The 61838-nt window shown below is 40.0% G+C and overlaps 1 protein-coding gene, 1 non-coding gene and 1 pseudogene across 5 annotated transcripts; 1 reads left to right on the forward strand and 2 right to left on the reverse strand.

The window, feature by feature from the left end:
* The first annotated feature begins 13147 nt into the window (after window positions 1–13147).
* On the forward strand, window positions 13148–13594 carry LOC120245963 (annotated as a pseudogene).
* A 3072-nt stretch (window positions 13595–16666) lies between these two features.
* Window positions 16667–55271, reverse strand: IWS1 (interacts with SUPT6H, CTD assembly factor 1). 4 transcript variants are annotated; one of them, XM_039253200.1, is made up of 14 exons: window positions 54965–55268; window positions 52820–52935; window positions 36596–37745; window positions 34795–34984; window positions 34209–34266; window positions 30334–30431; window positions 29591–29741; window positions 28944–29026; window positions 27561–27690; window positions 26573–26690; window positions 24801–24912; window positions 24194–24250; window positions 21381–21492; window positions 16667–17038 (listed from the first exon to the last, which is right to left on the reverse strand). In XM_039253200.1, exons 1-14 carry the CDS (start codon window positions 54996–54998, stop codon window positions 16907–16909), a joined length of 2541 nt encoding a protein of 846 aa, XP_039109131.1. In that variant the 5' UTR covers window positions 54999–55268; the 3' UTR covers window positions 16667–16906. The 4 variants fall into 4 exon arrangements, 3 of the variants coding, with proteins under 3 accessions (XP_039109131.1, XP_039109130.1, XP_039109132.1); XM_039253199.1 differs by having other exon boundaries at window positions 34795–34987; XM_039253201.1 differs by lacking the exon at window positions 16667–17038 and adding an exon at window positions 18819–20915 and having other exon boundaries at window positions 34795–34987; window positions 54965–55270.
* Window positions 55272–59897: 4626 nt separating this feature from the next.
* Window positions 59898–59982, reverse strand: TRNAE-UUC. Its single transcript has one exon. It is a non-coding gene; the product is annotated as a tRNA-Glu (tRNA).
* Between the last annotated feature and the right edge of the window lie 1856 nt (window positions 59983–61838).

The raw sequence follows: 61838 nt of genomic DNA on the forward strand, positions 1-61838 counted from the left end.
AGGCTTGGACCAGATCCTTCCCTACTGTCTTCAGAGGGAGTATGGTCCTGTCCACACTTTGATCTTGACTTCTAGCCTCCAGAATGGTGAGATGATAAATTTCTGTGGTTCAAGCCACTCAGTTTGTAGTACTGTGTTATGCCAATCTTACTAAACTGATATATGAACAGGTAAAAATAAAATGTACGGCAACAATAGCACAAAGCTGGGGGAAGAGAAGAGAAATAGAAGTATACTGTTAGAGTGCCACACATCAGCAGACTGTCACAAATTAAGGATATATACTCTAAATGATAAAGAAGTGCCTTAAAAAGGTTATAGCTAATAAATCAACAAGGGAGATAAAATGAAATTACAAGAGGCACCTGGGTGGGTTGAGTGTCCCACTTTGGCTCAGGTCATGATCTCACAGTTCATGAGCTTGAGCCCCATATCAGCTTCACTGCTATCAGCCCAGAGTCTGCTTTGGATCCTCTGTCCCCCTCTCTCTGCCCCTCCCCTGCTCAAGCTTTCTCTCTCTCTCTCTCTCTCAAAAATGAATAAGCATTGGGGCGCCTGGGTGGCTTAGTCGGTTAAGCATCCGACTTTCGCTGAGGTCATGATCTCGCGGTTCGTGGGTTCGAGCCCCGCGTCGGGCTCTGTGCTGACTGCCAGCTCAGAGCCTGGAGCCTGTTTCAGTCTGTGACTCCCTCTCTCTCTCTGGCCCTCCCCTGCTCACGCTGTCTCTCTCTCTCTCCCCTAGAAATAAAATAAATAAATAAATAAATAATGAATAAGCATTTAAAAAATTGAATTACAAAAATATATTCAATTAATATAAAACAAGCCCCCTCCAAAGAGGAAAAATAATAGATGAGATAAACAGCTACATAATAAATAGCAATATAGTAGATTAAATCTAGTCATATAAATCATCACATTAAATGTGAAGGTCTAAGAATTCAAATTAAAAGGGCAGAGACTGTGAGATTGGATAAAAAGCAAAGCTCAAATTGCCCATAAGAAGCCTACTTAATTCACTCATTCATTCATTCACTCATTCATTCATTCTCAAGTTAGCCACCAGATACCCAGGTGGCTATATTGATAACAGACCAAGTATATTTCAAAGCAAAGAATATAACCAGGAATAAAAAGAACTACTTCATAATGATAAAGAGAAAAGCCAGTTTCTCAAGAGGACATAATAATCCTGAACATATATGCACCTAATAATAGAGCTTCAAAATACATGAAGCAAACATTTGTAGAACTGAAAGGAGAAATAAACACATCCATAATTATAGACAGAGATTCTATATTGATAGAATATTTGATAGAATAAGTAGAATAAAAATCAATAGATATACAAAACTAGAATAATACTTCCAACCTACTTGACCTAATTGATTTGTGGAATACTTTTCCAAATTCAGCAAAATACACATTGTATTCAAGTGCACACAAAATACTTAGCATAATAGGGGCACCTGGGTGGCTCAGTCTGACTCTTGATTTTGGCTCAGGTCATGATCTGATTTTGGCTCACAGTCGGTGAGATCAAGCTTTGCACTGTCAGCTGTCAGTGTAGAGACTACTTGGAATTTTCTCTTCTCTCTCTCTCTCTCTCCTCCTTCCCCTGCTCTCATGTACTCCTCTTTCTCTCCCTCAAGCAAATAAATAAACATTAAAAAAAAAAAAAAAGAAAAGAAAACACCATAATAGATCCTATTCCATGGCCTTAAAGCAACTCAAAACTGTGAAATTATTCATAACATACACAGTGTGTTCTCTGACTACAATGGCATTATAAGTCAATGACAGAAATGTAGAAAATTCACAGATATTGGAAAGTAAACAACACAGTTCTAAATGTGTTAAAAAATGAATTAAATGAGTTAAAAAATGAATTCAAAGGGAAAAGAGAAAGTATTTAGATTTGAATGAAAATGAAAGCAAAATCTATCAAAACTTGTGGGATGCATAGGAAGCAGTGTTTAGAGGGAAATTTATAACACTAAACACCAAGAGGTTTCCATCCAATAGATGGAAAAGAAGAAAGATCTCAAACCTACGATTGCAGTTTCACCTTAGGAAACTAGATAAAGAAGGACAAATGAAATACAAATTAAGAAGAATAAGGAAGGGGCGCCTGGGTGACTTAGTCGGTTAAGCATCCGACTTTCGCTTAGGTCATGATCTCGCGGTTCTTGGGTTCGAGCCCTGCGTCGGGCTCTGTGTTGACTGCCAGCTTGGAGCCTGGAGCCTGTTTCAGTCTGTGACTCCTTCTCTCTCTGACCCTCCCCTGCTCACGCTGTCTCTCTCTCTCCTAGAAATAAATAAAGCATTAAAAAAAGAAGAAGAAGAAGAAGGAAATAATAAAGATTAGAGCATAAACTAATAGAAAACAGAAAAACAATAAAGAAAGATAATAAAACCCCAAACTGGTTGATAAATGTATAAATGTCTAGGCATTTGGGGGTTGATCACAGAAAAAGATATGACCACCAGGTGGCATAGCACACAATCAGTTTTATTTTGGGTGACATCTGGCCCCGTTGGCATGTTGAAGTTCCTCAGAGCATGAAACCCTCCATCCAGAAGGGGAGGGAGAGCAGGGAGCAAGCTCGTGTGCCTAGAGGATGTCACTCAGTAACAACACAGACAGTCTCTGGGACATGAAGCTCTCCAGAGCAGCACCAATGTGGAGTCTTTTGTAGCTACTGGGTTTATTTTATCTATGGCTAGCAGAAGTTAGGTGTACTTTCCTGGTGTATGCAAAGCAGACAGCCTTCAAATGGCTAACAATTTGCTTGTCTGAGCTATTTTTAAAACTATTGTATGTGTAAAATGTGAGTTTAGCATCAACAGGCTGTTATACAGGCTGTTATAGTCCTAGGCCACTATAAATAAGCTAAAAAACATAAGGCCAACATACAAGAGGTTATCTTTGGCTCATAATATAACAATCCATCCCTCAGGCCCATGTTGCTTTACAATTTTAGTTGTATGTTAATTCATAATGCCTGAGTTTGGAACCCATAATAAAGATTTTAAAGCCCCAGAGTCCTCTGAAAGTAAAAACTAGGATTTCAAAGCCTGTTTGCAGCTAGTCTATCAAGAGAACAATGTTAGAAAAGGAGATTTTGACCTCTTCTATTTGTTTAGTCCATAGAGTGTTATTATGGCCCCTTTGATGAATGTCTCTGGCTATCTTTAAAACATGTAGAGATGTGCTAAATATGTAGACCTCACTCCTTTAACAGTCAATAAGTCATCTAGGACACTGTGTTGATACGCCTATCCTTGCCAGGAACTTAGGTAAGGAAAATGCACAGCAACAGAGCAGGGGTTAAAGTCAGGGCTCATCTGCACCCAGAAGTAGACGTATTGTCCAAATGGTGTTGTCCACTCTGGTAGTAATGACTTCCATCTGATGGGTGTCAGTTGCAGTTCCAGACTTGTTCTTCGGTGTCTTTCGTGGAGCAAAGTACTTGAGTGGCAGATGATGGTGCCTTTCTCTCCAGATGGTGTTGGCTAAATGCTGGATGATGAGTGGGCACAGGCTAAGGACAGTCACTGATCAAATAGTTAGCCCTTTAGCTCCCAACCAGGAGTTGGTAAAAATATAAACCTTGGGGAAATGTTTGTCAAGGGCATATGCTGTTGCTCTAAGTATCACACTCAGCTTGGCCAATTGGACACTTTGGTCTCTCCCCCATACAGAATTTGGAGTGTCTGAATATGGGCAGAGGCTGAGGCTGCCCACTACTTGGCTTCTTTATGCCCTGTGTTCACTCCATTGGTAAAGAGACCGTTGACTCTCATCTTGTGAGTGCTGGCCACCCTACCTCTAATCCCCACTGAGCAAGGGATGAGACATTGCTGGGGACTTTGGCACATTAACCTAGTGGTAGGGTATGTGGCCATTTCCTCATGGAGTCATGACACTCCACAGGGTCAGGTTAAGTTTGATCCTGTAGACAGCATTTCCATCTTAATAAAGTTGCAGCTCCAACTTTACAGGAAGCTTTTTTCCATTGTCCAGAACTTAACAGGAATCTCACTCCATACGTCACTGGCTCTACTCAGCGTGGGCTTCAGTTCTGGTAAGGACCCAGCATGCCGCTCACGTTGCCTCTCTTGTGGCAAATACCTGCAGGTTGAGTCGGGGAGGTGCTGGCAGTAAAAGCCCATGGGTGAGCATGGACCTGTCCACTTGGTCCAGTGACTTACGGAAGCAAATTTTGGGATGACCACAAATTCTAGTTTTAAGTCTTGCCTTCAGTTTATCTTATGCTTGTTATTATTGCTCAGGTCTCTAGTGGAAAGTGAAAGCTTATGGACAACTGAATAGATGTGGGCCAGCAAATACTGAAGGCGAGGAACATGTTGGTTCATGCCGAACGCTGGGTCTCCCTCACTCACGTGGGAGGTTTCAGTGCTGGCAGCGCATCTTTTCCTGGGGCGTTAGTCGCTGAGGGCTGCCCTAACAACATACCACACACTGGACAGCTTACACAATAGACAGTGATTGTCTCGTGGTCCTGGAGGCTGGAAACCCAAGATCAAGGTGTAAGCTGGGCTGGTTCTGTTTGTGCTCCTCTCTTAGTTCCTGAGGCTTTGCTGGCAAGCTTTGGTATCCTTGGCTTATAGAAGCATCACCCTCATCTCTGTCTTCATCTTTGCCGGATGTAGTTCCTGTGTGTGTGTGTGTGTGTGTGTGTGTGTGTGTGTCCCAATTTCCCCTTCCCATGAGGACACCAGCCCCACTAAAGTAAGGACCCACCCTACTTTAGTCTGACCTAATCTTAACTAATTACATCCGCGATGACGCTATTTCCAAATAAGGCCACATTGTAGGGTCCTGGGGTTTAGAACTGCAATGTATGAATGTGGAGGGAACATAGTTCAATTCATAACAACCAGATGGCCAGGAGTGAAAGACCATCCCTGCCCCTCACTTTCCTCTCGCTCTTCTCTTTTCCCTCTCCTTCTCCCTCAATTTATCTTCTCCCTCTCTCTTTCCCTTCCTCCCTCTCTGTCCCTCCAAAAGAAGTCCAACTATTAAGTGCTGCCTGAGGAAGTGAACGGAAAATGATTTAAAGTGAGAGCGCTGACAAATGGGAATGCCAGAGTAAGGAGCAGGGGCAGTCACAGGCCACGGCAGTGTTTAAGAAGCTGGGGAGTCCCAAAGGCCTTCCCTGGGCATCTCTTCAATAGCCTGTGCCTCTCTGTAGAGGGCAGTCCTTGAAAGTCATACCACGAAGCTTCGTGCTTCATGACAGGGAAAAAAAAGGTGCAGAACAGTGCCTGCTGGGGCCTTATTTGCTGTTTGAAAGGGACCACATACAGCTACATACATCCTTTAGGAGAGTGGAAACTGTAGCCTGCCTCTGTGTGGTAGGGAGATTTTTTCACTTTTATCCTTTGAGATGTTTCTTTTTTAAGCATGGACAGGTTTCACTTTCCAATTAAAAAACAATAGTAATGAGCAAGTGGGTAATGAAGCAAGTCGTGCCCCAGGAGGCCTCTGTCCGCAGTGCTGGAAGGCCTCTTGTGTGTGCATTTGTGTGGGTTAGAAGCACAATGTTTTTACTGGAAAGAGAATGATCTTAACTCACTAGCCATGTCAATAACAGATTTGCTTCTGAATATCTTATCAATCTCCCCCCAAATCTGCTCTTGAAAGTTTCTTACCATTATGGGCATTCAAGTCAAGATTTGTTAAATATTTTGAACAATGGCAAGTGCTCAATTTTGGAATAAGTATATGCCTTCTCGGGGTGGCAATATTCATCAGATGAACACCAATACCTGAGTGTTTTCCAGGTACCAAGCAGTTCCCATGCATGATCTTATTTACTTCTAACAACAGCTCTATGAGGGTGTGGGTTGCACCATTCTTATCCCCACAGGGACCAATCAGTAAAGTTACTCAGGCAAAGTCAAAAGGTTAGTATGTTGGTGGCGCCAGGATTTGAGACTAGGTCTGGGAAAACTCCAGAGCCTGAGCACGTAATCCTTACACTGTTGCTAGCTGAGATAAAGGAAATAGGAAGCCACATATCACCAAATCCAATGCTAAATTAAGCAGTGAGATTGAAATACACAGGAAACTGAACAATAATCACAATGAGGTAGCCCTACCTATTAAGCTAACTATTGTGTGCTGGGCATCCTTCTGAGCTCTTCAATCTCTAGGAGCTCTCTGTGCAGTGGGCATCAATGGCCTCAGGAGGAGGAAACCACCATGAAAAGAAAACCATGAAGAGTCCCACCTCACTAACGCCATGGACCTACACTACCTGAGCTGGGATGTGGTCTGAGGCAAAGTCATTCTTCCCCTCTGCCTTCCCAAACAGAACCTGGGATACTGCTGACCAAGGAGGGGAGAACAAAGATAGTGAGTGGCTGGGGCTCTCCATCTTACCTTGGCCCTCTCCCCTGGGTCTTCCTGTGTGTAGATTTGCCCTTGGTGCACATGGCCACTTGGCCAAGGTGCTTTGTGCTAGCTACTGCTCTGAAGTGAAGGAAGGGCTCCCGCAGGGGTAATGGTGAGGAGGGCTGGCGGGATTTCACCTGGACACTTAATGAGTACTGTGAGCTGGGGGCGTGGCTAGGCTGAAATGGGTCTATATCAAATTTCCGATCACATTTCATGGATAAGGGAGATCACTGTGGCTGTGAATCCAGGTGGGGTATGGAAGCCGCTAGGAAAAGAACAGCTGGGTTGACTGAAGGGTTTTCTAACCTAACATCTTGTTCAGACATCCACAGAAAAAAATGCTGTAAGGAGACTTCATGCTCTCAGATACTTGTTTTTTTAAGCCAAGAAATTCAAAAGCTTCCCTGAATGGTTTAGACATGTGTCTGGTGATTTTACAACAGATGATCTGAAGACAATGTAGATACCCACCCAAAGATGTCAAGTACTGAGAAGATGCCTCACATTCATGGCTGGTATTCCCAAAGGTTCCACGCCAAGGCTACTGCTTATCTTTCTTGGCAGTAATTTAAAGAAATACCCAGGAGCTGATGTCTGCCAGCTCTGTGACCCCACTCCCCTCAGAGCTCCAGCCTCGTATATCCAGACCAGCGCTGGGCATCCCCCTTGCTCAGGGAGCCATGGGAACTTCAGATCACCCTCCCTCTTCATCCTCACCACTCCCGTCGGACTTGCTGCTCTCTGCTCTGTCCTCATCCACGGTTCCCTGTCCTATTCATCCAGGCTTGGCCTCTTCCTTCTCCAGCTCTAATGGCCAAACAGGGAGCAAGTTCTAGCAGTTCTCTCTCCAGAGATCTTTTGATCTGTTGCATCCCCTTCATTCTCACAGTTACTATCCCACTCAGAGACTCCATCTCCCATCAGAGCTACTGCGACCACATGGTGGATCCTCTGCTTCAATCATGCAATTCTTCCTTCAGATCAAAGCACATTTGGAAGCCTAATACAGTAGCAAAAGCAAGTTACTCTGGAAGGAGGAGAGAAAGCAATCAGGAGGCCCAGGTGGGAAAACCTGTGGCCTATTAGGCCACCTTCTAAGTGTGGCACACTCCCACCTCATCGCTTCTCACATTTCCTGGAATCACTGTCGTTTCCTGAATACACACGGGGGAGTTCCAGTCCTTGTGTGACACTGCTTCTTCTGCTCATGATGTTTTCCTTGCTTGTCTGCCCAGCACATCGTTAACGCCTGAGATCTGGAACCAGAAAAAGCCAAATTTGAACCTCAGCTCCAACTACTAGCTCTATGAAATTCATCCTGAGCCTGTTTCTGCATCCCTAAGATAAAGGTAATATCACCATTTATGTCATAAAACTGTTAACAGCCTTAAATGATATTACTTAAGTTGCTTAGTGGAGAGATGGCACACAATAAGCACTCAATAAGTGCTATCCATCATAATCATTCACCCCCTCAGAAGTCAACTCAATAGCACACCCTGCATGAAGTTTTTCTGCACTTGATCTTAGCCAAAAGGCTGAGAAGCGATGCATGAAGTTTTTCTGGATCTCTTCTAGCTGTGCCCCCAGGAAACCCACCATAATGCATTTATAATTAAGTTTGCTTTTCTGTGTCCCTCCTCACACTGTGACCTAATTAAGGGCAGAAGCTAGCTTGTTCATCTTTGGTCCTCTGCTATTCAGAAAATCTGGCACCTATTGGGCTCAGTGTTTGTTTAATGAACTGGTTGATGAATGAAGAAAGGAGGAAGTAGGGGCTATTCATGAACCAAATTTACTGAGTGTGTACTTGGTAACAGACATTGTTCTGGTTGCTGGGGATATATATCAGTAATAGAACGGATGGAGCTCCTGTCCTTATGGGGCTCCCACTCTAAGAAGGAGGGTATACTCAAAACAAACAAGTAAGTATATAATAAGTTAGGTGGTGCAAAGTGTTCCAGGGAAAAATAAAGTGAGGGGCAGGTGTTGTTTTCTTACATAAGAAAGTTAGGCAAGGTGTCATCGATAAGGTGACATTTTAACAGAGACCAAAGGAAGTGAGGGAGCAAGGATGGTGGATATTTGAAGAGACAGGGCAGGAGAGTGTGATGCAGACAGAGAACAGCTGGGTACATATGAATAAAGGGAAGCTGGCCAGTGGATGCTGGAGAGGGGTGAGTGAGGGTCAGAGTGGCATGACATGAGACCGGAGAGGCTGTGGGGGCTGTGGGTACAGATCATGGGCCATGTGGGGCTCAACAAGTCCTTAATGAACATACAGGCTATACTGATTACTTTCCTCTCAAAAATTCTGTTCACTTACCTATTTTAAAATGCAGCAGAAAGGAAAACTTTCCTAGCCTTCATCAGCCATGAATACAAATGAAATAGTTTCATATTAATATCTGAATCTCAATGGCTTTGAGTTCTCACCTGTGCAAGTGTAGGGAGTCCCTACCTCAAGGAAAATCCTTCCTCCTCAAATATTTCTAGGAATCCTAGGGGTGCACACAATCCTAAATAGGTGGCTATGGCTGCTCAGGCCAAGGCTTTGCACATTCAGGGCCTGATAGTTCCACAGATTTATCTCAAGAGGGAGGTTTGCTCTGGTCACCATACCCTACATTGGTTGAACAGAAGAATTAGAATTCTGGGACTCCGCAGGGCTGTGAGGTAAGAGCGTTCCTTCTACAGATGGTCAGGGCTGTTCCACAGAAAAACTTTTTGAACTCCAGTGTTAACAGCACCTATTGACACAGCTTTGTTCATACCTACAGCCCTTTTCTTGGGTCCCACGATAGGGAGCAAAGTTACCCCCACGATAGTTGCATCAGGACATACCAGGATCTTCAGTTTGCCTTCAGCATTCTATCTTCTTGAGTGGAAGGGTTTGCTTTCTCAGTCTGGCCCTTCTCTTACAATGAATTTTCTTTTGGGGCTCCCATGATCTCTGCAAATGGGCCTCTGCTGGGGCCACTTCAGCCCGCGAATCCCATCAATAATCAAACCCAATATTGGACAAAATTCAAGAGTTTTCCCCAGGATCCTCAGTCCTAACATAAGTCAGTGAATGTAACATCTGAAGAAGGTTATCACCAAACTATTTACTACTATGGCTGACTCTCAGTCCCTCTCCAGCCATGACCCACTGAGGCCCATTGGGACATTAGCTTTATTAGAGTCTTGAGGTCTTTCATGTATTATTCAAGGTTTGTGGTCTTGAGCAGTAACAGCAAAACCTGGAATAGAATGGACACAGAGGTTCATCTCAGCTGGTACAGTTTTTTTTTTTAATGCTTATTTATTTTTGAGAGAGAGAGAGAATGAGCAAGGGAGGGGCAGACAGAGGATCTGAAGACAGCTCTGCATGGATAGCAGAGAGCCTGATGCAGGGCTCAAACCCACAAACCATGAGATCACGACCTGAGCTGAAGTCAGATACTTAACTGACTGAGCCACCCACACGCCCCTCAGCTGGTACAAGTTTAACAAGGTCCATGGTCAACTGCAGGCTCAACAGAAAAGCTCTAACCCTCTATTTAAATCCTAGTATTTCACCCAGAAAACACCACAGCATAAATGAAAGCTTTGGAGGCAGAATCAGCTTCAGACCCATGGATGGTTTGCTATTTACAGTGTGACTTTGGTCAGTCTTATCACTTGGAACACATTTTATCTCTATGAAAAGATAATGGTGACTTCTTGAAAAATAAATAGAATAGTTACCTGGACACCATAAATGCATGAGCCCTCTTGTAGTTTCCCTTTCAGCAGAGAAATGCACAGGATACTCCTTGTAATACCATCAAGGCTGTGGGATTGACATAAGGTTTCGCTTTTTTGCTCTAAAAAGTTTTTTAAAAGATAACCGCTTGATAGATCAATTTCATTCTGAATTCTGCTCTAAGGATAACATGATTACACTAAAATTCTCCTAAATGTGATTTTTTTTTTTACTTCATACTGAACACTATTTCTTAGGAAACGCCTGAATGGCTTTTTCCACCTCATGGCTTTCTCTCTGACTTCCTCAATAAACCAGAATAGGAATACTTCAAAAAAATTTTTAAATGTTTTATTTATTTCTAGGAGAGAGAGAGAGGGAGAGAGAGAGAGACAGCGTGAGCAGGGGAGGGTCAGAGAGAGAGGGAGTCACAGACTGAAACAGGCTCCAGACTCTGAGCTGGCAGTCAGCACAGAGCCCGACGCGGGGCTCGAACCCACGAACCGCGAGATCATGACCTAAGTGAAAGTCGGACGCTTAACCGACTAAGCCACCCAGACGCCCCCAGAATAGGAGTACTTCAGAATGAACGGAAAATAAAAGCCTAAACAACAGAAAGTATCACATACTCCATATGGAAAAGGTCCTACTGAAAAGGTGGCCAGGCATCTGGACTAAGGGGACCTAACCTTGAATTCGGCCTCTGCCACTCCCCAGGGAGGTGACCCTTGTTCTCTATGAACATCATTTTCTTCATCTGTAAAACAGGGACAATGTCATCTCAAAGAATTAAGTACAATTGATGTCAAAATGTGAAGCGCCATATTCAGCGTGTTCAACTCAACACACTGAACGGTGACAACGAGATGGACCTGGTCCTTGACCCCTGGGACCCCATGGCCTTTTTGACTTGGTCCTCCTTCCTCCTGACACGGGTTTCAAAAGAGGCCAGCTTGGAATGGGTGTCCTTAACTACACTGGCCTGTCGCCCACAGGCAAGCTCCTCAAAAAACCCGTGCTTACTGACCTGTACTGGCCTCACACAGAGCTGGTATGGGGAACTCTATTTCTCTACCATCTCTAGCCAAAAAAATAACTTTTTGGTCAAAACGTATACAAGAAAGAAAAGAATTACAAAGAAATCACTCCCCAAAACTCAAAGGGCGGGCAATCTGATAACCCCCTCTCCTTTTCTCTCCTGACTCTCAAACCATGAGCACAGACTTCCCTCACTCACAGAGATACTCACATGTTGAAGACCAAACTCCATGTTCCCTTACTTTCAATCGACTTTTTAACATATCATTATAAAACATTTACAAAATGTTTTATTTAAAGCCTCACTCATTGCTCTCTAGTCAAATAAACCTAAGGACTAACTCGCTGCCCTAGGGCCTGACACACTTTGAACCTCCCTCGGTGCATCTATGACTGTGGCCCCACCTCGGAAAGAACCTTGAGACCCAGGGCTTCCTAAGAACTGAGCTGGTCCTGGGGGAGGCACAGACCCAAACACTCCTCTTCCAGAATAAGTGGTGTTTCCCCTAGTTGCTCCTTCAAATTCTGCTTTTAATTCAAATATTGCTTTAAAGGAGCAAGACTGTTTTTTAAAAAAATCTTACAGTAAATTGTTTTATAAACTGTTGCCTCCAAGTTTTGGTCAAATCTTTATATTTATATACTGAGCTTGCTTAAAATGAGGCATACTAATAATACTGGGACACAGCCTACCACTTTCTTTAAAAACAGATCAACATATGAAATGCCTATCTGTAGCTCAACATACAAAAATCAGCCAACTTGAGACAACTCACTACAGAAACACATGCATTTTTGTAACATTTCTAGCCTGTGTCTACCTTAGGCAATTCCACCTCTTAGGACTTGAACTCTCAGCAATCCTTTTATACACAGGTAACCAACCTCACTTGACTCCACACTACACGTACCCATTCTTCAGTGCAACTGGGATGGGAAGATGTCTGCTTCTACAACAGGAGGGAAGATCACAAGAATAGAGACCGTATGGAGCTTGGCCTGACAATCTTAAGGTGGGTGTGGAGTTGATTTGGAAACAATGGTTAATCCAAAGCCCTCCAAAAAATACAAAACAAAAAAAACGCAGAGCATTTTACTGGTAAAGGGGTCCCTCTATGGCTCCCAGGGCACAATCTGGGCAGGTCAAAAGGCAGTCAGATGATATAATTAAAGTGCTGCAAGAAGAAAACCCCATCAACTGAGAATTCTGTATCTGGCAAAACTATGCTTCCAAAATGAGGGAGAAATTAAGATATTCCCAGATAAACAAGCACTGTGGAAATTCACTACCACTGGACAAGCTCCAGAAGAAATGCTTAAGATGGTCCTCCAAGTTGAAAGGATGCTACTAAGTAACTCGAAGCCATACAAAAATGTAAATCTTTCCAGTAGAGTTAATTACATGGACAAATATAAAACCTATTATTATCATAACTTCTTTTACAGAATTTAAAATAGAAAAGCATAAAAAATAAGTCTGTTCGTGAGTATACAATATATATAGATGCGATTTATATCAATAACATAAAAAGGGGTAGACTATAAAGTAGCTTTTGTATGTGATCAAAATTGTTTAAAAATATTTATAGCTTAGTATATTTTATGTAATTACCATAACTACAAAGAAAATGTCTATAAACACATCCCTCCACACTGAAAACTACAAAATGTTGCTCAAAGAAATGAAACAGAACAATATATGGAAAGACATCCTGTGTTCATAGACTGGAAGACTTCATATTGTTAAAAAGTCCAAAGTGATCTACAGAACCAGTTCAGTCCCTATCCACATCCCAATGATGTGTATTGAAAAGAATAATCCATCCCAAGTTTCATATGAAATCTCAAGGGACCCCAAATAGTCAAAACAATCTTGAAGAACAACCTTGGAGGACTCACACTTCTGGATTTCCAGATTTGCTACGAAGCTGTAGTAATCAAAAGTGTTATGCTCTTTCGTTGAGTGTCACGGAGGCAGAGGCTCAGGTGCACTCGAGATTGGGCTCCACCCATAACCCACCTCCATGACTGAGGAAGGCATTGCTGCCCGCGGTGTAATGGACGTTAACACTGCTTAACAAGAGGTACTGAGAAGACCTAGCATGTGGAATTCGTGAAGCTGCCAAAGCCTGAGACAAGTGCCGAGCCCACCTTTGTGTGTATGCTTCCAACTCTGATGAGCCTACATATGTCAAGTTGGTGGTGGCCCTTTGTACTGAACACCAAAATCAACCTAATTAAGGTTGATGATGAGAAATTAGGGGAATGGGTAGGCCTCTGTAAAACTGACAGAGGGAATACCCCATTAAGTGGTTGGTTGCTTTTGTGTGGTAGTTAAGGACTATGGCAAAGAGTCGCAGGCCAAGGATGTCATTGAGGAATACTTCAAATGCGAGAAATAAACAAATAAAAACTTGGTTCTGTTCCAAGAACAAGTTCTCTCCAAGTTCTTTGCTGGCACAAAGACAGACATACAGACTGATGGAATTGAGCCCAGAAATGATTTTTGACAAGAGGGCCAAGGCTATTCAGTGAGAATAAAGAATGGAAAGGCAATCCACAAAATGGGCAAAATATTTGAATAAGTATTTCTCCAAAGAAGGGGTCAAAAGCAGTAAGATGTTCAATATCAGTAATCATCGGAGTACAAATCAAAAACACATGACATACCATCTCGAACCCATTAGGATGGTACTATTAAAAAAAAAAAACCCATAACAAAACATAAAATAAGTGTTGGTGTGGCTGTGGACAAACTGGAATCCTTTGCACTACTGTTAGGAATGTAAAATGGTGCAGCCATTACAGAAAACAGAATGGCAGTTCCCTAAAATTAGAATTACCATAAGATCCAACACTCTGGGTATATACTTCAAAGAACTGAAAGCAGGGTCTCAAAGAAATATTTGCACACCCATGTTCACAGCAGCATTCACAACAACCAAAAGGTAAAAGCAACCCAAATGTCTGTGAACAGATGATGAATGGATAAGCAAACTGTGGTATCTACATACGCGAATATTATTCAACCTTAAAATGGAAGGGAATGTTGACACATTTCAACATGAACCTAACCTTGAGAACGTTATGCTAAGTGAATCCATCAGTCAAAAAGGATAAATAATGTATGACTCCATTTATATGAAATTCACAGACAAAATGAGAGACTACGTAGAACAGTGATTCCAGTGCAAGGGTGGGGGTGTGGGGGACAGGGAGAGAATGTTGAGCCACTGTCCAATGGGTAGTTTCACTTTGTAAGATGAAGATTTCTGGAAATGAAAGGAACTGATGGGTGCAGTGAACGGCCTTAATGTCTCTAACTGTACACTTAAAATGGTACTTTAAGATGTCAAGTTTTACATGTATTTTACATATTTACAATTAAGAGATTTATAATTAGTCAACAATTTTTTCAACTGGAAAGAATATGACTGTTTTACTCCACTTAAATGGTCAGTTACCACCATCAACACTGGGACAAACTCAAGGTCCTTGTGGAGAGAAATATGCTTAATATTTGGGAACCAAGAGACAAGCCATCAGCAAGTTACTTGTGTATAAAATTTGTGAACCAAATGTTCACAATTGGTTGAATATAGGTGAAGGGTGTATGGGAGTTTATTCTGGCAATCTTGCCACATAACAGTAAGTTGGACATGTTCCCAAAATTAAAAAAAAAAAAAAAAAAGCCACTGTTAGGCCAGGTTTGGTAATCTCTAAAATAACCCAGAGACCAAGGATCACTTATACAGAACCAATCTTCTCTTCCATATAGTATAAGATAACCTCCACATCATTTTGAATTCCTCAGGTATGATTATCACTTGACTACCTGGCACCAACAGTTTTACCCTATATGGGAGGAATCATCAGGTAATTGGAGCTTACCCCATTAAATGGCAAGATGCCATACTGGTAAACTAAATCTTTTTTTAGAAAGTATGACTCTTACCTTTCTTGTGTAGAATTTTTAATGACCAGGGTCATCAACATGGGCTTCAATAGGTGGCTGTGCTTTTTTTTTTTTACTCTCACAAGTTTTTTGAGGCTATTTATATGTAGCAAAAGGGCAGTGTAGAAAGAAACTGTTTCCATCTCCATCTAGTGATTAGTGATTACCTAGTATCTTTCTGTACCTGCCTTTTATAGCTATCTCTGTGCTTCTAACCTTGTTGAGAATAAATGTAGAGGTTCTGAGAGATTCTTTTAAGTGCATACACTGCATGCTATTTTGGCTGTAAAGTTTTTATGGCAAGATTTTTTTTTGTAAATTCAAGGTTGTCAGAAACCCTACTCCAATTCCTAGCAGAGTAGAATTACTGGTTCTTGGATTTAGTCATTTTGACTAATCAAAGATGACTCATAATTAAATCTACAAAGACTATTAAAATAAGTACAAAGTATCACAAAAGCAGAATATAACCATCAACTATAATCTATCCAACTGCCCAAATGCTATCAGTAACTGGCAAAGATATTTTCAGTTATATCCATATTTCCTCTAGAGGCAGTATTTCTCACCTTTTTTTTTTCATTATAGCACCCTTCCCATGAGAAAACGTATTAATTAATATCAAGTAATTAAGATTTCCCTAACAAAAGAAATTGTAGGAAATAAGATTTTGTTGGTATTTCCTTTCAGCCCCAACTAGGGTTCTGTGATTTCCATTCTGACACTAACCACTTGGGAGTTAGCACGGGGCTCCACAAGTTTAAGGGCTGTCTTCCACAATACTGCCCCCATTCTGGAGGCCAAGCTGCAAGTGGGTTCATGCCCACTTTTGACTGACTGGTTACACATCTGGGGGTTTTCATGATCCCCTCAGGTTCAAAAATTTGCTAAAGTAACTCACAGAACTCAGGAGAGCACAATGTTTATATATGGTTTTATTATAAAGGACTCCAAGCAGGAAGACCAACGAAACGAGGACACCCAGGACAGGGCAGATTCTGGGAGGAGGCAGAGACCCCACATCCTCTCTGTGTGGAATGAAGGTGCATCACCATCTCAGCTGCGCAGCATGCTCACCAAACACGAGGCCCCAGGGAGCTTCAGTGTCAGAGGTTTTAACTGGGCTTTCACTATTCAGGCATGATTGCTGACATCATTGGGCACGTGCCTGAACTCAATCTCCTCACACCTACCATGCATCAGGCCTGCCCAAAGTCTAAGCCCTCAAATTACATGGTAGATCTTTCTGGTGACAGCCCCACCAAGCTATCTAGGGTACCATGAGCCACCTCATTAGCATCACAATGTCATGCCTATCATACAGGAAATGCCAAGGGTTTTAGAAGCTGCTTGTTAGGAACCCAAGATAGAGACCACACAAATTCCTTACCCACACAAATTCAGGTAGGCTGAATTCAAGGGGTCACAAACCACCATAACACCGTTTTTTTCCCCTCACCAAGAACCATTTTCACTCCCATTGAGAATGGATCCTCTAAGACAATGAAGAGACGGCCCCCAAAAGCAGAATGGAACTTTATTGTGTAAAGTTTATAGAAGGAGGACTAGTAGTCTTCTGTACAAAGTACCCAACAATCAGTTTTAAATACAAGTGAGAGAAATGCGAGTCCTATGACAACATTTGATACAAGTGGAATCATTTACAGAAACACTAAAAAAGAAATTTTAAAATATCCTCTTCTTCCTCCAAAGAGTCCATTGCGCATTTCTTAGAGATGGGGACACATCCCAGGCAAGGTCACAATGGCATCTTATTGCCCTCGATGCTGATTTTCACTGCGTGTGCAGATCTGCTTTTTTTCCTGATATCAGTGAACTTTCTCATCTGTTTATCCAGTCGACTGATACCCTTCTTGGAGGTCCCCTGAAACTAAGAGTGGGGTAGAAATTAAAGAGCAAATTATTGAAATACACAAATCCAGCGCTGTGTTTCTTCTTCGTTTATCTGAAAGTTAAAAAGGGCTCCTATCTATGGAATAATTGTAATTGCTTTGGTGACCTCAGGGACAACAGAGCAAGCGTTAGCAATGTACGCATATTAAACTCTCTCAATGAAGAACAACGAACACTTGTTTGTGCCTTATTTTAAAATTTTGCCTCAGTCCACAGAAATTTAGATGAAAGAGGGACAATTTAAACCATGATTCCCCCTGATCCCATCAAATTACATTCTGACTGTATGCTTTTCCCTTTCACAGGTCAACATGGAGCTGACCACTTATCATATTCACCTTCAAACAGGGCTGGCGTGAAGAATTGATCTTCTAAGGCAAGTAAAGTCACCTGGGGGAAAAAGCCTGAAGCATAATGAACGAGGTTAGAAGCCGAGGAAAGCGAACACGGTAAGTGACGGAGCTCTAGTTTCAGACTTGAAGTGAGTCTTGCTCTGCCTCAGCAGGGTCTGTAGCCCTGGGCAAATCAGGCCCCTGGTCTGTACTTTCAGGAGCGCCAGGAGAGGTAAATGAGGTAATACTGTCCAATACTAGCCCACAGTCAGTTCTCAAAATAAATATCAGCTATTACTGTTATTACTACAACTTTGGAATGAATTAGATTTATAAGTATACTTGACACAAAAAGAAAAGTCAATTTAAGTCTTTTGATCCAAGGGGCTTACCACTTCTTGCATCTCTTTACACTTGCCTTTTACGTTTAAAGATTTGGGTTTTGGTTATTTCTAAGTTGAAACAATTATGTGTCTTGAAGAGATGCAGTCTCCAGAAATCGATACTTTAGACATGCCAAGAAGGTCTGCCACTTCTGTCAAAGATCAGGGTGAACTCTTGTTGACTATAGTGACTGACCATTCCGATCTTTAAGAATGCTGAGTGGTTTAAAGACTTTTTCTGATTCTTCTCCCCAGATGTTTACTCTGAATCCTCTGTGAAGCCCAATTCCAAGAGTGCTAAGAGAAAGGGGTGCTTAGAAGACACTGTGGGGTGGGTACCAGTTCCTTTGAGTTGGGGAGCCTCCCAAGTCTTATCCCACCTCTAGACTCAGACCATGTGCCCTGATTTTTAGTATTTGTAGTCAGTCCACATCAGAAGCCTTACCTGCTCAGATCTGCACCAATTCTTCAACCCCCAGCAGCTTTCCACACCAGCCAACAGTGTCTCCCAGGACCCTAACAATCTGAGCCCTCTAGCCTCCTCAAACGGGACACACCCAGGTGACACAAATCCACTCCTAATTACAGAACTTGTAAGACATGTTGCTGGCAGACACCTAATTTCCCCAAGCCTGGAAACACACAGGATATAGTACCTAACGTGCCAAATTCAATGATCTCTCTCCTGATTCAACTCTGTACCACTTCCTTAGGACAGTAAAAGTATATGCTACACTGTTTTATCAGTGAAAAACCAAAAGCAGCTTAAAAGATTAGCAAGATGGGTTTGTTTTTAAAAATTATGGTATAACTGTATTAGGACACAATATTCAGTCACTGAAGAATGTTTACTCAAACGAATTTTTACCATGTTAAGTAAAACACAAATCCAACAAAGTATAAAATAACAATTTTGCATAAAAGTTGAAAACAAAAATACCAAAGCACAAAATCAGCAACGTTTATGTACAATATAAAAAGGACAAAAAGGAAATAACCCAAAATGTTAATATTAAAGTGTAGTGGAATTACAAATGACATTAATTTTATTTGTGCTTTATGCATTTAAAAGTTTTTATAAAAACATACATTGCTTTTTGTCATTTTAGTATTATCTTAAAAGCACTCCATGAAATAAATTAACATATAAACATACAATGTAGTATAGGTTACTGCATTATTTAGGAGTGAAAAATCAGAAACCATAGAGGAATAAATAAACAAATTATATATTCACATGATAGACTATTAGGCAGCCATTATAAATGATAAAACTATAAGGTGGTTTAATGAGGGGAAGTGACCAAAATTATATACAGAATAACTTTAATTATATGAAAGTATCAATAGAAAAAAAGGGCAAAATTGTTATCAAACTGCTTTTGAGTTGTGCGTGATTTCCCTTTCTAATCTCAAATTTTTCTATAATTACAACTAGAAAAAAATAACTTTGAACCATTACTGGAAATAACATTTAACACATCAAACTGTTAATAGTGGTGACTTTGAAGAGCAGGGTTTTGGGAATGGGTTATTCTATAGTGTTTTACATTTACTTATGTAATTTCAAAGGTTAAAATGACATTTAAAACAAAGAACTTCATTTGAAAGCCATTTACTCACTACAATTTTCTTCTTGGAAAATACGTTTTCTAACAGCACTCTTAGTGTCTGTGTGGTGTGGACGCCCTGAGCGAACCCATAAGGACTCTTCCTGCACAGGGGAAAGAGTGTCTAGTGTTTTAAGGACAAAATCCTAAATGTAGCAGGAAACCAGCGGCCTCTGGGGTCACGCTGTACTGATTTACTGACAGAGCTCGAGCAGGCAGACTCAGGCCTAGATAAATACTGGCACATTATGATCTTGGGAGCACTGGGATGAAGGAAAGGAATTCAGCTTAAATCTCCCTTTCCTCCTGCTGGTCACCTCCCTGCTCTTGCAGGAGGCCAGGCCACCTCTTCCCACCTCCCTGTCACATACTGGTGGAGGGCACATGCCCTTCAGGACACAGATAGGCTTCCAAAGAAGAGTGGCCACTGAGACTTTTATTCCAGTTTCTTTGCCATATGCTAGTTCCCAATTCTCAAAAGTAAGTATGCTGGAGAAGAGAAAGTACCAGAGAAAAGGACAGAAAGAGGGAAAAGGCAGTGAAAAAAGTAAAGGTAAAAAGAGAGGTAGCTGAGGAAGAGAAGGGATATCAAGGGATGTGGATATGGTAAAAGTATAAAAAAGGGGAAGGAAGTTACAAAAAAGTTCTTGGCTCTGAAGCAGTAGTGCTCTTCTGTCTTTCATTTATTCTCAGAAAGTAAGAAAGTGTGCTTTGTTTTGCTTGCAGCTCAACAGCAGAAGTGAATGGGCACGAAGGTGAGTGTAGTCCATGAGAGACGCCCGAGCAGGGGTCATGGAGAAGTCACGAGAGGAAGGCAACGTGCTCAGACTCTCCAGAGCACGCTGCTCCAAAGGTGCTGCTACTACTGTCAGAGCACAGCAGGGAGGGAGTCTGGCTTTAGGAACGATCCCAACTCTTTCATATCTGACCATGTACAAATCAAATCTATCTCCTAAATACTCAGTGTAAGGCTTTATGCAATGGGTCCTCAAATGCACAGACACTGGGGGGAAAAGCCACCTCCTTTCCACTAAGAAGCTACATTTACATTTACATGCCTGTAATGCAGACCACTATGATTCTGGACCTTAAAAAAGCCTTTTTAATAAAATGGGTAGGAGGAAGACCAAATACTTATCAGGGACTTAATTATATATGAATTTCTGGGGTTCTAATAAAGGAAAAAACTTCCATATCCATTTCTAAACATTCGATGGGACTTGAAAGTCACAAAATGTTTGTTAAGGTCATTTCTTCAGTAACTAAAAGTGGGCCAGGCCTTTTCTGGTTAAGAAAGCACACGCACACTTGTTTTCACTCTAGCTGCTGACAATTCAAGCCCATGCACAGAGCATGCTTCCCTGGGGGTACCTCCTGGATACACTCTGGTAGGGCCAGGACTACAGGGGCATCCTGTTGCCTTCAATGCTGAACTTGACAGCACGGTGCACTTTGCTGAGTCGTTTCTGTTCTGCAAATCGCCTCTTATGCTTTTCCAATCGGCTTAGGCCCTTTTTAAGAATACCAGGCTAGAGAGAGTGGTTTGAATGGAGAATAAAAAAAGATTACTGAAGAGCAATGTAGATCACGGAGTAGTATTCACAATGACGACAGAGGAAGTGCCTGCCCTAAATATTTTACAACAGAATTACTTAAAACAGCTGAAGAGAAAGGGAGGGGGGAGACTGCAGAAGCAGGGGAGTTGTTTTTCATGGCTCTAAAAAAAAATGATTGCACGAAAACACTACAGGTTTCACGATTCACTTGAAATAAAGGGATTAATGAGAAGAAACTTCCTGGCTTGATAATGTTGCTTTAAGTCTGAAGCAAAGCTCACAAGCAATGAATGACCTGGCTAGCTAAGAGACCAGAAAACAGCTCTCTTTAGATCAGATAAACCTCAAGAGCCATTAAAGAGTCATTATCCACAAAGTGAAAAGATAAAACAGTAACTTGCACTTGAGAGCCACCTCGCCATTTCCCTGCTTGCTTACCCTGGATGACTCCATTTCCACATTCCACTTAGGTCGGACAACGTAGTCCTTGTTTGAGGGCATGGGGACCCTCGCACGAGCACAGAATCCAGGATCTCCGGGTCTGAGAGCTCTGAGGACAGGAAGAAGAGTGTGCGGTCATGTAGCTGGCCACAGCTGGGCCCAGCTGAGTCAGCTACACAGGTGTATCAACCACCCACCCTGCCTCTCCGGGTCACCCAATCTGCCCTCCTGCTCTCTCAGCTGGCCTCCCAACACTCACCTTACGCTAAGAATTCTGCTCCCCTCCCAAAGCAGACTTCCTCTGCATTTTCAGCATTTCTTGTAGCCTTTCCTCAGCTTCAGATATAGTCAAGCCTCACTTCTTTCCAAGGTTGCTTCCCACATTATAGCCCTAAATTCCAATTCTATGGTCTAGTGGAGTTCCTCATGGGTTCACTTGTGAGGTGAAAAATCAAATAGCCAAAATGATCCCTCAAAATGGAGTATGCCCATAAGGCAGTTTATATGGTTTTGTATATGCAACTAATACATAATTTTTGTTTCTTGTTGTTAAAAGTTGCCATAATTACAGATTTACATGCAGTTTAAGAAACAATACAGAAAGATCTAGTGTCTCTCCCAATGGTAACAATATGCAAAACTATGCTACAAGAACACAACTGGGGCACCTGGATGGCTCAGTCGGTTGGGTGCTGGACTCTTGACCTTGGCTCAGGTCAAATCTCACAGGCATGAGATCGAGCCCTGCCTCAGCCCTGCACTGATGGCACAGAGCCTGTTTGGGATTCTCTCCCCCTCTCTCTGTCCCTCCCCTGCTTGAGTGCTCTCTCAAAATAAGTAAATACTTAAAACAAACAAACCAACAACAATAAAAAAGAACACAACTAGGTATTGATGTTTTTATTTACATTCCTCCATTTTTACTCACACTTATTTCTGTGTTTGTGTATTTATTAGTTCTATGCAAGTTTATCACATGTGCAGGTTCATGTATTCACCACAAGGGACTGTCCTGTTGCCCTTGTACAACAACACATCCACCTCCCTACCCCATCTGCCCACCTCTAACCCCTGGTGACCACGAATCTGCTCCCCATTTCTGTGATTGTAGGATTTCAACAATGTTATATAAACAGAATACGCCATGTAATCCTTTGAAACTGGCTCTATTCACTAAACATAACACCCTTGAGGACCCATCCAAATTGTTACACCCATCAATATTTGGTTCCTTTTCACTGCCGTGTGGTATCTATAGTATGTACCACAGCTTGACCGTTCACTTGCTGAAGGACATCTGAGTTGTTTCCAGTTTAGACTATTATGAATAAAGCTGAATGCTCATTTACAGGTTTCTGTACAAACACAAGTGTTCATTTCTCTGGGATAAATGCCCCGGGGAACAAGTGCAACATGTTTAACTTTATAAGAAACTGCTAAACTTTCCCAGAGTAGCTGTATCATTTTACCCAGAGCAATGAAGCAGCTGAGCTACTTTCTCAGCATCCTTGCCAGCATCTGATGGTGTGACATACAGTTACTTTTATGTACAAATCTGAGACTAAATTAAGACTAGCATCCTTCTAAAGTAAGGTCTATTTGTAAATGTCTGGGCATTTAAATCACTCAACCTTTAGGTAACCATCCATCCCTAGTGGTAAAGGGAGAGTGGGTCTGGATAGGTTGGTGTGGGAGAGAAGAATAAATAATTCTACATGGTTTCTATTCCCTTGCACAGAATTTAATCCATTCTTTTTGTTTAATCTACTCTTAACATCAAGCTTCTATAATCTTCAAGTAGGTAAATAAATTATGTGGCTAGCCAAAGAAACTTCTCATAACCTACATAACCTACTTTCCCCTGAAGCTGGTGTCTGTCCCATCAGTCCTATCCATAAACCAACAATGCTGGCCCTCCCCTTTCAGCCCCCACCCCCTGCGATGGGGGTGCTGCCTCACTGCCAACACTCGCTGTACTAACCCCACTCACTATGTGGGTGCCGCCTCCCTCAAAATCTAGTCTTCCTCTCCATCTGAACAAATGGTTACACCACTGTCTCAGTTACCTGCGGTAAAATGGTGGTTGGTGTCTTCAACTCTGGCCAAACTCCCCACCCACAGTCACCAATTTTTGACAATTCTGCCCCTGCTAATAAGTCTTCTAACCTTCTGCATCCCCATACCACCTGAGTTTAACTCTTTCACTGTCTTCAGTTCCTCTGCCTTCCAACTCTCCGCCCCACGATGCCAGCAGCACCAGCATCCCAAATCCCATCTGACAATTTCAAGTCTCTGTCCACTTTCTACAGAATCACAAAGAGAAGTAAAAAGCCCTCATCTTGAATTTAAGCCCTTCAAAATCTGGCCCACATCTACACTTCGAACCTTATTTTCCACCATCTTGGGCACCAGACTACTATTACCCAACCACTTCAGTCTACTTTCCATCCCTCAAACGGACCTTGCACAATAGCCCCGTTATCTTCACGTAAGCTCTGCCCTTTGCCTGTGATCCCTCTACAGACATTTTATGAGCATGGACTACTTTTAATTTGATTTTGTATTCCCACAGCCTAACAGAGTCTAGCACAAAACAAACAGCAACAAAATCTTTACTGGATAAACTATTTCTCAATCTTCTCTCCTCCAGAGTGCCACCGTATTTGGGGGTAGTCAATAAATGCTAAACTGAAAATCATCCCCACCAATGTGAACATAACATGGTCTCATTGCAATCTTTCTTAAAACGAAGCAGCAAGCAGAAAACTGCCTGTGAAGTCTAAGAAGAAAACACAATAAGAAAATCTTACTTCTCTTCTCCTGTCAGCACCTTCTCCAGGTCTCTTCGGGGTGTCTGACCACCAGTGCTGTGAAAAAAGTAATCATGACACACCAGGACTGTCAGAGTCCTATTACTAAGAAAAAACAGCAAAGCAACATTTTAGACCACAGGTAGTCCCTTACCCTGAATTTGGGAAAATTGCTCCTCACCTTGTGAAAGTACTTCTTTTAACAATCATTTGTATACCAGGTTTCAACATGGGTGAGCAGTAACTGCCATTTTTGTCACTTATAACCCTGCCATCTGGATGCAACTATATCGTTTATTGATACAAAATCAACCAGTAACAACTTTTTCCTAAGAATTTGAAAATGGGCCTGAGAAAGGGAAAGTTTTTTCTGCACAAGCAACCTCTAAAACTGTGGCAGACGCCAAATTCCACCAGAATGAACCAAAAAAGGAGGGAGTGTGGGCCTTCCCTGTAGAGTGCCACATTTGAACTAAAAACGTATCATCTCCACAGACATATCCAGGTGACAGAAAAAACAAAATCCTACCATCTTGCAGGATTCTTAATGATCTTATTTACAAAACAATGGAATTACTGCAATGAAATTTGCTCCACTTACTCATACCTGTTCATTCTCCGTCGTTGAGGCATTTGTTCTAGATCTCTCTGCTCTCTTTCTTCTCTTGTCATACCTTTGTAGTTTGACGTAAGACCAAATATAGGCCGAGACCATTCATCTGTCACATGGAAAAATAGAATGTTTAGACCACAAAGTAGCATTTCTGCTACCATTCCCTGAAACAATCACACCCAGTGTGATGTAATATTCCAGGGATTTAGAATATTCTTTCCCTAAAGATACCATTATTTCAGCATGTAATACCAGTATCATAACCAGCTGATTCAGAATTCAGTGTAAAACATTCATAACCACCACAGAGGATTACAGAAGGTAACACCTGACTCACTTTGATAGTTATCAACTAGCTATGTTGACATTTCATAGCCTAATTTCTAAAAATCTTACTCTACTGAAAATAGAAAATCTTAAAATTCTTCTACTTTCCTATTCTAACCAAGAACAAGTCAAATTGTCAAATGGTCTACATCTTCAAAAACTGCATTTTAATACTGCAGTGTAGAGTCTAGACTTCATGAAGTCTAAGAAAGCTGCTACAGTGATGTAACCATGAAGAAAATTACTACATGCCCAGTGTTCAGTCAGTGAAAGTCCAGAGGTGCCAACTGACGGTTTTGTTCTCAAAAATAATGTGGCTAACTGCTCCATTTAATACACTATCAAAACAAGCAAGAACCTTCACAGACAGAATATAGATGTTATCAAATAAGAAGGAAGCAGGGAGTCTGTGTATCCTTATATACATAGGCCCACCGACTCCACTATTGGATTCAGAATTGCTATTATAATGTGTCATGGGTAACACTGGGAATATTCTGCTTCTCTCAGCCCAGAGCAAAATCAGAGTTGAGAACTAATTCATAAAAGCATCAGAAGTTTATCATATAATAGATAGTGCACTAAAATTATTAACAAGATCAAAAATGTAACATTTCTCTGATTTATAACACAAAATAAGTTTCTCCCTAAAAAGTTTTGATAATCTTCAGGAGAAGATTCAGGAAGAAAGAAGTTCAAGAGAAAAATAATTACTGTATTCACATATAGGAGAAGTGACTTTTTTTTGATACACCCTTGAAGTTAAAAAAATTCCTAACAGGGAGCACAGGAAGAGTTAAGGAGAATGATGAAAACACACGTGGTTTTCATTCTTAAAACTGAAGGATTTCATAAATGATATGGTTAATAGGTTAGATGAATTTCATCCAGACTACTGGATCTCTCTGGTATCATTAAATAGATAAATAGAACATGCAAAAGGCTTTGGAGATCATTATAAAAGTTAACAACAATATCACTAGTGGCTAACGTTTCTTGAGGACTTACTATGTGCTAAGCACTATGCTTTATATATATCCTCTCATTTAACTTTTATTTAAGTGAATACATAATTATTTTACAGAGGAGGAAACCAAGGCTTAGAGTTTAAATCACTTGCCTAAGGATACGCAATAAGGATTTGAACCCAGGTATGACTGACTCTAGGGCTGTACGCTAACGCCCTCTCTATATATGCTCTTGGTCCAGGAGTAGACCCCTTTTCACTTGTTATCCTTAATACTGACAGCATACTTAAATATGCTGAGAAATATTTTAAGTCTAAGGGTAAAAAACCTGGTACCTACAAGAAATTAACCAAAAACTTTTCTATTCTACTTTATGAACTCATTTTAAATGAATCTTGATAAAAAAGAATTATATATACATGTCTTTCTGATATACACAAACACAACAAACAAAAAGCAAAATGTACATACTGATTAATTTCCCTGCCATATCCTTGTTGGACCTTGATTCCTTGGGGTGTTTATAGAGATACATCACTGCTCGTCCAATCCCACTATGCTTCAGGGTCTCCTGGCTCACACTAGGTAGCTGGGGAACATAAACACACACACACACACACATTAATCACTGAGAAGTTGGGAGTCCTGCCAATCTACTCTAGAGGACCTCCAAGGCCTGGTTCCTTCACAACACAGTAACAAAAAATCCATCTTCAAGGTCTGTAGACATTGAACACAAAAATACTCTGTGTTCACATCATGAGTTGAGAGTTCAGTATTACACCAAGTCAGAGTAAAACTTAACAATGTGAGAAAATGTAAACTAACCATACTCAGAGGTTAGCAGTTTAACACAAGAGTCGATACACACCTCTGAATCAGTATGAACCCAAGCATAGCCATCTGCTAGTTATGTGACCTTGGACAAGTCATTTAACTTCTCTGAGTCTTAATTTCCTCATCTGTAGAATACACCTACCTTGCAGGTTTGTTGTGAGGAATAAATCAACCAACACATGTATGAACACCTAGCACATAGGAAGTTCCTTGGGAATTCCTTCAGAAGTTAAGTAGCCTGCCCAAGGTGTCACAGCCACATAAAGGCAGCCCAGCTCAAGACTCACATGCAACTTTATCTGACTGAAGTTGGTGCCTTTTGTACTTCAAGTGCCTCCCTAGAACATGTCCACTATTGTACGATTCCTCTCAGATACACAATAGCAACTCCAAGATCCTTTTCTTTCAATTCTATAGTTATATGAAATTTTGTAAGACCTCCCTTTTTATTGTCATGCTCATCTTATTTGGTATGTTCCTACTAAACTTATATAACATGAGCGCCCTGTTCTGGCAGACGATGGGAGAGGGAATGTACAAGTACATGGTAAGACAAAGTTGTGATTATACAAACCACATCAGATAATTAGAGGAGCATACAGTCAGATTATCTGCATCTAACCTCTTGTAGAATCTTCAATAGCTCCTCTCGAATCTTTAGTGCTGGCAAACTCCTATCTGGTAGAGGGGAGAGCCACTCTTTGATGGCAGACATCACACCACTGTCAATAAATGTTTCTTTAAGGTCTTGCCTGCAGTAATTAAAAAAAAAAAAAAAAAAGTCAAGTCTATGTATCTTGGTTCCACTGTATTTTCCTATAGTGAAATTTCCACAAACTAAAAGTTACTCACATGTTATTTCATATTGTTTCAAAAGCAAGATGAAACTTAGTTTCTACTTTAAAAACAGATTTGACAGGCAAAGATCATTTACTAAAAATGTGAATTACACATTTTTAGTGTAATACACAAAATAGGTTAATGCTGATATGAATCAGATAGTAAGAATAATGAGCTCCAATTACTACAACTACAAAAAAATAATGTTTAGAGATTCTTGAACCGGTTAGGTAATAGAGAACCCAGAATTATGCAATTCTTTGCAGGACACCAAGGAAAATATTATTCTCCTAGCAGAAAAAAAAAAATTCCAAAGATATATTTAAATTCCATTTTATGTACAAAATCAATTATTCTATTGGCATATTATGACAATATTACATATATGAAATCTGCAACAGAGAACTGCCTCTTGGGATTAAGGTAGCAATTTTCTAGTGGAAAGTTCTAGCCTATGTTGCTGGCTATGGTTAGGATCAAGGAGAAATCAAAGTTAGTCAGGAATATGAGTACACCAATGAAAGAGCCTCATATCAAGGATCTATCAAAAAAAATGTCCTTATTCCAGAAGGACCAGTGACATACTTCATGATAATAACTGGTCATAAAAGACTCTACAATACACGCTTCAAGTAGTCCCTCAGAATCTGCTCTGCTCTCCATTACACTGGGAAAGGAGATGCAACTTCACCAGACTCAAGGTAAGACGGTCTATAAAGAACATGGTAGTTTACATGCTCTTCTTCCTTATCAGTTTGCCACTTGTTCTGTTTGTATCAGGGAGCAAGGGTTAAAGATCTGAGAGGAAGTAACATGATTTAGGAAATTCTATTCATTATTATTTTTCTGTGAATGGATGGAAGGCAGTCATTCTTCCATATAGTTTGAGTATTATTCCATTAAAAGGAAAAAAAATTTTCAAGGACACACAATACTTACTTCTTTTTTTTTTTACTTATTTCTAGAAGAGAGAGAGAGAGACAGCGTGAGCAGGGGAGGGTCAGAGAGAGAGGGAGATACAGACTCTGAAATCGGCTCCAGGCTCCGAGCTGGCAGTCAGTACAGAGCGACACGGGGCTCGAACCCACGAACCGCAAGATCATGACAAGCGAAAGTCAGACGCCCAACCGACTAAGCCACCCAGGCGCCCCAACACAATACTTACTTCTTAAGGTGCATGACCACAGTAGGCAATAATGTTAATTTTTTCAGTGCTGGCTTTTTTTGATTGTTCAATTGTCTGTCTTCCTACCAAGAAAGAAAAATATTTTTCAAAAAGCAGTATTTATGGGCTTCAAGCCTAGCACAGAGCCCAAGGCAGCGCTTTAACTCATGACCCTGAGATCAAGACCTGAGGGGACATCAAGAGTTGGATGGTTTACGTGAATGAGCCACCCAGGTGCCCCCTAAACTTTAAAGCAGCGATTTCGCCAAGTAACAATGTTTTTCTACAAGAAAGGATAACACATTTTTTTGTGGAACGTCAAATTCTGTATCTGTCTATGTTAATCAAACCTACGAAACTATTAGAATAAATAGCTTCAACAATTACAAATTTAGGGGAACAATGTTACTGTTCTTAAAGAACAGTTTCAGTGTTTACTTTGGTGCTTTCTCCTATTTTAATTACAGAAAATTTCAAATTGTACCAACATGGAAAACAAAACAATACATTTCAACAACTAAACACCCATGTTCAGTCTTATTTCAGCTATGTTCTCTCCAGCTACTTTCCCCTTCCCCTCCCTTAAAAGACCACACAACAAACCCAGTGAGGAAAGAAAAGAGGAAGCCTGCAGTGATCCATCTCACCTCAGCAGCTTCATTCATCTTGACAATCATGGCACTCACGACGTCGTCAGCATCACTGATAAAAGTGCCGCCATCACGGTTCCGTCTGCGCTTGCCGCTCATGCTCTTCTTCCGTTGCAACATCATCTCAAAATCCGACAGAAAGTCCATACTAAGCAGCAACACAAAATCAAGTGAAATACAAATTCCCTATTAAATACGTATTTTCTTTTGTCGTAGTTTATAACCACCAATTTTCTTAATTCTAACTCTATGAAATGCTACTTTCTTCTAAAGTGCAAGTACTTCTAATTTGGCACCTTTCAAGATACCAGACTTTTCTGAACACAGATTCCAACCATCTCAACAGAAGTATGTGAAATTCAATCGAGTAATATTTTGTAGTTAAAACTTTACCTTATTGACCCTAGGACCTCAAAGTCAGCTTCTCTCAAAAAAAAAAAAAAAAAAGTATTCTAATTATTAGGTTTATTGGTAACTCAAGAGCTTACTTGGGGAAGGTGACACCATATAACCCCACAAATTAAGACAACTGAGTGCAGGGCAAATGAAAATAATAACAAGAGTAAATAGATTTTCACATAGCACTGTATATAGAGAAGTAAAAAAGAGAAAAATAGGATAAATTCTTTCCTACACTTCAATAAGGAACCAAAATAAGAAAAAACAAAGTTTGATAGGCTCTAATCTTCATGTTTTAAGTTCTCTTTCACAAATTAAAAACAAAAAAAAAAACAACTTACTGTTTTCCTCTCTTTATGTTATCATCAGAATCTGAATCTTCTGCTTCTTTTACCTGGGTTTCACTTTTTTCTTCTTCCAAATCTTCTTGGTTAAAACCCTAAAGGTAGGGTAAATTTGCCAGGGTTATCAAAACCTTCTTACAGATTTTCTTCTGTATAATTGCTCCCAAATTTTTTGCCTTTTTAAAGTAACACATCCACAAAGAACAAAAACTAAATACATATCAAATAGCACATGGCGAAAAAGCTCCCTCTCACGCTAGACGGTAGTGCTACTAGTTTTCTTATGTCTCCTTCCAGAAATAGCCTAAGTCTACATTTATACACCTATTTCTATACATATGTATTTATTATCCCCTTTTATTATACAAATGGCAGCACACTCTACACACTGGGTACAGTATACTGCTCTGCACTTTCCACATTTAACAATAGAATCTGGAGACCTGAAATTCATATTGGCATAAAGTATCCTCATTCTTAAGGATTTACACTATTTCACCCTACAACTGCAATCATAATTTGTTTATATGTTCTGCTACTGACATTTAGGTGTATGTATTTGAAATTTTGTGAAATACCAAACTTTCCACAGAGGTTATACTAATTAACTCTCCTTCCAGCAAAGCGTAAGTACACCCGTTTCCCTAGCTTCTCACTACTACAGGTTATCAAACATAAATATGTGCCAATATCTAGACTGAAAACTTACCATAATGTTTTCCAGGCATAATATTTTATTTTTATGGTCAGTCTTTTCTTTATAGATTCTATAGTCTACTCATAAAACAGATTTGTGTACTTCTCTTTGCAGTTGTCAACTTTTGTTCTGTATATACATTTCAACCTTGGTACTATATATATACAATTTTAAAACCTTTTCATCATTATAAAGTGACCCTCTTTATCTCATATGTTTTTCTACCTCAAATTCTCTATCTGATATCCATATGCTATGCCAGTTTTCTTTTGATTAGTGTTCAGAGTATCTTTTTCCATCCTTTTATTTTCAACTTTTATCTTGTTTCAGATGAATCTTGAAATGAGTATATAGTTATTTTTTAAAATCCAGTCTGACCATCTCTATGCTTTAATTGGAACATTTGACACATTTCAACTTAATGTAATGGGAGATATTATCAAAGCCTAAATCTGCAACCTTTACTATATACTACTTTCCAATTGTCCCGTTCTATACTTTTTTTTTTTTTTTTCCTCTTGCCTTCTTTTGGATTAGCTTTTATTATTCCATCTTTTCTCCCTTAGGTTGGAGGCTATGCATTCTATTAGTCTTCTCAGTGGTCGCTTCCGAGTTTACACTGCAAAGTCTACTAATGTTCTTTTACACATCTGCAAAGACCATGTCCATTCCCAACCTGTTACTGCTGTCACAGGTTTTTAATTTTACATTATTTTAATCCACACCAGACAGGACTTTTTTTTTTTTGTAACATCAATACTTATTTATTTATTTATTTTATGTTTTATTTATTTCTAGGAGAGAGAGAGAGACAGCGTGAGCAGGGGAGGGTCAGAGAGAGAGGGAGTCACAGACTGAAACAGGCTCCAGGCTCCGAGCTGGCAGTCAGCACAGAGCCCGACGCGGGGCTCGAACCCACGAACCGCGAGATCATGACCTAAGCGAAAGTCGGACGCTTAACCGACTAAGCCACCCAGGCGCCCCACATCAATACTTATTTAGATTTACCCACATATTCCCTGAATCCCTGACCTTCCACCTAAGATTTTCTCCCCTTAGTATCTCCTTCAGTTGGTATACTGGTAAGATGAATTAGGAGGGAATCTTCATTCCGGACAAATAATTTTGCTGACTATGACAGAACACTAAGTTTGAAATTATTGGATTCTACAGTTTATATTAAGAAGTCACCTGTTATAGTCTAATCTTTGCCTCTCTGAATGTAATATTTTCTCTGGCTACTTTTGATATTTTCCTATCTTCTTTGGTTTCTTGCAATTTTACTATGACTATTTAGGTGTAGATTTCATTGTATTGTTGCATTTATCCTGCTCATAATTTGACAACTTCTAGCTTTACACATCATTTCTTTACTGCTTCTGCTATGTAAATTCTTTTCCTCTCCTGAGATTCAACCTATGTTAACCTCCTCATGTATAATTTACATTTTATTCATTTACATATCTCAATTCTTCATTCTAAATAGCTCCTTCTAACCTATCATGCATCCAGTTCACTCATTTTCTTTTCGAATTAAGTCTAAGCTATTGTTAAACTTATCCAAAGAATTAATTTCAGTTACTATAATTTTATAGTTTCAGAATTTCTACTCAGTTCTCACTGTTTTGCTGACAAAATTTCTTACCTTTTATCTCCCTGAAGAGTTTTTTTTTTTTTTTTTTTTTTAAGGAACATCTAAAATTCCTATTATCTAGAACCTCTAGGTCTATTTGTATTGTCTAATGTCACCATTGTTTCTCTGTAACATTATTGACAATTAGGTACCACACTGTGTATCTAATAAACTACAGAAATAATCTGAGGCCTGTGATGATGCTACCTTTGTCCTGAAGGGATTTATTTACATATGTCAGGCGTCTGAGAGCATTAGGCAAGAGATAAGAAACAGTGTGATCAAATCTCTGAGAATAAGGTTCCTTAGATTGCTAGAAGACTTAAAGCTGGCCAAAATCTGAGCAAAGACTGTATTACTTCCATTTCACCCTTAACCCGAGAAGTCCCAATTCAGAGCATGAGGTTTTCAAGGGTCTCCTAATCTTAGCAGGCCCTGACCTCCAAATATTGTTTCTTGAGCCCTGCGACTGTCAAAAATATGACCAACCTCAGGGCGCCTGGATGGCTGGCTCAGTTGGTTAAACGCTGACTTCGGCTCAAATCATGATCTTGAGGTTCATGAGTTCAAGCCCCACATTGGGCTCTGTGCTGACAGCTAGCTCAGAGCCTGGAGCCTGTTTCAGATACTGTGTCTCCTTCTCTTTCTGCCTCTCCCACTCTCTCTGTCTCTCAAAAATGAATAAACATTAAAAAAAATTCTTTTTAAAACATGACCAGCTTCCAGGCCTGAACAGGCAAACATTCCAGAAAAACCATTTTAAATGCTGAGTTTACCTCTTTTTAACTGTTCATTTTTTAAATTATTTTTTGTTATTTTTTTATTCTCAAGTTAGTTAACATACAGTGTATCTTGGCTTCAGGAGTAGAAGCCAGTGATGCATCTCTTTCATGTGACACCCAGTCTGAGCTTACCTGTTTAGGAGTCTGTCTATTGCTAGCTTTTGGTTTAGTAATTCTTTGCTACCTTGTTCCTCTGCTGAGGAGATTTTTAAACATTCTGCCTAGTTTCCTTCACAGAAGGGTTGGTCCAAATTACCTAGCCTGCCATTGGTAGAATCACAACTTCCATTAAGTACTGGGAATCCTTCTCTTCAGCATTACAATGTACCTTCCATCATCTCTTAACATATTCCTCCCAATTAATCCAATTTTGCCTGTTACCGTCCTTCTATGCCTTTGTACACACTTTTATTCCACTTTCTGAATCCTTTCTTCTGGATTTTTCTACTGAATACATACTTGTTTGTTTTTAACATTTATTTATTTTTGAGAAAGTGCAGGCAGGGGAGGGGTAGAGAGGGGCACAGGGGATCTGAAATGGGCTCTGCACTGACAGGCTGACAGCAATGAGCCTGACGCGAAGATCTAACTCACAAACCTCAAGATCATGACCTGAGCTGAAGTCAGATCCTCAACCGACAGAGCCACCCAGGTGCCTTTACATACCTGTTTAATTCTACTTATTGGAATTATCTATTTGGGAACCAATGTCACAGAAATAAAAATAGCACAGTCGAAGAAATCTCCATTTTATACTTACTGTAAATTCTTCTTCCTCTTCATCACCAGACTCTCCAAATATGTCTGCAATAAGATTTCTAGAAGAGAAGGAAATCATTTTCTTTCTTCTTCTCATTTATACAGGAACCACAAAATCTTTTCTAACAAGGTACAATTTATGTATCATAAAATGTGGAAATCTTAAGTGTCCATTTCAGTGGATTTTCAGAAAAGTACACATTCATATTAACAAAACAATCTGATCTCCCCAGAAAGTTCATTTGTGGCCTTTCTAGTCCGTCCCCTACACGAACATCCTAAAGCCAACCACCATTCTGATTTCCATTATCACAGACTAATTTTGCCTGCTCTTGAACTTCACATAAGTGGAATCAGACATGCCCTCTTTTTCTTTCACTTGGTACTCTGAGATTCATCCATGTTATAGCACACAGCAATAGTTGGGGAACTGAACTCCTGGCTCCCCCAAAGTCAGTGATCAGGCAGGATATACTGTACTACCTCCCAACACAAAATTTTAATACAAGTTTAAAAACCTTAAGAGACAAACCCCTCTCTACCACCTCATATGAACCTTTGAAGACTCACGTTATGCTGTCACTTACTCTTCTTCATTCCCCGACTCACTATCACTCCCAAACAGATCCTTCTCTTCATTTTTCTTATCAGACAATTCTTCTTTTCCTACTTCCTCTTCACTGTCAGAGGCTAGAGGCTTCTCTCTTTTGCCGGATTTGTCTGACATAACATCACTGTCAGAGTCATCTGCATCAGAGACAACCCGACTCTTCTTTGCTGCTGTCAGAAAAAAGTCCAAACAAAGTATCATTAATCTTATTTGTCATGGTCATGGTATTACTAATAACAAGTGCTTTAAAATGGCAACACTCAGCCAAAAATCAAAGGGCTCCTAACAAACAAATAATAATTAAGAAGAAAAGTAACTAGGGGCACCTGGCTGGCTCAGTCGGAGCAGCATGAGACTCTTGACCCCAGAGTTATGAGCTGTAGGACCATGCTGGGTGTAGAAATTAAACACATTATTAAAAAAGACAATACAAAAAGATTCATAGTCATCTCATGATTATCTGTTATCATTTAGGAAAAAGTGGCCAGAAGATGTAGAATGAAATTGTCAACATAAAAGTGGGCATCAACAGCCACCTTTCCTTTGGGGGAATAGAGAAACAAGACTAGAATGATATAATTCTGCATATCCCTTCTATTTTGCTGAGCGTTGGCAGAACTGGACAGGTTTAGATATTCCTTTGTGGAATCTCCATACTTCCTGATCATCACTGGTCAGTGTGGAATTTTTTTTTTTTTTTAATACATAGTTTGTTTGTTTTTTTTTTAATGTTTTATTTATTTCTGAGAGAGAGAGCATGAGGAGGGGAAGGTCAGAGCGAGAGGGAGATACAGAATCTGAAATAGGCTCCAGGCTCTGAGCTAGCAGTCAGCACACAGCCCGACGCGGGGCTCGAACCCACAAACCATGAGATCATGATCTGAGCCAAAGTCAGACGCTTAGCGGGCTGAGCCACCCAGGCACCCCCAGTTTGGAATTTATCTCCCCCAGTAAACTGGCTAGCACATGTGTTATGCTCTTTTTCCTTCTCCTATAACTGCCAGGTTATAAGGAAATGTCTTTTCCCCACCCAAAAGTAAGTTTCATAAAAAAGTAATCAAGAGGCGCCTGGATGGCTCAGTAAGTTATGGTCCAACTCTTGATTTCGGTTCAGGTCATGATTTCAGTTTGTGAGATTGAGCCCCACGTCAGGTTCTGCACTGACAGTGTGGATCCTGCTTTGGATTCTCTCTCTCCCCCTCTCTCTGCCCCTCCCCTGCTCATGCTCTCTCAAAAGTAAACATTTTTTAAAAAGTAATTAAGTAAAAACTACTATCTATGAAAATAAGGGCCCAGCTAGCAAAGACTAGAAAAAGACATGGAGTCTCTAAATATAGTCCCTCACAAACTTCTTGTATTTGGCAAGTATCTGACTTTAACAAGACAGGTACCCATGGCAGCTCAGTCACTATCTAGATGGGATCTAGTGGATTAATTGGATACAGCTGGGTTTTCACATTAACAGATTTCTGTGAAATAGTACTCTTCCCCACAGAAAACGGTCTTTCATATTCCCATTGAAACTGTCATTAGTTTACTATTTTGAACCAGTAAAACTGTTATTAACCAATACTCCTAAAACAACTCAAAGCTAATTTAATACTAAGATCGGCCACTGAAAACCAAGCAAAACTAGTGTCCTAGTGTTATTTTAGAATATCAAGTTGAATGAGATGATATCAATCTAACATTTCAGAAATATACAGTGCTTCTGCTTCACAGTATAAGCTCAGACAGTAATTAAAACTATGCATAAACAGTTGTAAATAATTCCTTACATGCTTTCTCTTCATCTTCACTATCAGAAAGCACAGCAGCTTTTCGCTTTGCTACTTTCTCCTCCTCCCCCAATTTTTCTTCATCTTCATCACTGTCAATTTTCGGCCTCTTGGGTTCTTCCTCCTCGCTGTCAGAACTCTGGATCCTTTTTCTGTCTATATGGCTCTCTGAATGAAAGGAGTCATTCTGCACCTCTGTATCCTCTCCCTTATTCTCCCCTTCGCTGTCCTCATCCGACTCTGGCTTCTGTTTATGCCTGGAGGCCTCCTCCGTTTCGGAATCACTGGCAGCTCCCTTCTGAGGCTCCTCACTCTCAGAGTCGCTGACTCGGGGCTTGGGAAGCTCCTCATTTTCTGAATCACTAGCCTGGTTCCTTGGGGGGTCTTCACTTTCTGAGTCACTAATCCGAGGTTTGGGAAGCTCCTCATTTTCAGAGTCGCTGGCCTGGTGCCGTGGGGGTCCCTCGCTTTCTGAGTCACTGATACGGGGTTTGGGCAGCTCCTCGTTTTCAGAGTCACTAGCTTGGTGCCTTGGTGGGTCCTCACTTTCTGAGTCACTGATACGGGGTTTGGGCAGCTCCTCATTCTCAGAGTCGCTGGCCTGAGTCCTCTGAGGCTCTTCACTTTCCGAGTCACTGACCTGAGGCTTGGGAAGCTCCTCACTTTCGGAATCACTAATTCTTGGCTTGGGAAGCTCCTCGTTTTCGGAATCACTGGCTTGGTGCTGTGGGGGCTCCTCACTCTCAGAGTCACTGACTGGCGGTTTTAGAGCGTCCTCTGTTTCAGAGTCGCTAGCAGGACTTTTGGGGAGCTCTTCCATCTCGGAATCACTGGCAGGGTGCTTTCTAACGTCTTCATTTTCTGAATCACTTGCATGCCCGTTAAGAAGTTCCTCATTTTCAGAGTCACTGGCAGGTAACTTCCTGGTCTCTTCACTCTCTGAGTCGCTCCCATGCTGATTCGTGTCCTCATTTTCAGAGTCACTAGCAGGAGGCTCTGCATGCTCTTCAGATTCTGAGTCACTGTCCTTTTGCCTTTGAAGCTCCTCACTTTCTGAGTCACTGGCATTAAGATTTGAGGGCTCGTCATTCTCAGAATCTGTCACATGATGTCTTTTGTTGAGGCCATCCTCTCGATCACTAGGTTCATTCTAAAAAATCAAGAGTGAAAAAATTAGGAAAGTGCAAAACAAAATGTTTAGTAGTGAAATGTTAAAACTTCTCAACATTTTTAAAAATATAGAAATATGCACACTTCAAAAAAAAAAATTCTTGTTCCATACCTATATAGAAACACCCCACTTTAAAGAATATATTTTTCACAGAAATACAAGTAAATATGTACCCAAGTTCTTTTTAAAAGAAACATTCTCGGGCTATATAAAGTTAAAATTATTGTAAGAAAAAGAACTATGAAACTTCAGAGGGCCAAATGATATGCAGGGCTCATTCTCCTAGGAGAATCTAAACAAACAAGGAGAGAGGCAGTTCACACCGACTAAGCACCTAAGCACCTACTAAGAGCCCAACTACGAGGCAGCTCTCTCATTCACTCAGCACAACCATACTTTTCACAATAACAAAACTGAGGCTTGGAGCAGTCTGGGTCATATACCTAGTAATTCTGGTACAAAAGTTTAAGTTTTAAGGAAAACGTGATCTAACTATAGTAACATAACGTTAAGTGAAGTAATCTGAGAACAAAGAGTATGAATTTGATATACATATATTAGAGCTACGTTTTTTTCAAATGCAGAGAACAATATATAAAATTACATATATACCAAAATACTAGTAACTGGGAGCAGGGGAATCTTTTCCCATTTAGTATTTGAACTTTCAATAACATGGTGATTAATATTCTGGTTTAAAAAGTCAAAGTATTTCTGTGACTTTTCCCCATTAAAAATGTTCTGAGCCAGATATTTCTCTTTATGTGATTGACATTACCTGAAATTATGACAGATTAGTTTTCAAGGAGGAAAGAATTTTTAATAAGGTTTATGCCCGCCAGCATGCTATGAAATAATTCAGGGACAAGATAAATGGCATGAAAAAGTCTTTATAAAACCCATCCTTTAACCTGCCTCCAGATCATTTAAAGTATGCTTTGTACAACTACAAAACATTATACAACAAGCTTTGAAGCCAAAGTTTACGGTTCTTTTTTTCTGTCCATATTTTAGTACTACCTTGACAGCACAGCTTTCCAAGGAAACAGTAACCGCTAAACATATTTATTCAAATAAAACATGTTCAGGAAACTTTCTAAAATAATAAACTTTTCAAATTTCCTATAGGCATTTGTCTTTAGCACTGGGCAAGCAGCACAGCACTGGATTCCTTCTCGGCCATACACCCTATTATCCCACGAAAACTGGTGTTTATTTATTAAACGTGATATAAGGACAGGAAAAGTAGCACAGACTCTTGTAGTGCAGTGCAATACCCCACACACTGCTAAAAGTTTACTTGAAAAACTATCTTAATGGTCTTTAACTATGAAAATACAATTTAGAATTTAAGACCTAGGAAGGCAGGCATGTTTGACCTGTTTTCCTCACTGAGGTATCGTCAGAGCACAGAATGGATTCTGGTACAGATACACCAAATGGGAATACATCTGCTCCTGGAACAACATGGGAGGGCAACATAAGCAGCGCTGACCCCCCACACAGCTGAAAATTGTGTGTAACTACTGACTTCCCCAAAATTAAGTACTAATTAGCCTACTGCTGACTGGAAGCCTTACTAATAACATACTGTCAATTAACACGTATTAAGTATGTTGTATATTTTTTATACTATTTCTTACAATAAAGTAAGCTAGAGAAAAGTGCTGTTAAAGAAAATCTAAGGGGGCGCCTGGGTGGCTCAGTCAGTTAAGTATCTGACTCTTGATCTCAGTCACCTTGGGTCTTGATCTCAGAGTCTTGAGTTCAAACCAAGCAGTGGGCTCTGCACTAGGCGTGAAGTCTAACTAAAGAAAATCGTAAGAGAGAAAATAACATTTAAACAACTATATTTATTAAAAAACAAACACAACACATAGGGGGCGCCTGGATGGCTCAGGTGGTTAAGCATCCGACTTCAGCTTAGGTCATGATCTTGTGGTCCATGAGTTCGACCCCACACTGGGCTCTGTGCTGACAGCTCAGAGCCTGAAGCCTGCTTGAGATTCTGTGTCTCCCTTTATCTCTGCCCCTTCCTCGCTCATGCGTCTGTCTCTCTCTCTCAAAAGTAAATAAACATTAAAAAAAATTAAAACACACACACACACACACACACACACAGTGGTTCCACACACATTTTAAACCCAGGTTGTTCAAGGGCCCGACTATAATTTAAAGTGAGGAATAATTAACTACGTGCAAAGGTGCTAGGAGTCAAGGATGAACATGTCTCAGTGCCTGATCCAAGAAGCTGCTTTCTAACGAGCCAGCCAAATATATCATAACATAAAGTAATATATAGTGTCATGAAGGTCTGCATGACACTTTGAAAGCCTACAGGAAATGAGCTATAGGAGACTGGGCTTTAAAAGGTATGCAGACAACAGGTATTTGCAACTAGTTGGTGATGACAGAGTTAAAAAAAAAAAAAAATTAATGAGCTTACTGAAGGCGAGACATACAGGCACCAGAAGAGACCACTAAAGCAGGGGGCAAAAGGGAAAAATATGAGGCTTTTGAAATGCTTTCCATGTCATGACATACCCATGACAGAATTCTAACAGTATATTTGTGTGTGTGACTCAATTTATTTCCACTGTAAACAACAGAAACCATCTCTGGCTATCTTCAGAGAAAAGAACAACAGAACAATATTCCCAGAATGTAAGTGGAAGTGACTAAAGACTCAGGGTAGGAACCAAGGCAGCTCGGAGACCTGAGAAAAGGGAACCTGAGGACTTTTCTGCTAGAGCACAATCAATACCATGATTCACTCCAACCACGCTAAATTTCTGTGTCTGGGATCTAAATTTTAAACTCCCAGGACATTTGATCCAATTGGCCATGGCAATATCAGACGCTGTGACTCAGTGTTCACTGGGTTACTGCTGCAGCGGGGACACAGTATTGGGAGCCAATGCCAGAGAGGGAAGAGATACCATGAGCTGGACAGTCATCCGCAAACCTATCTGCTGTACTCTACCCTGGATTTCCAGACACACAGTGTATACATTCTAAAACAAGCAGCCATGACAAGGACATTACATACATTAAGGACTGTGAAACATGAATTCTCATCAACTTTTAAGGAGTTTCATAAAAACTAGGTATCTATTCACTATGTTTAACATGGTAAAGACAAAAAGGTGAAAAATTACTGCAGTAACAAACTGATCGACAGACTCAAGTTAGAGAATTCACTTAGGCAATGACATCACAGGATTTAGGAAAATAATACATTAGAAATTATATAATTATGTTTAAAAGTTATCAAAAATATTCAAAAATTTTAGACTGGTTTCAACAATTAAAGTTGCAAACTTAAAAAATCCAAAATACAGTTCTTTAAAAAGTCAGGTAGGTATGAGTATAACAAATCAATAGGAGAAATTGCCACTTAAATGCCACTCTTAATAATTTAAAAAATTCCCTAATTGTTAACTGTCAGAGAAATTGACCACTGTGAGGTTTCTCAGAAGCTTTAGAAATGTCTATAATACCTAATACCTCCCTCTTACAATCGTTCACATTGCAGATCCAAGTAACTACTGGTTACCCATAACAAATGATGTGGTCGTTTGTGTCAGCATACAAATAGTAACCACACTCCTTATGGACTAAGGCCACAATACTCCAATATAGAGACAGTTAATATTTTAAAATTACAAACTAAATAATAAAACTGCCACAAAGCAAATATCAATTTGTAAATTTCAAAGTATATAAATGTTAAATAGAAATCCTTATAAAGAATCAAACTGACGATACTTGTTTTTCTTATCCATTAAAAGAGTCACACGAAACTGCTGAACATGCATACTAACCTACCAATATAAAGTGGTAAAACGTTCAACACTAAGTCACACAGTAAAATTTTATGAGGAAATTTCTAGAGGAGGTTTTCAAAACCTTAGTTCCAGAAGACGGATCTGAAATCCCCATCTTGAAGTCTGTCAATATATATCATCTTCATTAGTGTATGAAAAAAAAACTAAGAAATCCAGCAATAAAATTACACAATGCTGTGGCTCTAGTGTAGCTCCTGGAGTAATGCAAGGCTTTGACTTTGAGAAACTCCAATTTTACAGCTAGCATTATAATAAAATGACACTACACACCAGCATCCTTTGTCTGTCAAAAGCTGGTTGACCTTAGAATCAGATAATCAAAAACAAAAGCACTCCTCATGAGAAGTGGAAAAAGCAAATTGTATACAAAGCTTAAAAGTCCATGATGATGAAGCAACAACCTCCTACCCCTGCCTCCCTCTCCGGGCTCATCTCTGCCCTCTCTCCAACATCAACCAACTGCACCAGCAGCTCCCAAACTTTACGGTATGAAAGAATCATTTGGGAGCTTCGGTGAAAAACATACAGATTTTTGTGCTTCTCACCTCCAGATATTAATCCAGTAAGTCTGAAGAAGAGGCCAAAGAATCTGCATTTTGACATCTAATCCCAGTGATTCTAAATGTTCGTTAAAATTCTACCATAGGCACACGTAACTACTAACTTCACTACTTTTACCTTCATGTCTTTACAAAAGCTGTTCCCTTTGCCTCGGATATTTTCCCCCATGTTGTCCTTACCATACCTTAAAACCAGGAAAAAATAGCCTCTTCCTGAAGCCTCTCTAGAGTCAAAAAATCTGGGGTCCAACCCTAGCTTGGTCATTTTCTACTCTGTCCTCCAGGGAAATTTTCTTAACTTCTCAAAGCCTCATTGTTCTTGATCTGATGGAGTTAAGGGCAGTATCTATACTAAGAGAGCTATTTTGAGGATCAAAAGTATGAAAAATAGTTAGCTCGGTGCCTCTAAACACTCTAATAAATGCTATTAGCCATTCATATCAAAATACCTTATTATTATCCGATTATAAAACATTTACCCTTGAAGACTCAGCTCAAACACTCCATCTGAAATGAGCCATTCCTTCCTTCATAACCCCGTAACTACTTCTACCTTTACCTCAATGAAAGGTGATGTTTACACAATTATCTTTATCACACACTGACCTTAAGAGCAGAGACCATTTTTTAAAAAGAAAAATGTATCTTTTACCTTCAGTATCCACAAGACACTCAAGTTCACCAAAATGAAACAAACCCCCTAAGATAGTGCTTAACAGAAAAGAACCAACACAAAATAATGTTTTTCTCCTCAATTTGGGAGACTCAATGACAAAGCCTTGACCTAACACAAGGAAAGGAAAGTATTGATGGAATCTAAGAACTGGTAAGAAAACAAGGTAAACAAGGACAGCAATGGCCAAAAAGAATCTTCTAACTGCTCCGATGTACTCCTTATAGGAATGCTTTTCCTATACTAACACAACTTCTTTGTGGAAGGATCCGAACAATAGCACACTGCCATTTTTACTCAATTCAAAGTGAGACTGGGCTAATGAGGCTGTCCCCAAAATTCAACAGTAGGCAGATATGGGCCCACTATTGTTTGCCTACAGTTAGAAAACAATGAGAAGCTAGGCTCCAATTTCAAATTTCTTCAATAGCCCCACATATTACTTTTGTGTGTGTGACCCTCTTCTACCTTTCTACACAGATGAAATCTGTAGGTTTCTGGATATTAAAATACACATTTTCTTCAATGTATTTTTCATGGGACAGAAACCAGCTGACTATAAGCAACAAAGCTAATTTCATGCTGTCCAAGAGAATATTCAAGTAAAACAACAAAAGTTAGAACTGGCAACTAGTTATAGCTAGGTCACATTTGTACTCAAATTTCTCTATTAAAAATTGTGATTTTGGTGTTAACTGTTCAAGAGGGTTTTGTTTTGTTAAGTTTTTTTTTTTTTTTCTAAGAGAGAGAGAGAGAGAGACAGCGTGAGCAGCGGAGGGTCAGAGAGAGAGGGAGTCACAGACTGAAACAGGCTCCAGACTCTGAGCTGGCAGTCAGCACAGAGCCCGATGTGGGTGGGGCTCGAACCCATGAACCGCGAGACCATGACCTAAGCGAAAGTCGGACGCTTAAGCGACTAAGCCACCCAGGTGCCCCATGTTTTTTAACTTTCCCCTTTATGCTATCTGCTGGAGCACAAAAGGTGAGTGAAGATTTTGAATTTTCAAAGTGCTCTACAAAGAACAGGGGCACTTGAGTGGCTCAGTCAGTTAAGCATCCGACTTCATAATCTCAGTTTGTGAGTTTGAGCCCCACGTCAGGCTCTGTGCTGATAGCTTAGAGCCTGGAGTCTGCTTCAGATTCTGTGTCTCCCTCTCTCTCTGTCCCTCCCCTGCTTGCTCTCTCTCTCTAAATAAATAAATGTTAAAAAAAAAAAAAATTCAAAGAACAAATATACTTGATGAAAATTCCACTGATGTTAATAACACTTTTAGGAGCCTAATCAAAAAGATGTTAGTAAGTCACAACTGAATTCTATCAAACACTTAAAGAGGAATACGTACCTTCTCAAACTCTTCTAAAAAGGAGAAGAGGAAGTTGAGGGAACACTTCCAAACTCATTTTATGAGGCAAGCATTACCCTGATGCCAAAGCCAGACAAAGATACTATGGAGAAGAAAATTACTGGCCCATATTCCTGATGAACACAGGTGCAAAGATCCTTAACAAAACATTAGTAAATCAAATTGAACTTTCACCATCACCAAATGGTATTTATTCTAGCCATGCAAGGATAGTTCAACAAATCAATCAACACACTACACCACATTAACAAAATCAAGGCTAAAAATTATATGACCATCTCAATATTGCAGAAAAACTATTTGACAACATCCAACATCCACTTATGATAAAAACTCTCAACAAACTACTAAAGAGAGAACATACCTCAACAAAATAAATGCCATATATGACAGGCCCACAAATGACATCATACTCAATGAGAAAAGCTGAAAGCATTTCTTCTAAGATCAGGAACAAGACAAGGATGCCCATTCTCAACACTTTTATTCCACACAGTGGTGGAAATCCTAGCCACAGCAATTAGGCAAGATAAAGAAATAAAAGGCATCCAAATCAGAAAGGAAGAAGCAAAACTGTCACAGACCACCACCAAAAAACTGTTAAAACTAATCAACAAAATGATGCTGGGAAAACTGGACAGCCACATGTAAAAGAATAAAAATGAACCCCTTACATAAATTTCAATTTAAAATGAACTTAAGACTTAAATTTAAGATTGGAGCCCATAAAGCTCCTAGAGAAAAAAATACAGAATAAGCTCCTTGACATCAGCCTTTGTGATGATTTTCTGGATTTGACACCAAGAGCAACAATAAACAAGTGGGACTACATCAAACCAAGAAGCTTCTACATAACAAAGGAAATTATCAACAAAACGAAAAGACAACCTAAGGAAATGAATAAAATACATGCAAAACATATATCTATCTGAAGGGTACCTGGCATCAACTCTTGATCTTGGTGTCGTTGAGTTCAACCCCATATTGGGGATAGAGCCTACTTAAAAAACCATATATCTGATATATACAAAGAATTGACACAACTCAACAGCAAAAAATACCCAATCCAATTAAAAAATAGGCAGAAGAGCTGAAGAAGACATACAAATGATCAACAGGTACATGAAAAGGAGCTCAACATCACTCATCATCAAGGAAATACACATCAAAACCGCAATGACATATCACTTCACACCTATCACAATGAATGCCATAAAAACACAAGATATAACAAGTGCTGGAAAGAACGTGGAGAAAAAAGAACACTCGTGTATTCTTGGTGGGAACATTAGTTGGTGGAGCCACTATGGAAAACAGTATGGTGGTTCCTCAAAAAATAGACTACCAGGGTGCCTGGGTGGCTCAGTTGTGTAAGCAACTGACTTCAGCTCAGGTCATGATCTCACGGTTCGTGAGTTTGAGCCCCCCCAGGGCTCTATGCTGATAGCCTAGAGCCTGCTTTAGATTCTGTATACTCCTCTCTCTCTGACCCTCCCCCTCTTGTACTCTGTCTCTCAGAAAGAAACATTAAAAAAAAAAAAAAAAGACTACCACATGATCCAGCAACCCCACCTCTGGGCATATACCCAAAGGAAATGAAAGAAAAGAGGATACTGAAGAGATATGTGCAGTCCCATATTTACTGCTGTATTATTCACTAAAAACCAAAATATGGAAACAAGCTAAGTGTCTATTACCAGATGAATGGATACCAGAGCACCTGGGTGGCTCAGCTGGTCAAGCATAGAGACTCTAGATTTTGACTCAGGTCTTGATCTCACAGTTCTGAGACTGAGGCCTGAATTGGGCTCTGAACTGGTGTGGAGCCTGCTTAATATTCTTTCCCCCTCACCTTTTGCCCTCCCCCATCATTTCTGGCTCTCAAACAAACAGATGGACAGATAATGCAAATGGGAGATATACACAATGGAATATTCAACCACAAGAAAGAAGGAAAAACTGCCATTTTTGACAACACAGGTGGCCCCTGAAGGCGTTATGCTAAGTGTAATAAATTAGAGAAAGACAATCACTGCATGGTATTGCTTGTATGTGGAATCTTATTAAAAAAAAAAAAAGTACTCAAGGAAACAGCAGGGAAGTAGTTGTCAAAGGTTCAGGGAGCAAGTGAAATGGGGAGATAAAAGGATACAAACTTTCAGCTATAAGATGAATAGGATCTGGGGATCTAATATACAACATGGTGACTGTAACTGAGGACATTGTATTGTGTAACTGAAACCTATTGTAGAACTTATACGTACTCACCAAATTAAAGATAAACATGTGAATGACAACTGTATTAAATTGAACTTAAAAAAAGATCCATCTATATGTTGTCTACAGGAGACACACTGTAGAATCAAAGACAGTTCATAAAGGGGCACCTGGGTGGCTCAGTCGGTTAAGGGTCCGACTTCGGCTCAGGTCATGATCTCACGGTTTGTGGGTTCAAGCCCCACGTTGGGCTCTGTGCTGATGGATCGGAGCCTGGAGCCTAGAGCCTGCTTCAGATTCTGTGTGTCTCTCCGCCCCTCCCCCACTTGTGTTCTGCCTCTCTCTTGTCTCTCAAAAATAAATAAATGTAAAAAAATTTAAAAAGACAGATCATACATTCTTTTCAAGTGCACATGAAACATTCTCCAGGAGAAACCATATACCAGGCCACAAAACAAACCTTAATGAATTTAAAAAGCTAGAAATGATTATACAAAGTATGCTCTCGTACCATAATGCAATCAATTACAGTAAGAAAAATGGTAGCAATCTGAATATGGAATTAACAAAACAATTCCACTTTCTAAGAATTAAAGAGAATAACACACTTAGGAATACATTTTAAAAAGAAATTCAACATCTGCACACTGAAAATTATAATGCACTGTCAAAAGAAACTGAAAGAAAATTTAAAACGCCCTATATTCATAGGTCAGCAGACTTCGTGTTGTCAAGATGACAATACTACCCAAATCACTGACTCAGTGCCATCCCTAACAGGACCCACTAATGTCCCTGCGGAAACTGACAAGCTGATTCTAAAATACATACATAACTTCAAGGGACCTAAAAGAGATAAAAGAACAAAGTAGCACTCACACTCCTTGATTTCAAACCTTACTCAAGGTACTATGGTGTTGGTGTAGGTACAGATATGAATGAATTAGAATTGGAGCTCCAAAAATAAACCCTATATCCATGGCCAAATGATTTTTTTTAATGTTTATTTTTGAGAGAGCGAGAGAGAGAGCGCGCGCATGCGAGCGAGCTTGAATGGAGGTGGGGCGGAGAGGAAAGGAGACACAGAATCACAAGCAGGATCCAAGCTGTCAGCACAGAGCCCCACGTGGTGCTTGAACTCACGAGCCATGAGATCATGACCTGAGCCTAAGTTGGACGCTTAACCAACTAAGCCACCTATGGCCAACTGATTTTGACAAGGGTGCCAAGACCATTCGATGAGGAAAGAACACTCTGTTCAACAAATGGTGCTGAGACAACTAGATATCCACATGCAAAAGAATGGAACCTGACCCTCACTTCACAGAATATACAAAAAATACCTAGAATCAACCAAAGATCTAAATGTAAGAGCTAAAGCTATAAAACTCTTAAAACATAGGGGTAAATCTTCATGACCTTGGATTTGGCAAAGAATGCTTAGACATGCCACTAAAAACACAAGCAATACAAGGGGAGAAAACCCATAAAGTGAACTTCATTAAAATTAGAAACTCTGTGCATGAAACCACACTAAAGTGAAAAGATAACTCATGTAATGGGAGAAAATATGTACAAATCAGTCACCTAATAGGGGACTCATATCCATAATATTTAAAGAGCTTTTACAACTCAATAATAAGAAAAACTGCCCAATTAAAACAATGAATGAGGGATCTGAATGGACATTTCTCCAAGGAGATACACAAATGGCCATACCCACATAAAAACACTGAACATCATTACTCTTCAGGAAAATGCAAATTAAAACCACAATGAGATAATACTGCATGCCCACTAAGATGGCTATTCCCAAGGAGTCAGGTAATAACAAGAGTTGGTAAGGATATAGAGAAATCAGAACCTTCACACACGATTAGTGGGAATATAAAATGGTGCAGCCATCTGGAAAATAGCTTGAGGGGTTCTTCAATTCAGAATAAAATTACCAGGGGCGCCTGGGTGGCTAAATTGGTTAAGCGTCCGACTTTGGCTCAGGTCACGATCTCACGGTTCACGGGTTCGAGCCCCGCGTTGGGCTCTGTGCTGACAGCTAGCTCAGAGCCTGAAGCCTGCTTCAGATTCTGTATCTCCCTCTCTTTCTGACCCTCCCTTGTTCATACTCTCTCTCAGAAATAAATTTTTTTAAAAATTAAAAAAAAAAAAACAGAAGAAAATTACCATATGATCCAGTAACTCCACTCCTACTTGAGAGTGGATCATACCCACTCTTGGAACATACCCAAGAGAAATAACATGTCCACACAAAAACTTCTACATAAATGTTTATAGAAGCACTTCATCTAATAGCCAAAAGGTAAAAACTTAAATGTCCATCAATTGAAAAATGGATAAACAAATGTGGTTTATCTATATAATGAAATTTTATCATAAAAAGAAGTATCAATACATGCTACAATATATATATGGATATGCTTTATACATATATCCAACCTATATGGTTTACAACAGATAAATCTTGAAAATACTACATTTAGAAAGACTGTATGTTCTATACTTTCATTCATATGAAATGTCCAGAACAGGGAAGAATGGGGGTGGGGAGTGATAAGGAGGTAAGAGCTACAGGGTTTCATCCTTAAGTATATAATAACATTCTAAAATCCACGATGGTGGTAACGGTTGCACTACTACTAAAGACCCCTGAACTGCATATTCTGAACGGGTGGGTGAACTGTATGGTACATAAATTTATCTCAATAGAGTGGTTTTTAAAAAAAGACAAGTGATAGTTTTCAAGACCAGAGGATGTAGGAAAAAAACATAATGAACAAAATACCAAGATTTGTAAAATAGGGTAAATATTACTGATTTTTCCTTTTTTTAAAAAAACATTTATTTATTTTTGAGAGAGAGAGACAGAGAGAGAGAGAATAAACACAAATGGGAGAGGGGCAGAAATAAAGAGGGAGACAGAATCCAAAGCAGGCTCCAGGCTCTCAGCTGTCAGCACAGAGCCTGACCCAGGACTCAAACCCATGAACTGTAAGATCATGACCTGAGCCAAAGTCAGATGCTTAACCAACTGAGCCACCACTCAGGAGCCCTGATTTTTATTTGTCTCAGGATCCGATATGGACCAGCAAAGCACCATTACTGATCTTGACTGCGTTACTTTGTTTATTATATTTTTTTCATTAAAGTTAAAAATTTTTTCTTGAGTTTTTTTTTTCTTCAAAACTTTCCTTCTAGATCTAAATAAACACAGGCAAAGTGAATACTGTAAGTGAAATGAATTTTTTCAGAAACTAGCCTAAACTCTAAAATGCAAATGGGAAAAACCTTTTTCTCAGTATCATTATTGGAGAACCACATTTTGGGTACCATCTTGTGGTAGGGCAAAATAATACCTCTCCAAAGATGTCCACATCCTAATCCCCAGAACCTATGTTACTTTACATGAAGAAGGGACCTGAGATAGGGAGCTTATCCTATCTCCCATTAATAAGTGCATCCATTTTATTAAATTACCTGAGTAGGCCCAACATAATTACAAGGGTCCTTATAAGAGGGAGGCAGGAGGGTCAGACTAAGAGATGGAGATGTGATGGAAGAAGTCAGAGAGATGTGAAGATGCTATGGTGCTAGCTTTGATGATGAAGAAACCACAAGCCAAGGAATCCAAGTGATCTACAGAGCTGGAGAAGGCTAGATAGACTATCCCTTAGACAGTGAACATGGCCCTGGTGATACCCTTGAGTTTAACCCAGTGAGACTCATTTTAGACTTCTGATCTTCGGAACTATAAAAGGATAAATCTCTTTTAAGCCACTAAATTTCGGTCAAAATGTTATGGTACTAGTAAGAAAGCAATACACATCTTTTAGATTTTGGCCTGTCATCTGCACTATTCCATTTAATACAACCATACTCTTTTAGCATCCCATTACCCTCTAGAAAATATTTTTCATGGGAAAACAATCCAAAATTTCTCTTGAGAAGCCATCTTAAACAGCCAAAAGAGCATTAATGCAGAACTCAATCCTTAATAAGGGTAAAACTACACACTAGTAGTTTAAAAAATTAGGATAAACCTCCTGGAAGGGATTATCTATGAAAAGTACAAAAATATGTTCACAGATTTAATTTTTAATATCTAATCACTTTAAAGGTCAACAATCAGGGAAGTGTTGAACAATTAATGGTGGATCCATTTTATGAAATATTATGTAAGCCTTAAAGGTATGCTTAGTGAAAATCTTTACTGACACAAGAAAATTATTATGTATAACCTTAAGTGAACAGATAAAAAAATATAGATAGTAAAATCTCAACTAAAAATATACACATACATTGTATGAAAAAGTAAAAATGCTAGACAATACAAAAAGTTAAATCATTTATGTGGTAAGAGTATGCTGATTTAAATTTTCTTCTTTAAGCTTTAATATAGTTCCCAAATTTTGGACATGCACATTTATTTATTTAGAATCCACCTGATTACAAAAGAGTAGTTGAGGATGCTTAAAGATAAGCCTACATTACATTTATAACTAAAGCGTGAAGGCATGCATTAATCTACTCATGCTAGTGTCCCAAGTGGAAACTAAAAATGAGACGATACACACTAAATAAACTGCAATAAAGTTTACATGATCAAGTAATTTCTACATAACAATTAACATATTATTAGAATTAAGTCTAAATGCTTAGGGGCATACAAACCCTGAGAGGCATCATAACTACTAAATTCACTGACGGTAACTAAAGGAGAAGCCTTCCTCCCAGCCCATTTAGCCTCTCGTCTTGCACGCCCCTTACTTAACTCCCTCTGGCTCCTTGGTGTCCCTTGAAGACATCAAGCACATTCGCACCTGAGGGTGTTTGCCTGGAATGGGGGGGGGGTGTGTGTGTGTGTGTGTGTGTGTTCTCGTTCGTTCCTCTACACAGCCATGTAGCTATTCCTGTACCTCCCTCCACACCTTCACTTGAAAGTCACTTTTTTAACAAGGCTTATATGTACCTCCCTGGTTAACAACAAAACCTGCCCTCCATTCTGGCACCCTTCACCCTGTTCTCTTCTTTCTCCACAGCACTTATCAACTCTTAACAAACTACACGTTTTTAAAAAATGAATACTGGGGCGCCTGGGTGGCTCAGTCAGTTAACCGTCCAACTTCGGCTCAGGTCATGATCTTGCGGTTTGGGCTCTGTGCTGAGAGCTCAGAGCCTGGAGCCTGTTTCAGATTCTGTATCTCTCTGACCCTCTCCTGCTTGCACTGACTCTCTCTCAAAAATAAATAAAACAGAAAAAAAATTAAGAAAATAAAATAAAAAATAAAAAAATAAATGAATACGGTCTATAAGTTTTTATTTTGAAAGAGAGAGGAGGCATGGAGCCTGATGTAAGGCTCAATCCCACAAACTGTGAGACCATGACCCGAGCCAAAGTCCAGAGTCAGATGCTTAACCAACTGAGCCACCCAGGTGCCCCCAAAATGAATACTGTTTAATGTCTTTCTCCCTGTACTGAAAAAATCCAAGAAGAGAAGCATAAGACCTCATTTAGTCCCAGATAGGTCAAAAGTGCCTGACACATAACAGGTGCTCAATAAATATGTTAGATATATAAATACACTAAGGACACATCAAAGGACAGAATTAACAATACAATCTCAAAATTGGACAATCTTCCGTTCCTGTGTAATCAAGCAAAATATATGCCATATGTACTCCTTAAAAAATTTTTGGTCATCTTTAACATTCCTGTGAGTTTCAGTTTGTTTAACAAAAACTTACAGCAAACTTACTGTAAACTGTCCCAACTTCATTAACATTGTATAGTACAAGCTTTATAACCAGGGAAGCAAATTAAATGGTTTTAAAAATATATATTAAGCCAAATATGTTGAAATGCTATATACAATATCCAATACTACTCTGTATTATTATGCAAAAACAGCTTTTTGAAGTACATTTGCTGTCAAATGCATTATATATGCTGGAAGCGTTCAGGCTGAGAAAGCCAAACCCTGGTAAGAATTCTGATAGGTGATGAAAACCCCCATAAGTTTTCTATTTCAACCGACATCTCTTCAGCTTGTAAATGCTCATTGCCCCTGGAAGACATTGCTTTGGGAATGGGGAAGCCTAGTCAGACATCAAAGGCCCTGGCTCATTTTCTGAATCAATATGCACTCTTGAAAACCGCCTATTATCTGAGGAGGGACCCAATCAGAAATTATTTCCCTGTGATTTCCTAGGAAACCAGACTATCCCTGTTGATTTTTAAAGCAGTTATCTAGTAATTTAAAACCCTCTACTCCCAGGTTTGAGGCCTATGCCATGTAACAGGACTCTACAACTCCTAAATAAAACATGTCTCACAGAATGCAAGGGAAAAGCCTCCCCAAAGATGTTTAGCCGATACCTCTGAATGACGTTCTACACTTCCAGTGTCTGATCCAGAGTGCTGCTCATTTACATCATCCTCAACGTCTGACCCTGAATCCCGTTCATCCTGTACTGGGGTAGCGCCACCATCATCTGCTTAAAAATAAAACAAAAGCCCACTTCAGGTGTAAGATGGAGGACATCTACAACCCAAATGAACACACAATGAATCAAGAATAATGTAAGAGCAAAGGTTACCACTGGTGCAGCATAACTAATGAGGCTAATGTTGAGAACAAAAGTATAATGCTTACATAAATACCAACAATCTGAACGTGTATTGTGACATATGCAGCAGTGAAAAATGCGTCATAAAAGAAACGTGAGGCCTAAGAACCATCACTAAGGACCAAGTCAACAACCTCTAAATAACAGTGTGCTCTATTTCAACTTTATGTTAAAAACTGAGTCTATTCTCTCCATAGCCCTTACTTACCACCTTCTAATGTACTACACGACTTACCAAGTTATTTTGTTTAATGTGGGTCTTTTCCTCACTTGAATGAAAGGGCCAAAAGAGCAAGGATTTTGGTTCACTGCTGAATCCCCGGAGCCCAGAACACTGCCTGGTACAGCACAGCAAATATGTATTTATGAATGAAGAGCACCAGGAACTCCAGTACAGAAACAGTATAAACTTCTGACAGTAAAGCACATACTGTACTATTACAAAATGGCAAAAGTGAATTGCTACCTACCTTTGACCAATACTTTAAACACAAAGTAAAATTGTATTGTGTGAGGGATTTAGGGCCGTTGGAGGATATGGGAAGACTTGGTTATTAGTTTAATAAAATAAAAATCTTGAAAATGAAACAGTCAACTACAGAAAAAGTAAAAAGTTGTATAAGAATGAAATCACTATGGTACTAATGATCTACTCTACTTAGCTAAGGAGTAAAGAATATTTACAGAAATTACGAACAATAATTTTGAAATGTAACGAACAGTTATGCTACAACAGTGAGAGTATGGGGAAGAAGAGGGCACATAAGAAGCTAAAATCCTGTCCTAGCACAATAAGAAATCGTTATGGAATGCGTAAAAACGATCCAACAAGAAAGAGCACAAGTTAAGAATATGGAGGTAAATACCAAAAAATACGAAAAGTCAGGAAAACTGTTATTTTTTTTCAAGTCTTCTAGCACTTAATTCATATATATGTACTACATGTAATTACTTATTTGAAAAATAATTTTAAAATAACTTAATAATTTAGAATGAACCAAGAACACCAGGCAAACATTTTAGGCAAAATAGCGGTGCATGCCTGGAAACGCGCCTGCAGTCACGTTACTATTCGCGATCACACACACGGAATCGGAGTGAGCTCAAAAACAGAAAAAACATTAATGTTTAGATACTCAGGCACTCCTGACAGAATACCTAATGGAACTAGGATGCAGAGAGAAAGGAAACGTAACGTTCTTCCCCACTAGACACTGCCTTACTCGTCTTTGTACCTCGGGTTAGCTAAGGGGGTGTTTACTGAATAAGCAGGAAAGGAAGGGGATCAAACTTAAGTGAGGAGAAAAGAGTAAAGATCTCAAGAAAAGGAAAGGCACAAAATCACCAGTGCCAGAGGTACACGCCTTACGCTAAAATACTTCTACAACTTAAACAAGGGTCTTGAGTTTTCTTTACTTGGAAACCAAAGTTGCAAGCTAGATTAAGGTCGCCCTAACTCCCAGTGAAGAGTCTGGGAAAGACCCCGCACCCCCCAATGAACCGCTCCCTTGAATTCTCGCAAAAACACTCGCAACTCCTGGAAAAAAAAAAAAGAAAGAGAAAAAAAATTCCCTTAACAGGAAAGACCTTCCCCAGGATATACACATAGAAGAGGTTTATATATGAAAGTAGCTTCCCATTTCAACAAAAACCTTCGCCGATGGAGAAGATGGCTCTCCGTCTAGAACCCCCCTTCCCAAGGTTCTAACTTCGGGGTCGCAGCGGACCGGAGAGGCTATTTGAGCTTCGCTTCCCTGTCCACGGCGGGCCCCGAGGAGGAGGGAACGTCTCCTGGGCCTCCTTCCCCTGCCCCACGGGGGTGTGAGGCCAAGCCCCGCCGAATAACCAACCACTCCGCCCCCCCCCCGCCCTGTCCCCCAAGTTCCTGCCCCACCTGACTGGTCGCCGCTGTAATATTCCGAATCCATGGCAGGCGGGCTCTCGGCGGGGAGTGTCCGCGCCCCGCGCCGCCCCCGTCACCTCCTTCCTGGCGGTGTGACCCCCGATGGCGCGGCCCTGTGCTCAGAGGCTCCCGCTTGACTAGAGGGTTTCGAGGACGAGGACAGTAAAACCGCAGCAGCGGCAGTAGCAAACACTTCGACCTGAACGCCGCAGCACAAGAGGCCGTAGCCAGCCGGCCAGCAGTCGTGTGGCTCCACTTCCCAGAAGCACCTCTGGGACCAAAATGGCGTCTGCCCACGACCCTCAAAGGGATGCAGCGCGCAGGCGTCATCTCTTACCATCTGGCCAATGAAAAGACGCAGCGGTAATGACGCACAGCGTGGCCGGATAGGAGACTCCTGGGTAAATTGAGCGGGAGCTCATAGGTATTTAGGTATTTAATACCTTCCTTTGGAGGAATCGGGTAGCTTCCCAGCGGAAATGTTAATGTAACTTTATTGGTTCTCTGTCCGCGCGCCTTGGCTCAGGATCTTCTGAGTTACGCTCTGGAAAATGAAGACCCGCTACATTTGCATCACACGGCCAATAACTAGGCTTCCCGTCGTGCAACGAGGCGCTTGATTCCCGCCCTTAGTACAGGAAGGAAGTGGCGCGTTGCTTTCTGGGACTTGTAGTTCAAAGCCTAGGGAGCGCTGGTGCGTTACTAACTGGCGTGATTGAACGGGCCACCTGTCAAGGCATATTTTTTTCCCTTATATTTTTAAAATAACGACTTAATTTCCATATTAAGCCATTTGGTAAACAATAGGAAGTTCAAGTTTTTGCTTCCAGAAAGATCCCCTGATAAAAGACATTGTTAAAACTTTATTTGAGCCCTATTGCCCTAGTGAACAGCGATGGTTAAGGAACTTCCTGATCTATTAGTTATCTCGCAACGGCTTAAAGAATCACCCTTCTGCCTATGACCTAGATAAAACTCACACTCCACTCTTTCCTGACCCGTTGTTCACCTTTGACAAGGCCAGGTAAAGACCTCTCCCCTTTTGTCTGAGCCTGCTCTTAAGGTCCAACTCAGACCCCACAATTTCCTGTTCTCTGTTTCATGAATGTTTCGCTGAAATTAGAATTCTGCCCTCCCCCCTGAAACTAGAGAGAGAGAAGCACTTTTCTGTTCACCTAACTGAAACTTCTGATTGCAAATCAGTCTCAAGTATAAATCATCCCACTTCTCTCCCTATGAAAATCTAAGGTGGAAACAACCTGTGTAGACTCTGATTTTTGTATCTGTAGTGCTCTTCCTATCACAATCTGAATAAAATCCATTTCCTTGTTTGTTTTTCCCTTAGACAAAGCAGAGAATGTTCTTGCCTTTCAATTAGAGGCGGGCCCGTATGGGTAAGCAAAGATTTCCCAGAAGGTGTAGACCTGCCAATATTGGATCTTTTGTCAGCAAAGAATATATCTTAGACTGGATTTTTAGGTATGTCTAGCTTGTTGTAAGGCCTCATGTGGTGCCCTAGAAAGTCCATCTCCTACTTGGGCTTGAGAGATGTGGATTTTCTGAAGCCAGCTCTGCTATAAGTGCTTGGAGTAGTCTTACTCAACACACATTCCTGCTTCGATAATCCTTGAACCCTTCCTTAGTCAGGAAGAGGATGCTGGCAGAACCCAGTTCTAGGCTCCAGAAATGGACATGGAAAGGGAAGGAAGACAGAGGGGTGGTTTCTCTCTAGAAGTTCTTATTTTTTTGCAAGAGTTCATTCTTTTCCCTGTGTAATAGAAACAGCTTTGAAATCTAAGTCTGCCCCCTACTGTGAGAATGACATTTTCTCAGGTTCTTACGAGAATCAGAACAAGAAATTAACAATACCTGAAACCAAGGTTATAAAATTAAAATATTAACTTTCCTTCATTTGACAGAGGAGACCCCAGAATCTAGGCTCTCTTTTGAAAAGAGCAGGTGAGAGTGGGTGAGAGTGTACCTGTGTAAATAAAGCAAGATGAATAGGAAGTTTCAGTGGAAGGGAACCCAATGCAAATCCTGCCATAAAGAGCTTATAATTTCACTGGAGGTACAAGACCAAGAGCCATGAAAGTGATTGGACGAAACAATGCAATTGCAGGAAGATAATTACCGAATTTTAACATAAAGATTCTAACTGCCTCAGTGGTTTGGAGAGAGACCAAAGGCGACTGAACACGCAGCAATGTGCCGAGGCTCAGAAGACTGCAAAGAAGCATCAGATCTAGTTTCCTCACTGAGGAAGCCAACAATGTAGTTAGTGAGACAGGACAAAACTTTTGAAGTAAATAAACAGAGGTTTAGTTAAAGCAGTGTGCTCGTCAACGTGAATACAGGTCCAGGAGGGTTCCCCAGAGCCTTTTCACCAACTGGCTTTCCCTTAGGGCCCCCTGATAGAGAAATGCTGGAGCAAACCAGATGTGCCTTTCTGAGTTTGGGCTGCCTTGCTTTTTAAGGACTGATGTTTCTCCAATCCCCATGTCCCACTCCAGCCCCAGCATGTTTGACTCATGCTGGTGGTGGAGGTGCACCCACAAAAGATACTAGGGACAGAGAAGAGATGGAGGGAGGAAGGGCTTGCAGCAGTCCACCCTTTCCCTTGTTGGATAACCTAGAGATGCTAAGTGGATGCAAGATTTATTTGGTCAACCTTTTGAGACAACTGTAACTTGCCAAAGGTTTCCGGGAGTAAGAGGTTACACCATATATGAAACAGCTTGGCACTGGCAGGGCTGCAATCTGGGGCTTATAGTTCTGGGTTCTGGGCCAAGCTCTAGGTTTCTGTGCTTGCTGAGCTGGGACAAGTTACCAGTTTCCTCATGTGTCAGATCAGAAAGTTGAATCAGAAGATTTCAAGCCCCTTGGTTTTATTATTCTATGTCAGGGAAGACAGGTCTGCACGTCTGACCATCCTTCTTGCACTTGAGCCGCTAGGGGGCTCTGCTAGTGCAAAAACAAATGAAACAAGTGCATCCTAAGCCTCCACACCTGGCCCTATGTTCCTTCTCTCACGACCCAGCCTCACAACTCACTGGGACACACCTAAAGTTTGTCCCGCCCTATAGTTTGTAATACTTGAAAGCACATTAATAGCGGATAATGAATCACTAAACACCAGTACCATGGTTTATCACGTGGCCACTAATATAATTGAAGGGAATCTTTAGCCTTCACACAGGTATATACATTATATTATGTGAAAAAACTACTCATTAAATACCGTAAGTGGTATAACTTTATTTATGTGAACAACTAAAATAGCAAGCAAAAACCCAACCTAATAATTCCTTAGTAAATATGAAGAGAAAAGGACTTCCCAAGAGACTGAAAAGCTAAAAGCCATAAAAATTGAAACATTTGACTATTAAAAATTTTTTAAATTTAATTTAAATTTGATAATGTTTAATTTAATAAAAATTAAAATGTGTGCATGGCAAAAACAACACACCATTAGTCCAATCAAAAGATAAATGATTAGGAAAAGAAAATTTTTTTCAACTCATGTTAGAGACCAAGGGCTAATCTCCCTAGAGAAGATTATAGAAGAAATCAATAGAAAAAACTAATAACTCAATAGAAAAATGGGTAAACAATGACAATTCACAGAAGATTAGTGGCTGTAAGGTAGATGAAGAGATATTCAGTCTAAAGCAAATTAAAATCATATTGAGATATTATTTTTCACTTCTCAGACTGAAAAAATCTGATAATATTCTATTGGTGAGGCCATAGAGAAAGAGGCCCTTTCATAAGATGCTGTGGGAGTATATTTGTACAGCCTTCTACAGAAAGCAGTTTGGAAATGTTTCTAAAAAATTACAAAAGCATATGCTTCAGTAAATGTATCCTACAAATATACTTAACCATGTACAAATTACATATCTACTAAATTATTCATTGTAGCACTACTTGAAAAATATTGGAAATAATCTAAATATCCAGAAAGTAATGATCACAGAATTGTGATATATTTATACAATGGAATGCTATGTAGCTAAAGCAAACAAATGAGGAAACTCTCTTATGTACTGCTGTAAAAAATTGGGTGGAAAAAATGCAAAATGCAGAACAGTGTGAGAGTATCCCATCTTTTGTGACAAGGGGAGGATAACATATTTGTTGTTGCTTGTAAGTATATTTAAAAAATTTGAAAATTGTATAAGAAACAAAGTACCAGTTTTTTGTTGGGGGCCGGGAAAGAGGATGGGGGTGAGCTGTTGAGTTTTTTACAACACATAATGCTTAGTTTTGGTCCACGTGTTAACTTCTAGTTGATTCTCTTTGATTTTGTCATGTCATACCAAATGATACAGCCCACTAATAGGTTACAACCCATAATCCGAAAGCTAGCAGGGCCAGCTTCACTTACCCATGGTGTGGACGTTACCCAGGTCAATTTGCTATGATTGGGCTTCATCTCCAGTCCCGATGATCGAAGTGAAGTTGTCTTCATGGACTCACTCTGGTCTCACCTTGTATAGAAACCATACAGGTGAGCCCCTCCCTGAGCAAAGCCCCTCTTCAACGCATAATTACGTGTGTGTGGCTGAAGAATTATTCAAGTTACAAAACAATTCTTTGTTTTTGTTTTGTTTGAGTTGGGCTTGGTTTTGGGTTTGGTTTGGGTTTTTTTTGTGGTGAGCTCCACATCACTGAAAGTGTGTAAGCAGAGACTGCAGTGGTCAGTCAGAAAGGAATTCAGCTTTGGAACCATGGTTGGACCAAGTGACTTTCATAGCCTTTTTTTTTTCTTTTTTTACTATTTTTTTTTAAATTTTTAATGTTTTATTTATTTCTAGGAGAGAGAGAGAGAGAGAGACAGCGTGAGCAGGGGAGAGTCAGAGAGAGAGGGAGTCACAGACTCCGAAACAGGCTCCAGGCTCCGAGCTGGCAGTCAGCACAGAGCCCGACGTGGGGCTCGAACCCACGAACCGCGAGACCACGACCCAAGCGAAAGTCGGACGCTTAACCGACTAAGCCACCCAGGCGCCCCTTTTTTTACTATTTTTTAAAATTGTGGTAAAATACATATAACATAAAAGTTTTTAAAGCCATTTTTAGGCTCACAGTTCAGTGGTATTAATTACATTCACAATGTTATGCAACCATCACCCCATCTATTTCCAAATTTTTTCATCACTCCAAACAGAAACTCCATATCCATTAAGCAATAATTCCCCATTTTTCCTCCCCTACAGGCCCTGGTAGCTCCTAACCTTTCTTTCTCAGTGAATTCGGTCATTCTAGATATTCCATATAAGGAGAATCATACAGTAATTTTCCTTTTGTATCTGGCTTATTTCACTCAGCATATTTTCAAGGCTCATCAATGGTATAGAATGTGTCAGAACTTCATTCTTTTTATGACTCACCAGTATTCCATTGTATGTCTATGCCACATTAAAAAAAATCCATTCTTCTGTGGTGGACACTTAAATAGTTTCCACCTTTTGGCTGCTGTGAATAAAGCTGCTATGGATAGCAAAGTTGCCGGAGACAAAAACAAAACACAAACATTAGTCTTACTTATGTACACAAGTCATGAAAAAGAAGAAAATTAAGAAAACCACCCATTTACAATAGCATCAAAAAGAATTAAGTACTTAAGAATAAATTTAACCAAAGACGTGCAAGACTTATGCACTGAATACTATCAAACATTGCGAAAAGCCATGAAAGAAGATATAAATAAATGAAAAGATATCTAGTGTTCATGGACCAGAAGACTTAATATTGTTAAGATGGTGATACTACCCAAAATGACCTGCGGACTCCATGTAATCTCTATTAAATCTCAATGGCATTTTTGTTTTGCAGAAATGGGAAAACCCATTCAAAAATTCATATGGAATTTCAAGGAACTCCCAAAGAGTTAAAATAATCTTGAATAAGAACAAACTTGAAGGACTCACACTTCCCAATTTCAAAATTTACTACAAATCTATATTATCAAAACAGTATAGCATTGGCATAAGGATAGATATATAGGCCAATAGAATAGAAAAGAGTCCAGAGAGAAACCTTCATGGTCAGCTTATTTTTAAAAAATTTTTATGTTTATTTATTTTTGAGAGAGAAAAAGGGAGAGGGAGAAAGAGAGAGAATGAGCTGGGGAGGGGCAGAGAGAGAGAGAAAGGGAGACACAGAATCAGAAACAGTCTCCAAGCTCCTCACTGTCAGCACAGAGCCCAACACGGGGCTTGAACCCATGAACTGGAGATCATGACCTGAGCAGAAGTCAAATGCTTAACCAACTGAGCTACAGAGATGCCCCTATGGTCAACTGATTTTTGACAAGGGTGCCAAGACCATTCAACAAGAAAAAAACACTCTCTTTAATAAATGGTGATGGGGAAACTGGATATCCACATAGAAAGAAAATGAAGCTGGACCTTTATCTTACAGCATATGCAAATATTAACTTAAAAAGGATCAGAGACCTAAATGTAAGAGCTAGAGCCATAAGACTTTCAGAAAAAATACTTACAAGTAAATCTACATGACCTTGAATTTAGCAATGGCTTCTTGAATATGACACCAAATCAAAACAGAATTAAATATAGATAAAGTGGACTTCCTTTAAAACATTTTTTTTAAGCAAGGGAATCGAGAGCAAAAATAAACTGTTGGGACCTCATCAAGATTAAAAGCTTCTGCACAGCCAAGGAAACAACCCAGAAAATTAATAGGCAACCAACGGAATGGGAAAAGATAGTTGCAAATGACATATCAGATAAAGGGTTAATATCCAGAATCTATAAGGAACTCACCAAACTCCACGCCCGAAAAACAAACAACCCAGTGAAGAAATGGGCAGAAGACATGAACAGACACTTCTCCAAAG

This window comes from Hyaena hyaena, unplaced genomic scaffold (assembly GCF_003009895.1).
Source record: "Hyaena hyaena isolate Hyena2069 unplaced genomic scaffold, ASM300989v1 scaffold_441, whole genome shotgun sequence".
Classification (NCBI taxonomy): domain Eukaryota; kingdom Metazoa; phylum Chordata; class Mammalia; order Carnivora; family Hyaenidae; genus Hyaena; species Hyaena hyaena.

Coding starts and splice junctions, on each gene's coding strand:
- IWS1 (XM_039253199.1), bottom strand. CDS start 54,998: ATGGATTCGGAATATTACAGCGGCGACCAGTCAG. Junction 29,027..29,590: donor AGATGAATGAAGCTGCTGAG/GTGAGATGGATC, acceptor CTTTCTTGGTAG/GAAGACAGACAATTGAACAA. Junction 26,691..27,560: donor TATTGAAGATTCTACAAGAG/GTTAGATGCAGA, acceptor TATGTTCCCCAG/CTACCTAGTGTGAGCCAGGA.